The sequence below is a fragment of the Pithys albifrons genome, chromosome 5 (genome assembly GCF_047495875.1).
Source record: "Pithys albifrons albifrons isolate INPA30051 chromosome 5, PitAlb_v1, whole genome shotgun sequence".
Classification (NCBI taxonomy): domain Eukaryota; kingdom Metazoa; phylum Chordata; class Aves; order Passeriformes; family Thamnophilidae; genus Pithys; species Pithys albifrons.
The window spans coordinates 74,898,536-74,970,624 of record NC_092462.1 but is presented as its reverse complement, the minus strand read 5'-3'; positions in this window follow the sequence as shown (position 1 = coordinate 74,970,624).

The following is a 72,089-nucleotide window of genomic DNA, read 5'->3' as shown; positions in this document are numbered from 1 at the left end:
ATTCACTTTCCAATCCAGAAGAAATGTCGGTCCTGATGCCTTCTGTCTGGCAGGAATAAACTCTTTCAAATTTAGCAGAGCATGGAACTGTTAACAGCACTGTTCGAGATGAACTTCCTATAAGGAGCAACGGTGTTTTTCCCAGAGTAAGAAAGCTCCAGGCATGGATTATCTGATGCATATGATTCACTTTCAAAAGCCGTTAGAAATGAGTGCCCTAAAGTATTCTCTCTGGCAGGAATCAAGTTTTCACTTGTTAGCAGAGCATGGCACTGTTAGTTGCATTTTGGAAGATGAGCTTCCCATAAAGAACAAGTCTGTTTCTCACCGAGAAAGAAAGCTGCAGGCCTGGATTCCCTGATGCATGTGATTCATTTTCCAAAGCCATAACAAATTCGTAACGGCAAGAATCAGCTGTTTCACTTGTTAGCACAGATGGGACTCTTCGCTGCACTTTGCGAGAGTACATTCCCATAAGTAACAACTGTTTCTTTCACGGAGAAAGAAAGCTCCAGGCCTGGATTCTCTGATGCATATAATTCTCTTTCCAAATCCATAAAAAATATGTATCTTGCAGCCTTCTGTCTGGCACGAATCAACCGTGTCACAGTTTAGCAGATCACGGGAGAGTTAGTTGCACGTTACGAGATGTGCTCCTCTAAGGAACCACTGTGATTTCCACGGAGAAAGAAAGATCCAGGCCTGGATTCTCAGATGCATATTATTCACTTACCAAGGCCATAAGAAATCTGTGTCCTTATTCTTCCTGTCTTGCAAGAATCAGCTCTTTCTCTTGTAAGCAACGAAAAGTTGCACTTTGCGAGATGAGCTTCCCCTAAGGAACAACGTTGTTTTTCACCGAGAAAGAAAGATCCAGTCCTGGATTCTCAGATGCATATGAGAATCTTTCTAAAGCCATAAGAAATATGTGTCCTGATACATTCTTTCTGGCAGGAATCGACTGTTTCACTTGTTAGCCGAAAAATGCTACTCTTTAAAAGCTGAACTTCCCCTAAGGAACACCAGTGGTTTGGATCCAGAAAGAGAGCTCCAGTCCTGGATTCTCAGATGCATGTGATTCACTAACCAGAGCCATAGGAATACTGTGTCCTGATGCCTTCTCTCTGACAGGAATCGACTGTTTCACTTGTTAGCAAAGCAAAGTTGCACTTTGCTCGTTGAGCTTCCCCTAAGGAACAACAGTGCTTTGCACCGTGAAAGAAATCTCCAGCCCTGGAGTTTTAGATGTATATGATTTATTTTCCAAAACCATAAGAAATATGTGCCCTGATGTCTCCTGTCTGTCAGAAATCAAGAGTTTCACGTGTTAGAAAAGCAAAGGTGCACTTTGCGATACGAGCTTCCCGTACGTAACAACCGTGTTTTCACCAAGAAAGCAAGCTCCAGACCTGCATTCTCGAATGCATATGATTCACTTATCAAAGCCATAAGAAATGTGTGTCCTTTTGCTTTCTGTCTTGCAAGAATCAGCTGTTTCTCTTGTTAGGAAGGAAAAGTTGCACTTTGCGAGATGAGCTTCCCCTAAGGAACAAAGTTGTTTTTCACCGAGAAAGAAGGATCCAGGCCTGGATTCTCAGATGCATATTATTCACTTACCAAAGCCATAAGAAATGTGTGTCCTGATGCTTTCTGTCTGAGAGGAATCGACTGTTTCACTTGTTAACAAAGCAAAGGTGCACTTTCCTTGTTGAGCTTCCCCTAAGGAACAACTGTGCTTTGCATCCAGAAAGAAAGTTCCAGGCCTGTATTCTCTGATGCATGTGATTCACTAGATAGAGCCATACGAATACTGTGTCCTGATGCCTTCTGTCTGAAAGGAATCGACCGTTTCACTTGTTAGCAAAGCAAAGTTGCACTTTGCTCGTTGAGCTTCCCCTAAGGAACAACAGTGCTTTGCACCGTGAAAGCAAGCTCCAGCCCTGGACTTTTAGATGTATATGATTTACTTTCCAAAACCATAAGAAATATGTTCCCTGATGTCTCCTGTCTGTCAGAAATCAAGAGTTTCTCGTGTTAGAAGAGCAAAGGTGCACATTGCGATACGAGCTTCCCGTACCTAACAACTGTGTTTTCACCAAGAAAGAAAGCTCCAGACCTGCATTCTCGAATGCATATGATTCACTTATCAAAGCCATAAGAAATGTGTGTCCTTATGCCTTCTGTCTTGCAAGAATCAGCTGTTTCTCTGTTAGCAACGAAAAGTTGCACTTTGCGAGATGAGCCTCCCCTAAGGAACAACGTTGTTTTTCACCGAGAAATATAGATCCAGTCCTGGATTCTCAGATGCATATTATTCACTTACCAAAGCCATATGAAATGTGTGTCCTTATGCTTTCTGTCTTGCAAGAATCAGCTGTTTCTCTTGTTAGCAAGGAAAAGTTGCACTATGCTCGTTGAGCTTCCCCTAAGGAACAAAGTTGTTTTTCACCGAGAAAGAAAGATCCAGTCCTGGATTCTCAAATGCATATGAGAATCTTTCTAAAGCCATAAGAAATATGTGTCCTGATACATTCTTTCTGGCAGGAATCGACTGTTTCACTTGTTAGCATCGAAAAATGCTACGCTTTACAAGCTGAACTTCCCCTAAGGAACACAAGTGGTTTGCATCCAGAAAGAGGGCTCCAGTCCTGGATTCTCTGATGCATGTGATTCACTAGCCAGAGCCATAAGAATACTGTGTCCTGATGCCTTCTGTCTGACAGGAATCGACTGTTTCACTTGTTAGCAAAGCAAAGTTGCACTTTGCTCGTTGAGCTTCCCCTAAGGAACAACAGTGCTTTGCACCGTGAAAGCAAGCTCCAGCCCTGGACTTTTAGATGCATATGATTTACTTTCCAAAACCATAAGAAATATGTGCCCTGATGTCTCCTGTCTGTCAGAAATCAACAGTTTCACGTGTTAGAAGAGCAAAGGTGCACTTTGCGATACGAGCTTCCCGTACCTAACAACTGTGTTTTCACCAAGAAAGAAAGCTCCAGACCTGCATTCTCGAATGCATATGATTCACTTATCAAAGCCATAAGAAATGTGTGTCCTTTTGCTTTCTGTCTTGCAAGAATCAGCTGTTTCTCTTGTTAGCAACGAAAAGTTGCACTTTGCGAGATGAGATTCCCCTAAGGAACAAAGTTGTTTATCACCGAGAAAGAAGGATCCAGGCCTGGATTCTCAGATGCATATTATTCACTTACCAAAGCCATAAGAAATATGTGTCCTGATGCCTTCTCTCTGACAGGAATCGACTGTTTCACTTGTTACGAAAGCAAAGGTGCACTTTGCTCGTTGAGCTTCCCCTAAGGAACAACTGTGCTTTGCATCCAGAAAGAAAGTTCCAGGCCTGTATTCTCTGATGCATGTGATTCACTAGATAGAGCCATACGAATACTGGGTCCTGATGCCTTCTGTCTGAAAGGAATCGACCGTTTCACTTGTTAGCAAAGCAAAGTTGCACTTTGCTCGTTGAGCTTCCCCTAAGGAACCACAGTGCTTTGCACCGTGAAAGCAAGCTCCACCCCTGGACTTTTAGATGCATATGATTTACTTTCCAAAACCATAAGAAATATGCGCCCTGATGTCTCCTGTCTGTCAGAAATCAAGAGTTTCACGTGTTAGAAGAGCAAAGGTGCACTTTGCGATACGAGCTTCCCGTACGTAACAAACTGTGTTTTCACCAAGAAAGAAAGCTCCAGAACTGCATTCTCGAATGCATATGATTCAGATTCCAAAGCCATAAGAAATTTGTGTCCTTTTGCTTCCTGTCTTGCAAGAATCAGCTGTTTCTCTTGTTAGCAACGAAAAGTTGCACTTTGCGAGATGAGCTTCCCCTGAGGAACAAAGTTGTTTTTCACCGAGAAAGAAAGATCCAGTCCTGGATTCTCAGATGCATATTATTCCCTTATCATAGCCATAAGAAATGTGTGTCCTTTTACTTTCTGTCTTGCAAGAATCAGCTGTTTCTCTTGTTAGCAACGAAAAGTTGCACTTTGCGAGATGAGATTCCCCTAAGGAACAAAGTTGTTTTTCACCGAGAAAGAAGGATCCAGGCCTGGATTCTCAGATGCATATTATTCACTTACCAAAGCCATAAGAAATGTGTGTCCTGATGCCTTCTCTCTGACAGGAATCGACTGTTTCACTTGTTAGCAAAGAAAAGTTGCACTTTGCTCGTTGAGCTTCCCCTAAGGAGCAACTGTGCTTTGCATCCAGAAAGAAAGATCCAGTCCTGGATTCTCAGATGCATATTATTCACTTACCAAAGCCATAGGAAATATGTGTCCTGATACATTCTTTCTGTCAGGAATCGACTGTTTCACTTGTTAGCAGAATAATGCTACTCTTTACAAGCTGAACTTCCCCTAAGAACAACTGTGCTTTGCATCCAGAAAGGGGGCTCCAGTCCTGGATTCTCTGATGCATGTGATTCACTAGCCAGAGCCATAAGAATACTGTGTCCTGATGCCTTCTGTCTGACAGGAATCGACTGTTTCACTTGTTAGCAAAGCAAAGTTGCACTTTGCTCGTTGAGCTTCCCCTAAGGAAGAACTGTGCTTTGCACCGTGAAAGCCAGCTCCAGCCCTGGACTTTTAGATGTATATGATTTACTTTCCAAAACCATAAGAAATATGTGCCCTGATGTCTCCTGTCTGTCAGAAATCAAGAGTTTCACGTGTTAGAAGAGCAAAGGTGCACTTTGCCATACGAGCTTCCCGTAGGTAACAACTGTGTTTTCACCAAGAAAGAAAGCTCCAGACCTGCATTCTCGAATGCATATGATTCACTTATCAAAGCCATAAGAAATGTGTGTCCTTATGCCTTCTGTCTTGCAAGAATCAGCTGTTTCTCTTGTTAGCAAAGCAAAGTTGCACTTTGCTCGTTGAGATTCCCCTAAGGAACAAAGTTGTTTTTCACCTAGAAAGAAAGATCCAGGCCTGGACGCTTAGATGCATATTATTCACTTACCAAAGCCATAAAAAATGTGTGCACTTATGCCTTCTGTCTTGCAAGAATCAGCTGTTTCTCTTGTTAGCATCGAAATGCTGCACTTTGCGAGATGAGCCTCCCCTAAGGAACAACGTTGTTTTCCACCGAGAAAGAAAGACCCAGTCCTGGATTCTCAGATGCATATGAGAATCTTTCTAAAGCCATAAGAAATATGTGTCCTGATATATTCCCTCTGGCAGGAATCGACTGTTTCACTTGTTAGCCGAAAAATGCTACTCTTTACAAGCTGAACTTCCCCTAAGAACAACTGTGCTTTGCATCCAGAAAGGTGGCTCCAGTCCTGGATTCTCTGATGCATGTGATTCACTAGCCAGAGCCATATGAATACTCTGTCCTGATGCCTTCTGTCTGAAAGGAATCGACTGTTTCACTTGTTAGCAAAGCAAAGTTGCACTTTGCTCGTTGAGCTTCCCCTAAGGAACCACAGTGCTTTGCACCGTGACAGCAAGCTCCAGCCCTGGACTTTTAGATGTATATGATTTACTTTCCAAAACCATAAGAAATATGTGCCCTGATGTCTCCTGTCTGTCAGAAATCAAGAGTTTCACGTGTTAGAAGAGCAAAGGTGCACTTTGCCATACGAGCTTCCCGTACGTAACAACTGTGTTTTCACCAAGAAAGAAAGCTCCAGAACTGCATTCTCGAATGCATATGATTCACTTATCCAAGCCATAAGAAATGTGTGTCCTTTTGCTTTCTGTCTTGAAAAAATCAGCTGTTTCTCTGTTAGCAACGAAAAGTTCCACTTTGCGAGATGAGCTTCCCCTGAGGAACAAAGTTGTTTTTCACCGAGAAAGAAAGATCCAGTACTGGATTCTCAGATGCATATTATTCACTTATCATAGCCATAAGAAATGTGTGTCCTTTTACTTTCTGTCTTGCAAGAATCAGCTGTTTCTCTTGTTAGCAACGAAAAGTTGCACTTTGCGAGATGAACTTCCCCTAAGGAACAACGTTGTTTTTCACCGAGAAAGAAAGATCCAGTCCTGGATTCTCAGATGCATATGAGAATCTTTCTAAAGCCATAGGAAATATGTGTCCTGATACATTCTTTCTGGCAGGAATCGACTGTTTCACTTGTTAGCATCGAAAAATGCTACGCTTTACAAGCTGAACTTCCCCTAAGGAACACAAGTGGTTTGCATCCAGAAAGAGGGCTCCAGTCCTGGATTCTCTGATGCATGTGATTCACTAGCCAGAGCCATAAGAATACTGTGTCCTGATGCCTTCTGTCTGACAGGAATCGACTGTTTCACTTGTTAGCAAAGCAAAGTTGCACTTTGCTCGTTGAGCTTCCCCTAAGGAACAACAGTGCTTTGCACCGTGAAAGCAAGCTCCAGCCCTGGACTTTTAGATGCATATGATTTACTTTCCAAAACCATAAGAAATATGTGCCCTGATGTCTCCTGTCTGTCAGAAATCAACAGTTTCACGTGTTAGAAGAGCAAAGGTGCACTTTGCGATACGAGCTTCCCGTACCTAACAACTGTGTTTTCACCAAGAAAGAAAGCTCCAGACCTGCATTCTCGAATGCATATGATTCACTTATCAAAGCCATAAGAAATGTGTGTCCTTTTGCTTTCTGTCTTGCAAGAATCAGCTGTTTCTCTTGTTAGCAACGAAAAGTTGCACTTTGCGAGATGAGATTCCCCTAAGGAACAAAGTTGTTTATCACCGAGAAAGAAGGATCCAGGCCTGGATTCTCAGATGCATATTATTCACTTACCAAAGCCATAAGAAATATGTGTCCTGATGCCTTCTCTCTGACAGGAATCGACTGTTTCACTTGTTACGAAAGCAAAGGTGCACTTTGCTCGTTGAGCTTCCCCTAAGGAACAACTGTGCTTTGCATCCAGAAAGAAAGTTCCAGGCCTGTATTCTCTGATGCATGTGATTCACTAGATAGAGCCATACGAATACTGGGTCCTGATGCCTTCTGTCTGAAAGGAATCGACCGTTTCACTTGTTAGCAAAGCAAAGTTGCACTTTGCTCGTTGAGCTTCCCCTAAGGAACCACAGTGCTTTGCACCGTGAAAGCAAGCTCCACCCCTGGACTTTTAGATGCATATGATTTACTTTCCAAAACCATAAGAAATATGCGCCCTGATGTCTCCTGTCTGTCAGAAATCAAGAGTTTCACGTGTTAGAAGAGCAAAGGTGCACTTTGCGATACGAGCTTCCCGTACGTAACAAACTGTGTTTTCACCAAGAAAGAAAGCTCCAGAACTGCATTCTCGAATGCATATGATTCAGATTCCAAAGCCATAAGAAATTTGTGTCCTTTTGCTTCCTGTCTTGCAAGAATCAGCTGTTTCTCTTGTTAGCAACGAAAAGTTGCACTTTGCGAGATGAGCTTCCCCTGAGGAACAAAGTTGTTTTTCACCGAGAAAGAAAGATCCAGTCCTGGATTCTCAGATGCATATTATTCCCTTATCATAGCCATAAGAAATGTGTGTCCTTTTACTTTCTGTCTTGCAAGAATCAGCTGTTTCTCTTGTTAGCAACGAAAAGTTGCACTTTGCGAGATGAGATTCCCCTAAGGAACAAAGTTGTTTTTCACCGAGAAAGAAGGATCCAGGCCTGGATTCTCAGATGCATATTATTCACTTACCAAAGCCATAAGAAATGTGTGTCCTGATGCCTTCTCTCTGACAGGAATCGACTGTTTCACTTGTTAGCAAAGAAAAGTTGCACTTTGCTCGTTGAGCTTCCCCTAAGGAGCAACTGTGCTTTGCATCCAGAAAGAAAGATCCAGTCCTGGATTCTCAGATGCATATTATTCACTTACCAAAGCCATAGGAAATATGTGTCCTGATACATTCTTTCTGTCAGGAATCGACTGTTTCACTTGTTAGCAGAATAATGCTACTCTTTACAAGCTGAACTTCCCCTAAGAACAACTGTGCTTTGCATCCAGAAAGGGGGCTCCAGTCCTGGATTCTCTGATGCATGTGATTCACTAGCCAGAGCCATAAGAATACTGTGTCCTGATGCCTTCTGTCTGACAGGAATCGACTGTTTCACTTGTTAGCAAAGCAAAGTTGCACTTTGCTCGTTGAGCTTCCCCTAAGGAAGAACTGTGCTTTGCACCGTGAAAGCCAGCTCCAGCCCTGGACTTTTAGATGTATATGATTTACTTTCCAAAACCATAAGAAATATGTGCCCTGATGTCTCCTGTCTGTCAGAAATCAAGAGTTTCACGTGTTAGAAGAGCAAAGGTGCACTTTGCCATACGAGCTTCCCGTAGGTAACAACTGTGTTTTCACCAAGAAAGAAAGCTCCAGACCTGCATTCTCGAATGCATATGATTCACTTATCAAAGCCATAAGAAATGTGTGTCCTTATGCCTTCTGTCTTGCAAGAATCAGCTGTTTCTCTTGTTAGCAAAGCAAAGTTGCACTTTGCTCGTTGAGATTCCCCTAAGGAACAAAGTTGTTTTTCACCTAGAAAGAAAGATCCAGGCCTGGACGCTTAGATGCATATTATTCACTTACCAAAGCCATAAAAAATGTGTGCACTTATGCCTTCTGTCTTGCAAGAATCAGCTGTTTCTCTTGTTAGCATCGAAATGCTGCACTTTGCGAGATGAGCCTCCCCTAAGGAACAACGTTGTTTTCCACCGAGAAAGAAAGACCCAGTCCTGGATTCTCAGATGCATATGAGAATCTTTCTAAAGCCATAAGAAATATGTGTCCTGATATATTCCCTCTGGCAGGAATCGACTGTTTCACTTGTTAGCCGAAAAATGCTACTCTTTACAAGCTGAACTTCCCCTAAGAACAACTGTGCTTTGCATCCAGAAAGGTGGCTCCAGTCCTGGATTCTCTGATGCATGTGATTCACTAGCCAGAGCCATATGAATACTCTGTCCTGATGCCTTCTGTCTGAAAGGAATCGACTGTTTCACTTGTTAGCAAAGCAAAGTTGCACTTTGCTCGTTGAGCTTCCCCTAAGGAACCACAGTGCTTTGCACCGTGACAGCAAGCTCCAGCCCTGGACTTTTAGATGTATATGATTTACTTTCCAAAACCATAAGAAATATGTGCCCTGATGTCTCCTGTCTGTCAGAAATCAAGAGTTTCACGTGTTAGAAGAGCAAAGGTGCACTTTGCCATACGAGCTTCCCGTACGTAACAACTGTGTTTTCACCAAGAAAGAAAGCTCCAGAACTGCATTCTCGAATGCATATGATTCACTTATCCAAGCCATAAGAAATGTGTGTCCTTTTGCTTTCTGTCTTGAAAAAATCAGCTGTTTCTCTGTTAGCAACGAAAAGTTCCACTTTGCGAGATGAGCTTCCCCTGAGGAACAAAGTTGTTTTTCACCGAGAAAGAAAGATCCAGTACTGGATTCTCAGATGCATATTATTCACTTATCATAGCCATAAGAAATGTGTGTCCTTTTACTTTCTGTCTTGCAAGAATCAGCTGTTTCTCTTGTTAGCAACGAAAAGTTGCACTTTGCGAGATGAACTTCCCCTAAGGAACAACGTTGTTTTTCACCGAGAAAGAAAGATCCAGTCCTGGATTCTCAGATGCATATGAGAATCTTTCTAAAGCCATAGGAAATATGTGTCCTGATACATTCTTTCTGTCAGGAATCGACTGTTTCACTTGTTAGCAGAATAATGCTACTCTTTACAAGCTGAACTTCCCCTAAGAACAACTGTGCTTTGCATCCAGCAAGGGGGCTCCAGTCCTGGATTCTCTGATGCATGTGATTCACTAACCAGAGCCATAAGAATACTGTGTCCTGATGCCTTCTGTCTGACAGGAATCGACTGTTTCACTTGTTAGCAACGAAAAGTTCCACTTTGCTCGTTGAGCTTCCCCTCAGGAACAAAGTTGTTTATCACCGAGAAAGAAGGATCCAGGCCTGGATTCTCAGATGCATATTATTCACTTACCAAAGCCATAAGAAATATGTGTCCTGATTCCTTCTCTCTGACAGGAATCGACTGTTTCACTTGTTACGAAAGCAAAGGTGCACTTTGCTCGTTGAGCTTCCCCTAAGGAAAAATTGTGCTTTGCATCCAAAAAGAAAGTTCCAGGCCTGGATTCTCTGATGCATGTGATTCACTAGATAGAGCCATACGAATACTGTGTCCTGATGCCTTCTGTCTGAAAGGAATCGACCGTTTCACTTGTTAGCAAAGCAAAGTTGCACTTTGCTCGTTGAGCTTCCCCTAAGGAACAACAGTGCTTTGCACTTTGAAAGCAAGCTCCATCCCTGGACTTTTAGATGTATATGATTTACTTTCCAAAACCATAAGAAATATGTTCCCTGATGTCTCCTGTCTGTCAGAAAACAACAGTTTCACGTGTTAGAAGAGCAAAGGTGCACATTGCGATACGAGCTTCCCGTACCTAACAACTGTGTTTTCACCAAGAAAGAAAGCTCCAGACCTGCATTCTCGAATGCATATGATTCACTTATCAAAGCCATAAGAATTGTGTGTCCTTTTGCTTTCTGTCTTGCAAGAATCAGCTGTTTCTCTTGTTAGCAACGAAAAGTTGCACTTTGCAAGATGAGCTTCCCCTAAAGGAACAAAGTTGTTTTTCACCGAGAAAGAAAGATCCAGTCCTGGATTCTCAGATGCATATTATTCACTTACCAAAGCCATAAGAAATGTGTGTCCTTATGCCTTCTGTCTGACAGGAATCGACTGTTTCACTTGTTAGCAACGAAAAGTTGCACTTTGCGAGTTGAGCTTCCCCTAAGGAACAAAGTTGTTTTTCACCGAGAAAGAAAGATCCAGTCCTGGATTCTCAGATGCATATTATTCACTTACCAAAGCCATAAGAAATGTGTGTCCTTATGCCTTCTGTCTTGCAAGAATCAGCTGTTTCTCTTGTTAGCAACGAAAAGTTGCACTTTGCGAGATGAACTTCCCCTAAAGAACAACGTTGTTTTCCACCGAGAAAGAAAGACCCAGTCCTGGATTCTCAGATGCATATGAGAATCTTTCTAAAGCCATAAGAAATATGTGTCCTGATATATTCCCTCTGGCAGGAATCGACTGTTTCACTTGTTAGCCGAAAAATGCTACTCTTTGCGAGCTGAACTTCACCTAAGCAACACCAGTGGTTTGCATCCAGAAAGAGAGCTCCAGTCCTGGATTCTCTGATGCATGTGATTCACTAGCCAGAGCCATAAGAATATTGTGTCCTGATGCCTTCTCTCTGACAGGAATCGACTGTTTCACTTGTTAGCAAAGCAAAGTTGCACTTTGCTCGTTGAGCTTCCCCTAAGGAACAACTGTGCCTTGCATCCAGAAAGAAAGTTCCAGGCCTGGATTCTCTGATGCATGTGATTCACTAGCCAGAGGCATAAGAATACTGTGTCCTGATGCCTTCTGTCTCACAGGAATCGACTGTTTCACTTGTTAGCAAAGCAAAGTTGCACTTTGCGAGATGAGCTTCCCCTAAGGAACAACAGTGCTTTGCACCGTGAAAGCAAGCTCCAGCCTTGGAATTTTAGATGTATATGATTTACTTTACAAAACCATAAGAAATATGTGCCCTGATGTCTCCTGTCTATCAGAAATCAAGAGGTTCACGTGTTAGAAGAGCAAAGGTGCACTTTGCCATACGAGCTTCCCGTACCTAACAACTGTGTTTTCACCAAGAAAGAAAGCTCCAGACTTGCATTCTCGAATGCATATGATTCACTTATCAAAGCCATAAGAAATGTGTGTCCTTATGCCTTCTGTCTTGCAAGAATCAGCTGTTTCTCTTGTTAGCAACGAAAAGTTGCACTTTGCGAGATGAACCTCCCCTAAGGAACAACGTTGTTTTTCACCGAGAAAGATAGATCCAGTCCTGGATTCACAGATGCATATGAGAATCTTTCTAAAGCCATAAGAAATATGTGTCCTGATACATTCTTTCTGTCAGGAATAGGGGGTTTCACTTGTTAGCCGAAAAATGCTACTCTTTACAAGCTGAACTTCCCCTAAGGAACACCAGTGGTTTGCATCCAGAAGGAGAGCTCCAGTCCTGGATTCTCTGATGCATGTGATTCACTAGGCAGAGCCATAAGAATACTGTGTCCTGATGCCTTCTGTCTGAAAGGAATCGACCGTTTCACTTGTTAGCAAAGCAAAGTTGCACTTTGCTCGTTGATCTTCCCCTAAGGAACCACAGTGCTTTGCACTGTGAAAGCAAGCTCCAGCCCTGGACTTTTAGATGTATATGATTTACATTCCAAAACCATAAGAAATATGTGCCCTGATGTCTCCTGTCTGTCAGAAATCAAGAGTTTCACGTGTTAGAAGAGCAAAGGTGCACTTTGCGATACGAGCTTCCCGTACGTAACAACTGTGTTTTCACCGAGAAAGAAAGCTCCAGACCTGCATTCTCGAATGCATATGATTCACTTATCAAAGCCATAAGAATTGTGTGTCCTTTTGCTTTCTGTCTTGAAAGAATCAGCTGTTTCTCTGTTAGCAACGAAAAGTTGCACTTTGTGAGATGAGCTTCTGTCCTGATGCCTTCTGTCTGACAGCATTCGACTGTTTCACTTGTTAGCAAAGCAAAGTTGCACTTTGCTCGTTGAGCTTCCACTAAGGAACAACTGTGCTTTGCATCCAGAAAGAAAGTTCCAGGCCTGGATTCTCTGATGCATGTGATTCACTAGCCAGAGCCATAAGAATACTGTGTCCTGATGCCTTCTGTCTCACAGGAATCGACCGTTTCACTTGTTAGCAAAGCAAAGTTGCACTTTGCGAGATGAGCTTCCCCTAAGGAACAACAGTGCTTTGCACCGTGAAAGCAAGCTCCAGCCCTGGACTTTTAGATGTATATGATTTACTTTCCAAAACCATAAGAAATATGTGCCCTGATGTCTCCTGTCTGTCAGAAATCAAGAGTTTCACGTGTTAGAAGAGCAAAGGTGCACTTTGCCATACGAGCTTCCCGTACCGAACAACTGTGTTTTCACCAAGAAAGAAAGCTCCAGACCTGCATTCTCGAATGCATATGATTCACTTATCAAAGCCATAAGAAATGTGTGTCCTTTTGCTTTCTGTCTTGCAAGAATCAGCTGTTTCTCTTGTTAGCAAGGAAAAGTTGCACTTTGCGAGATGAGCTTCCCCTAAGGAACAAAGTTGTTTTTCACCGAGAAAGAAAGACCCAACCCTGGATTCTCAGAAGCGTATTATTCACTTACCAAAGCCATAAGAAATGTGTGTCCTGATGCCTTCTGTCTGACAGGAATCGACTGTTTCACTTGTTAGCAAAGAAATGTTGCACTTTGCGAGATGAGCTTCCCCTAAGGAACAACGTTGTTTTTCACCGAGAAAGAAAGATCCAGTCCTGGATTCTCAGATGCATATTATTCACTTACCAAAGCCATAATAAATGTGTGTCCTTATGCCTTCTGTCTTGCAAGAATCAGCTGTTTCTCTTGTTAGCAAGGAAAAGTTGCACTTTGCTCGTTGAGCTTCCCCTAAGGAACAACGTTGTTTTTCACCGAGAAAGAAAGTCCCAGTCCTGGATTCTCAGATGCATATGAGAATCTTTCTAAAGCCATAAGAAATATGTGTCCTGATATATTCCCTCTGGCAGGAATCGACTGTTTCACTTGTTAGCCGAAAAATGCTACTCTTTACAAGCTGAACTTCCCCTAAGAACAACTGTGCTTTGCATCCAGAAAGGGGGCTCCAGTCCTGGATTCTCTGATGCATGTGATTCACTAGCCAGAGCCATATGAATACTCTGTCCTGATGCCTTCTGTCTGAAAGGAATCGACTGTTTCACTTGTTAGCAAAGCAAAGTTGCACTTTGCTCGTTGAGCTTCCCCTAAGGAACCACAGTGCTTTGCACCGTGACAGCAAGCTCCACCCCTGGACTTTTAGATGTATATGATTTACTTTCCAAAACCATAAGAAATATGTGCCCTGATGTCTCCTGTCTGTCAGAAATCAAGAGTTTCACGTGTTAGAAGAGCAAAGGTGCACTTTGCCATACGAGCTTCCCGTACCTAACAACTGTGTTTTCACCAAGAAAGAAAGCTCCAGAACTGCATTCTCGAATGCATATGATTCACTTATCCAAGCCATAAGAAATGTGTGTCCTTTTGCTTTCTGTCTTGGAAAAATCAGCTGTTTCTCTGTTAGCAACGAAAAGTTCCACTTTGCGAGATGAGCTTCCCCTGAGGAACAAAGTTGTTTTTCACCGAGAAAGAAAGATCCAGTACTGGATTCTCAGATGCATATTATTCACTTATCAAAGCCATAAGAAATGTGTGTCCTTTTACTTTCTGTCTTGCAAGAATCAGCTGTTTCTCTTGTTAGCAACGAAAAGTTGCACTTTGCGAGATGAACTTCCCCTAAGGAACAACGTTGTTTTTCACCGAGAAAGAAAGATCCAGTCCTGGATTCTCAGATGCATATGAGAATCTTTCTAAAGCCATAGGAAATATGTGTCCTGATACATTCTTTCTGTCAGGAATCGACTGTTTCACTTGTTAGCAGAATAATGCTACTCTTTACAAGCTGAACTTCCCCTAAGAACAACTGTGCTTTGCATCCAGAAAGGGGGCTCCAGTCCTGGATTCTCTGATGCATGTGATTCACTAGCCAGAGCCATAAGAATACTGTGTCCTGATGCCTTCTGTCTGACAGGAATCGACTGTTTCCCTTGTTAGCAACGAAAAGTTCCACTTTGCTCGTTGAGCTTCCCCTCAGGAACAAAGTTGTTTATCACCGAGAAAGAAGGATCCAGGCCTGGATTCTCAGATGCATATTATTCACTTACCAAAGCCATAAGAAATATGTGTCCTGATTCCTTCTCTCTGACAGGAATCGACTGTTTCACTTGTTACGAAAGCAAAGGTGCACTTTGCTCGTTGAGCTTCCCCTAAGGAAAAATTGTGCTTTGCATCCAAAAAGAAAGTTCCAGGCCTGGATTCTCTGATGCATGTGATTCACTAGATAGAGCCATACGAATACTGTGTCCTGATGCCTTCTGTCTGAAAGGAATCGACCGTTTCACTTGTTAGCAAAGCAAAGTTGCACTTTGCTCGTTGAGCTTCCCCTAAGGAACCACAGTGCTTTGCACCGTTAAAGCAAGCTCCAGCCCTGGACTTTTAGATGTATATGATTTACATTCCAAAACCATAAGAAATATGTGCCCTGATGTCTCGTGTCTGTCAGAAATCAACAGTTTCACGTGTTAGAAGAGCAAAGGTGCACTTTGCCATACGAGCTTCCCGTACGTAACAACTGTGTTTTCACCAAGAAAGAAAGTTCCAGACCTGCATTCTCGAATGCATATGATTCACTTATCAAAGCCATAAGAAATGTGTTTCCTTTTGCTTTCTGTCTTCCAAGAATCAGCTGTTTGTCTTGTTAGCAACGAAAAGTTGCACTTTGCGAGATGAGCTTCCCCTAAGGAACAACAGTGCTTTGCACTTTGAAAGCAAGCTCCATCCCTGGACTTTTAGATGTATATGATTTACTTTCCAAAACCATAAGAAATATGTGCCCTGATGTCTCCTGTCTGTCAGAAATCAAGAGTTTCACGTGTTAGAAGAGCAAAGGTGCACTATGCGATACGAGCTTCCCGTACGTAACAACTGTGTTTTCACCGAGAAAGAAAGCTCCAGACCTGCATTCTCCAATGCATATGATTCACTTATCAAAGCCATAAGAATTGTGTGTCCTTTTGCTTTCTGTCTTAAAAGAATCAGCTGTTTCTCTGTTAGCAACGAAAAGTTGCACTTTGTGAGATGAGCATCGGTCCTGATGCCTTCTGTCTGACAGGAATCGACCGTTTCACTTGTTAGCAAAGCAAAGTTGCACTTTGCGAGATGAGCCTCCCCTAAGGAACAACGTTGTTTTTCACCAAGAAAGAAAGATCCAGTCCTGGATTCTCAGATGCATATGAGAATCTTTCTAAAGCCATAAGAAATATGTGTCCTGATACATTCTTTCTTTCAGGAATCGACTGTTTCACTTGTTAGCCGAAAAATGCTACTCTTTACAAGCTGAACTTCCCCTAAGGAACACCAGTGCTTTGCATCCAGAAAGAGGGCTCCAGTCCGGGATTCTCTGATGCATGTGATTCACGAACCAGAGCCATAGGAATACTGTGTCCTGATTCCTTCTGTCTGACAGGAATCGACCGTTTCACTTGTTAGCAAAGCGAAGTTGCACTTTGCTCGTTGAGCTTCCCCTAAGGAACAACTGTGCTTTGCATCCAGAAAGAAAGTTCCAGGCCTGGATTCTCTGATGCATGTGATTCACTAGCCAGAACCATAAGAATACTGTGTCCTGATGCCTTCTGTCTGACAGGAATCGACCCTTTCACTTGTTAGCAAAGCAAAGTTGCACTTTGCGAGATGAGCTTCCCCTAAGGAACCACAGTGCTTTGCACCGTGACAGCAAGCTCCAGCCCTGGAGTTTTAGATGTATATGATTTACTTTCCAAAACCATAAGAAATATGTGCCCTGATGTCTCCTGTCTGTCAGAAATCAAGGGTTTCACGTGTTAGAATAGCAAAGGTGCACTTTGCGATACGAGCTTCCCGTACGTAACAACTGTGTTTTCACCAAGAAAGAAAGCTCCAGACCTGCATTCTCGAATGCATATGATTCACTTATCAAAGCCATAAGAATTGTGTGTCCTTTTGCTTTCTGTCTTGAAAGAATCAGCTGTTTCTCTGTTAGCAACGAAAAGTTGCACTTTGTGAGATGAGCTTCTGTCCTGATGCCTTCTGTCTGACAGCATTCGACTGTTTCACTTGTTAGCAAAGCAAAGTTGCACTTTGCTCGTCTAGCTTCCACTAAGGAACAACTGTGCTTTGCATCCAGAAAGAAAGTTCCAGGCCTGGATTCTCTGATGCATGTGATTCACTAGCCAGAGCCATAAGAATACTGTGTCCTGATGCCTTCTGTCTCACAGGAATCGACCGTTTCACTTGTTAGCAAAGCAAAGTTGCACTTTGCGAGATGAGCTTCCCCTAAGGAACCACAGTGCTTTGCACCGTGACAGCAAGCTCCAGCCCTGGAGTTTTAGATGTATATGATTTACTTTCCAAAACCATAAGAAATATGTGCCCTGATGTCTCCTGTCTGTCAGAAATCAAGAGTTTCACGTGTTAGAAGAGCAAAGGTGCACTTTGCGATACGAGCTTCCCGTACGTAACAACTGTGTTTTCACCAAGAAAGAAAGCTCCAGACCTGCATTCTCGAATGCATATGATTCACTTATCAAAGCCATAAGAATTGTGTGTCCTTTTGCTTTCTGTCTTGAAAGAATCAGCTGTTTCTCTGTTAGCAACGAAAAGTTGCACTTTGTGAGATGAGCTTCTGTCCTGATGCCTTCTGTCTGACAGCATTCGACTGTTTCACTTGTTAGCAAAGCAAAGTTGCACTTTGCTCGTCTAGCTTCCACTAAGGAACAACTGTGCTTTGCATCCAGAAAGAAAGTTCCAGGCCTGGATTCTCTGATGCATGTGATTCACTAGCCAGAGCCATAAGAATACTGTGTCCTGATGCCTTCTGTCTCACAGGAATCGACCGTTTCACTTGTTAGCAAAGCAAAGTTGCACTTTGCGAGATGAGCTTCCCCTAAGGAACAACAGTGCTTTGCAGCGTGAAAGCAAGCTCCAGCCCTGGACTTTTAGATGTATGTGATTTACTTTCCAAAACCATAAGAAATATGTGCCCTGATGTCTCCTGTCTGTCAGAAATCAAGAGTTTCACGTGTTAGAAGAGCAAAGGTGCACTTTGCGATACGAGCTTCCCGTACTTAACAACTGTGTTTTCACCAAGAAAGAAAGCTCCAGACCTGCATTCTCGAATGCATATGATTCACTTATCAAAGCCATAAGAAATGTGTGTCCTTTTGCTTTCTGTCTTGAAGGAATCAGCTGTTTCTCTGTTAGCAACGAAAAGTTGCACTTTGCGAGATGAGCTTCCCCTAAGGAACAAAGTTGTATTTCACCGAGAAAGAAAGATCCAGTCCTGGATTCTCAGATGCATATTATTCACTTACCAAAGCCATAAGAAATGTGTGTCCTTATGCTTTCTGTCTTGCAAGAATCAGCTGTTTCTCTTGTTAGCAACGAAATGTTGCACTTTGCGAGATGAACTTCCCCTAAGGAACAACGTTGTTTTTCACCGAGAAAGAAAGATCCAGTCCTGGATTCTCAGATGCATATGAGAATCTTTCTAAAGCCATAGGAAATATGTGTCCTGATACATTCTTTCTGTCAGGAATCGACTGTTTCACTTGTTAGCAGAATAATGCTACTCTTTACAAGCTGAACTTCCCCTAAGAACAACTGTGCTTTGCATCCAGAAAGGGGGCTCCAGTCCTGGATTCTCTGATGCATGTGATTCACTAGCCAGAGCCATAAGAATACTGTGTCCTGATGCCTTCTGTCTGACAGGAATCGACTGTTTCCCTTGTTAGCAAAGCAAAGTTGCACTTTGCTCGTTGAGCTTCCCCTAAGGAACAACTATGCTTTCCACCGTGAAAGCCAACTCCAGCCCTGGACTTTTAGATGTATATGATTTAATTTCCAAACCCATAAGAAATATGTGCCCTGATGTCTCCTGTCTGTCAGAAATCAAGAGTTTCACGTGTTAGAAGAGCAAAGGTGCACTTTGCGATACGAGCTTCCCGTAGGTAACAACTGTGTTTTCACCAAGAAAGAAAGCTCCAGACCTGCATTCTCGAATGCATATGATTCACTTATCAAAGCCATAAGAATTGTGTGTCCTTTTGCTTTCTGTCTTGCAAGAATCGACTGTTTCTCTTGTTAGCAACGAAAAGTTGCAGTTTGCAATATGAGCTTCCCCTAAAGGAACAAAGTTGTTTTTCACCGAGAAAGAAAGATCCAGTCCTGGATTCTCAGATGCATATTATTCACTTACCAAAGCCATAAGAAATGTGTGTCCTTATGCCTTCTGTCTGACAGGAATCGACTGTTTCACTTGTTAGCAACGAAAAGTTGCACTTTGCGAGTTGAGCTTCCCCTAAGGAACAAAGTTGTTTTTCACCGAGAAAGAAAGATCCAGTACTGGATTCTCAGATGCATATTATTCACTTACCAAAGCCATAAGAAATGTGTGTCCTTATGCCTTCTGTCTTGCAAGAATCAGCTGTTTCTCTTGTTAGCAACGAAAAGTTGCACTTTGCGAGATGAACTTCCCCTAAAGAACAACGTTGTTTTCCACCGAGAAAGAAAGACCCAGTCCTGGATTCTCAGATGCATATGAGAATCTTTCTAAAGCCATAAGAAATATGTGTCCTGATATATTCCCTCTGGCAGGAATCGACTGTTTCACTTGTTAGCCGAAAAATGCTACTCTTTGCGAGCTGAACTTCACCTAAGCAACACCAGTGGTTTGCATCCAGAAAGAGAGCTCCAGTCCTGGATTCTCTGATGCATGTGATTCACTAGCCAGAGCCATAAGAATATTGTGTCCTGATGCCTTCTCTCTGACAGGAATCGACTGTTTCACTTGTTAGCAAAGCAAAGTTGCACTTTGCTCGTTGAGCTTCCCCTAAGGAACAACTGTGCCTTGCATCCAGAAAGAAAGTTCCAGGCCTGGATTCTCTGATGCATGTGATTCACTAGCCAGAGCCATAAGAATACTGTGTCCTGATGCCTTCTGTCTCACAGGAATCGACTGTTTCACTTGTTAGCAAAGCAAAGTTGCACTTTGCTCGTTGAGCTTCCCCTAAGGAACCACAGTGCTTTGCACCGTGACAGCAAGCTCCAGCCCTGGACTTTTAGATGTATATGATTTACTTTCCAAAACCATAAGAAATATGTGCCCTGATGTCTCCTGTCTGTCAGAAATCAAGAGTTTCACGTGTTAGAAGAGCAAAGGTGCACATTGCGATACGAGCTTCCCGTACCTAACAACTGTGTTTTCACCAAGAAAGAAAGCTCCAGACCTGCATTCTCGAATGCATATGATTCACTTATCAAAGCCATAAGAATTGTGTGTCCTTTTGCTTTCTGTCTTGAAAGAATCAGCTGTTTCTCTGTTAGCAACGAAAAGTTGCACTTTGTGAGATGAGCTTCTGTCCTGATGCCTTCTGTCTGACAGCATTCGACTGTTTCACTTGTTAGCAAAGCAAAGTTGCACTTTGCTCGTCTAGCTTCCACTAAGGAACAACTGTGCTTTGCATCCAGAAAGAAAGTTCCAGGCCTGGATTCTCTGATGCATGTGATTCACTAGCCAGAGCCATAAGAATACTGTGTCCTGATGCCTTCTGTCTCACAGGAATCGACCGTTTCACTTGTTAGCAAAGCAAAGTTGCACTTTGCGAGATGAGCTTCCCCTAAGGAACAACAGTGCTTTGCACCGTGAAAGCAAGCTCCAGCCCTGGACTTTTAGATGTATATGATTTACTTTCCAAAACCATAAGAAATATGTGCCCTGATGTCTCCTGTCTGTCAGAAATCAAGAGTTTCACGTGTTAGAAAAGCAAAGGTGCACTTTGCGATACGAGCTTCCCGTAGGTAACAACTGTGTTTTCACCGAGAAAGAAAGCTCCAGACCTGCATTCTCGAATGCATATGATTCACTTATCAAAGCCATAAGAATTGTGTGTCCTTTTGCTTTCTGTCTTGAAAGAATCAGCTGTTTCTCTGTTAGCAACGAAAAGTTGCACTTTGTGAGATGAGCTTCTGTCCTGATGCCTTCTGTCTGACAGCATTCGACTGTTTCACTTGTTAGCAAAGCAAAGTTGCACTTTGCTCGTTGAGCTTCCACTAAGGAACAACTGTGCTTTGCATCCAGAAAGAAAGTTCCAGTCCTGGATTCTCTGATGCATGTGATTCACTAGCCAGAGCCATAAGAATACTGTGTCCTGATGCCTTCTGTCTGACAGGAATCGACTGTTTCCCTTGTTAGCAAAGCAAAGTTGAACTTTGCTTGTTGAGCTTCCCCTAAGGAACAACTATGCTTTGCACCGTGAAAGCCAGCTCCAGCCCTGGACTTTTAGATGCATATGATTTACTTTCCAAAACCATAAGAAATATGTGCCCTGATGTCTCCTGTCTGTCAGAAATCAAGAGTTTCAAGTGTTAGAAGAGCAAAGGTGCACTTTGCGATACGAGCTTCCCGTACCTAACAACTGTGTTTTCACCAAGAAAGAAAGCTCCAGACCTGCATTCTTGAATGCATATGATTCACTTATCAAAGCCATAAGAAATGTGTGTCCTTATGCCTTCTGTCTTGCAAGAATCAGCTGTTTCTCTTGTTAGCATCGAAAAGTTGCACTTTGCGAGATGAGCCTCCCCTAAGGAACAACGTTGTTTTTCACCGAGAAAGAAAGATCCAGTCCTGGATTCTCAGATGCATATGAGAATCTTTCTAAAGCCATAAGAAATGTGTGTCCTGATACATTCTTTCTTTCAGGAATCGATTGTTTCACTTGTTAGCAACGAAAAATGCTACTCTTTACAAGCTGAACTTCCCCTAAGGAACACCAGTGCTTTGCATCCAGAAAGAGGGCTCCAGTCCGGGATTCTCTGATGCATGTGATTCACTAGCCAGAGCCATAAGAATACTGTGTCCTGATGCCTTCTGTCTCACAGGAATCGACCGTTTCACTTGTTAGCAAATCAAAGTTGCACTTTGCTCGTTGAGCTCCCCCTAAGGAACAACTGTGCTTTGCATCCAGAAAGAAAGTTCGAGGCCTGGATTCTCTGATGCATGTGATTCACTAGCCAGAGCCATAAGAATACTGTGTCCTGATGCCTTCTGTCTGACAGGAATCGACCGTTTCACTTGTTAGCAACGCAAAGTTGCACTTTGCGAGATGAGCTTCCCCTAAGGAACAACAGTGCTTTGCACCGTGAAAGCAAGCTCCAGCCCTGGACATTTAGATGTATATGATTTACTTTCCAAAACCATAAGAAATATGTGCCCTGATGTCTCCTGTCTGTCAGAAATCAAGAGTTTCACGTGTTAGAAGAGCAAAGGTGCACTTTGCGATACGAGCTTCCCGTACCTAACAACTGTGTTTTCACCAAGAAAGAAAGCTCCAGACCTGCATTCTCGAATGCATATGATTCACATTCCAAAGCCATAAGAAATTTGTGTCCTTTTGCTTTCTGTCTTGCAAGAATCAGCTGTTTGTCTTGTTAGCAACGAAAAGTTGCACTTTGCGAGACGAGCTTCCCCTAAGGAAAAAAGTTGATTTTCACCGAGAAAGAAAGACCCAGTCCTGGATTCTCAGATGCATATGAGAATCTTTCTAAAGCCATAAGAAATATGTGTCCTGATATATTCCCTCTGGCAGGAATCGACTGTTTCACTTGTTAGCCGAAAAATGCTACTCTTTGCGAGCTGAACTTCACCTAAGCAACACCAGTGGTTTGCATCCAGAAAGAGAGCTCCAGTCCTGGATTCTCTGATGCATGTGATTCACTAGCCAGAGCCATAAGAATATTGTGTCCTGATGCCTTCTCTCTGACAGGAATCGACTGTTTCACTTGTTAGCAAAGCAAAGTTGCACTTTGCTCGTTGAGCTTCCCCTAAGGAACAACTGTGCCTTGCATCCAGAAAGAAAGTTCCAGGCCTGGATTCTCTGATGCATGTGATTCACTAGCCAGAGGCATAAGAATACTGTGTCCTGATGCCTTCTGTCTCACAGGAATCGACTGTTTCACTTGTTAGCAAAGCAAAGTTGCACTTTGCGAGATGAGCTTCCCCTAAGGAACAACAGTGCTTTGCACCGTGAAAGCAAACTCCAGCCTTGGAATTTTAGATGTATATGATTTACTTTACAAAACCATAAGAAATATGTGCCCTGATGTCTCCTGTCTATCAGAAATCAAGAGGTTCACGTGTTAGAAGAGCAAAGGTGCACTTTGCCATACGAGCTTCCCGTACTTAACAACTGTGTTTTCACCAAGAAAGAAAGCTCCAGACCTGCATTCTCGAATGCATATGATTCACTTATCAAAGCCATAAGAAATGTGTGTCCTTTTGCTTTCTGTCTTGAAGGAATCAGCTGTTTCTCTGTTAGCAACGAAAAGTTGCACTTTGCGAGATGAGCTTCCCCTAAGGAACAAAGTTGTATTTCACCGAGAAAGAAAGATCCAGTCCTGGATTCTCAGATGCATATTATTCACTTACCAAAGCCATAAGAAATGTGTGTCCTGATGCCTTCTCTCTGACAGGAATCGACTGTTTCACTTGTTACGAAAGCAAAGGTGCACTTTGCTCGTTGAGCTTCCCCTAAGGAACAACTGTGCTTTGCATCCAGAAAGAAAGTTCCAGGCCTGTATTCTCTGATGCATGTGATTCACTAGATAGAGCCATACGAATACTGGGTCCTGATGCCTTCTGTCTGAAAGGAATCGACCGTTTCACTTGTTAGCAAAGCAAAGTTGCACTTTGCTCGTTGAGCTTCCCCTAAGGAACCACAGTGCTTTGCACCGTGAAAGCAAGCTCCACCCCTGGACTTTTAGATGCATATGATTTACTTTCCAAAACCATAAGAAATATGCGCCCTGATGTCTCCTGTCTGTCAGAAATCAAGAGTTTCACGTGTTAGAAGAGCAAAGGTGCACTTTGCGATACGAGCTTCCCGTACGTAACAAACTGTGTTTTCACCAAGAAAGAAAGCTCCAGAACTGCATTCTCGAATGCATATGATTCAGATTCCAAAGCCATAAGAAATTTGTGTCCTTTTGCTTCCTGTCTTGCAAGAATCAGCTGTTTCTCTTGTTAGCAACGAAAAGTTGCACTTTGCGAGATGAGCTTCCCCTGAGGAACAAAGTTGTTTTTCACCGAGAAAGAAAGATCCAGTCCTGGATTCTCAGATGCATATTATTCCCTTATCATAGCCATAAGAAATGTGTGTCCTTTTACTTTCTGTCTTGCAAGAATCAGCTGTTTCTCTTGTTAGCAACGAAAAGTTGCACTTTGCGAGATGAGATTCCCCTAAGGAACAAAGTTGTTTTTCACCGAGAAAGAAGGATCCAGGCCTGGATTCTCAGATGCATATTATTCACTTACCAAAGCCATAAGAAATGTGTGTCCTGATGCCTTCTCTCTGACAGGAATCGACTGTTTCACTTGTTAGCAAAGAAAAGTTGCACTTTGCTCGTTGAGCTTCCCCTAAGGAGCAACTGTGCTTTGCATCCAGAAAGAAAGATCCAGTCCTGGATTCTCAGATGCATATTATTCACTTACCAAAGCCATAGGAAATATGTGTCCTGATACATTCTTTCTGTCAGGAATCGACTGTTTCACTTGTTAGCAGAATAATGCTACTCTTTACAAGCTGAACTTCCCCTAAGAACAACTGTGCTTTGCATCCAGAAAGGGGGCTCCAGTCCTGGATTCTCTGATGCATGTGATTCACTAGCCAGAGCCATAAGAATACTGTGTCCTGATGCCTTCTGTCTGACAGGAATCGACTGTTTCACTTGTTAGCAAAGCAAAGTTGCACTTTGCTCGTTGAGCTTCCCCTAAGGAAGAACTGTGCTTTGCACCGTGAAAGCCAGCTCCAGCCCTGGACTTTTAGATGTATATGATTTACTTTCCAAAACCATAAGAAATATGTGCCCTGATGTCTCCTGTCTGTCAGAAATCAAGAGTTTCACGTGTTAGAAGAGCAAAGGTGCACTTTGCCATACGAGCTTCCCGTAGGTAACAACTGTGTTTTCACCAAGAAAGAAAGCTCCAGACCTGCATTCTCGAATGCATATGATTCACTTATCAAAGCCATAAGAAATGTGTGTCCTTATGCCTTCTGTCTTGCAAGAATCAGCTGTTTCTCTTGTTAGCAAAGCAAAGTTGCACTTTGCTCGTTGAGATTCCCCTAAGGAACAAAGTTGTTTTTCACCTAGAAAGAAAGATCCAGGCCTGGACGCTTAGATGCATATTATTCACTTACCAAAGCCATAAAAAATGTGTGCACTTATGCCTTCTGTCTTGCAAGAATCAGCTGTTTCTCTTGTTAGCATCGAAATGCTGCACTTTGCGAGATGAGCCTCCCCTAAGGAACAACGTTGTTTTCCACCGAGAAAGAAAGACCCAGTCCTGGATTCTCAGATGCATATGAGAATCTTTCTAAAGCCATAAGAAATATGTGTCCTGATATATTCCCTCTGGCAGGAATCGACTGTTTCACTTGTTAGCCGAAAAATGCTACTCTTTACAAGCTGAACTTCCCCTAAGAACAACTGTGCTTTGCATCCAGAAAGGTGGCTCCAGTCCTGGATTCTCTGATGCATGTGATTCACTAGCCAGAGCCATATGAATACTCTGTCCTGATGCCTTCTGTCTGAAAGGAATCGACTGTTTCACTTGTTAGCAAAGCAAAGTTGCACTTTGCTCGTTGAGCTTCCCCTAAGGAACCACAGTGCTTTGCACCGTGACAGCAAGCTCCAGCCCTGGACTTTTAGATGTATATGATTTACTTTCCAAAACCATAAGAAATATGTGCCCTGATGTCTCCTGTCTGTCAGAAATCAAGAGTTTCACGTGTTAGAAGAGCAAAGGTGCACTTTGCCATACGAGCTTCCCGTACGTAACAACTGTGTTTTCACCAAGAAAGAAAGCTCCAGAACTGCATTCTCGAATGCATATGATTCACTTATCCAAGCCATAAGAAATGTGTGTCCTTTTGCTTTCTGTCTTGAAAAAATCAGCTGTTTCTCTGTTAGCAACGAAAAGTTCCACTTTGCGAGATGAGCTTCCCCTGAGGAACAAAGTTGTTTTTCACCGAGAAAGAAAGATCCAGTACTGGATTCTCAGATGCATATTATTCACTTATCATAGCCATAAGAAATGTGTGTCCTTTTACTTTCTGTCTTGCAAGAATCAGCTGTTTCTCTTGTTAGCAACGAAAAGTTGCACTTTGCGAGATGAATTTCCCCTAAGGAACAACGTTGTTTTTCACCGAGAAAGAAAGATCCAGTCCTGGATTCTCAGATGCATATGAGAATCTTTCTAAAGCCATAGGAAATATGTGTCCTGATACATTCTTTCTGTCAGGAATCGACTGTTTCACTTGTTAGCAGAATAATGCTACTCTTTACAAGCTGAACTTCCCCTAAGAACAACTGTGCTTTGCATCCAGCAAGGGGGCTCCAGTCCTGGATTCTCTGATGCATGTGATTCACTAACCAGAGCCATAAGAATACTGTGTCCTGATGCCTTCTGTCTGACAGGAATCGACTGTTTCACTTGTTAGCAACGAAAAGTTCCACTTTGCTCGTTGAGCTTCCCCTCAGGAACAAAGTTGTTTATCACCGAGAAAGAAGGATCCAGGCCTGGATTCTCAGATGCTTATTATTCACTTACCAAAGCCATAAGAAATATGTGTCCTGATTCCTTCTCTCTGACAGGAATCGACTGTTTCACTTGTTACGAAAGCAAAGGTGCACTTTGCTCGTTGAGCTTCCCCTAAGGAAAAATTGTGCTTTGCATCCAGAAAGAAAGTTCCAGGCCTGGATTCTCTGATGCATGTGATTCACTAGATAGAGCCATACGAATACTGTGTCCTGATGCCTTCTGTCTGAAAGGAATCGACCGTTTCACTTGTTAGCAAAGCAAAGTTGCACTTTGCTCGTTGAGCTTCCCCTAAGGAACAACAGTGCTTTGCACTTTGAAAGCAAGCTCCATCCCTGGACTTTTAGATGTATATGATTTACTTTCCAAAACCATAAGAAATATGTTCCCTGATGTCTCCTGTCTGTCAGAAAACAACAGTTTCACGTGTTAGAAGAGCAAAGGTGCACATTGCGATACGAGCTTCCCGTACCTAACAACTGTGTTTTCACCAAGAAAGAAAGCTCCAGACCTGCATTCTCGAATGCATATGATTCACTTATCAAAGCCATAAGAATTGTGTGTCCTTTTGCTTTCTGTCTTGCAAGAATCAGCTGTTTCTCTTGTTAGCAACGAAAAGTTGCACTTTGCAAGATGAGCTTCCCCTAAAGGAACAAAGTTGTTTTTCACCGAGAAAGAAAGATCCAGTCCTGGATTGTCAGATGCATATTATTCACTTACCAAAGCCATAAGAAATGTGTGTCCTTATGCCTTCTGTCTGACAGGAATCGACTGTTTCACTTGTTAGCAACGAAAAGTTGCACTTTGCGAGTTGAGCTTCCCCTAAGGAACAAAGTTGTTTTTCACCGAGAAAGAAAGATCCAGTCCTGGATTCTCAGATGCATATTATTCACTTACCAAAGCCATAAGAAATGTGTGTCCTTATGCCTTCTGTCTTGCAAGAATCAGCTGTTTCTCTTGTTAGCAACGAAAAGTTGCACTTTGCGAGATGAACTTCCCCTAAAGAACAACGTTGTTTTCCACCGAGAAAGAAAGACCCAGTCCTGGATTCTCAGATGCATATGAGAATCTTTCTAAAGCCATAAGAAATATGTGTCCTGATATATTCCCTCTGGCAGGAATCGACTGTTTCACTTGTTAGCCGAAAAATGCTACTCTTTGCGAGCTGAACTTCACCTAAGCAACACCAGTGGTTTGCATCCAGAAAGAGAGCTCCAGTCCTGGATTCTCTGATGCATGTGATTCACTAGCCAGAGCCATAAGAATATTGTGTCCTGATGCCTTCTCTCTGACAGGAATCGACTGTTTCACTTGTTAGCAAAGCAAAGTTGCACTTTGCTCGTTGAGCTTCCCCTAAGGAACAACTGTGCCTTGCATCCAGAAAGAAAGTTCCAGGCCTGGATTCTCTGATGCATGTGATTCACTAGCCAGAGGCATAAGAATACTGTGTCCTGATGCCTTCTGTCTCACAGGAATCGACTGTTTCACTTGTTAGCAAAGCAAAGTTGCACTTTGCGAGATGAGCTTCCCCTAAGGAACAACAGTGCTTTGCACCGTGAAAGCAAGCTCCAGCCTTGGAATTTTAGATGTATATGATTTACTTTACAAAACCATAAGAAATATGTGCCCTGATGTCTCCTGTCTATCAGAAATCAAGAGGTTCACGTGTTAGAAGAGCAAAGGTGCACTTTGCCATACGAGCTTCCCGTACCTAACAACTGTGTTTTCACCAAGAAAGAAAGCTCCAGACTTGCATTCTCGAATGCATATGATTCACTTATCAAAGCCATAAGAAATGTGTGTCCTTATGCCTTCTGTCTTGCAAGAATCAGCTGTTTCTCTTGTTAGCAACGAAAAGTTGCACTTTGCGAGATGAACCTCCCCTAAGGAACAACGTTGTTTTTCACCGAGAAAGATAGATCCAGTCCTGGATTCACAGATGCATATGAGAATCTTTCTAAAGCCATAAGAAATATGTGTCCTGATACATTCTTTCTGTCAGGAATAGGGGGTTTCACTTGTTAGCCGAAAAATGCTACTCTTTACAAGCTGAACTTCCCCTAAGGAACACCAGTGGTTTGCATCCAGAAGGAGAGCTCCAGTCCTGGATTCTCTGATGCATGTGATTCACTAGGCAGAGCCATAAGAATACTGTGTCCTGATGCCTTCTGTCTGAAAGGAATCGACCGTTTCACTTGTTAGCAAAGCAAAGTTTCACTTTGCTCGTTGATCTTCCCCTAAGGAACCACAGTGCTTTGCACTGTGAAAGCAAGCTCCAGCCCTGGACTTTTAGATGTATATGATTTACATTCCAAAACCATAAGAAATATGTGCCCTGATGTCTCCTGTCTGTCAGAAATCAAGAGTTTCACGTGTTAGAAGAGCAAAGGTGCACTTTGCGATACGAGCTTCCCGTACGTAACAACTGTGTTTTCACCGAGAAAGAAAGCTCCAGACCTGCATTCTCGAATGCATATGATTCACTTATCAAAGCCATAAGAATTGTGTGTCCTTTTGCTTTCTGTCTTGAAAGAATCAGCTGTTTCTCTGTTAGCAACGAAAAGTTGCACTTTGTGAGATGAGCTTCTGTCCTGATGCCTTCTGTCTGACAGCATTCGACTGTTTCACTTGTTAGCAAAGCAAAGTTGCACTTTGCTCGTTGAGCTTCCACTAAGGAACAACTGTGCTTTGCATCCAGAAAGAAAGTTCCAGGCCTGGATTCTCTGATGCATGTGATTCACTAGCCAGAGCCATAAGAATACTGTGTCCTGATGCCTTCTGTCTCACAGGAATCGACCGTTTCACTTGTTAGCAAAGCAAAGTTGCACTTTGCGAGATGAGCTTCCCCTAAGGAACAACAGTGCTTTGCACCGTGAAAGCAAGCTCCAGCCCTGGACTTTTAGATGTATATGATTTACTTTCCAAAACCATAAGAAATATGTGCCCTGATGTCTCCTGTCTGTCAGAAATCAAGAGTTTCACGTGTTAGAAGAGCAAAGGTGCACTTTGCCATACGAGCTTCCCGTACCGAACAACTGTGTTTTCACCAAGAAAGAAAGCTCCAGACCTGCATTCTCGAATGCATATGATTCACTTATCAAAGCCATAAGAAATGTGTGTCCTTTTGCTTTCTGTCTTGCAAGAATCAGCTGTTTCTCTTGTTAGCAAGGAAAAGTTGCACTTTGCGAGATGAGCTTCCCCTAAGGAACAAAGTTGTTTTTCACCGAGAAAGAAAGACCCAACCCTGGATTCTCAGAAGCGTATTATTCACTTACCAAAGCCATAAGAAATGTGTGTCCTGATGCCTTCTGTCTGACAGGAATCGACTGTTTCACTTGTTAGCAAAGAAATGTTGCACTTTGCGAGATGAGCTTCCCCTAAGGAACAACGTTGTTTTTCACCGAGAAAGAAAGATCCAGTCCTGGATTCTCAGATGCATATTATTCACTTACCAAAGCCATAATAAATGTGTGTCCTTATGCCTTCTGTCTTGCAAGAATCAGCTGTTTCTCTTGTTAGCAAGGAAAAGTTGCACTTTGCTCGTTGAGCTTCCCCTAAGGAACAACGTTGTTTTTCACCGAGAAAGAAAGTCCCAGTCCTGGATTCTCAGATGCATATGAGAATCTTTCTAAAGCCATAAGAAATATGTGTCCTGATATATTCCCTCTGGCAGGAATCGACTGTTTCACTTGTTAGCCGAAAAATGCTACTCTTTACAAGCTGAACTTCCCCTAAGAACAACTGTGCTTTGCATCCAGAAAGGGGGCTCCAGTCCTGGATTCTCTGATGCATGTGATTCACTAGCCAGAGCCATATGAATACTCTGTCCTGATGCCTTCTGTCTGAAAGGAATCGACTGTTTCACTTGTTAGCAAAGCAAAGTTGCACTTTGCTCGTTGAGCTTCCCCTAAGGAACCACAGTGCTTTGCACCGTGACAGCAAGCTCCACCCCTGGACTTTTAGATGTATATGATTTACTTTCCAAAACCATAAGAAATATGTGCCCTGATGTCTCCTGTCTGTCAGAAATCAAGAGTTTCACGTGTTAGAAGAGCAAAGGTGCACTTTGCCATACGAGCTTCCCGTACCTAACAACTGTGTTTTCACCAAGAAAGAAAGCTCCAGAACTGCATTCTCGAATGCATATGATTCACTTATCCAAGCCATAAGAAATGTGTGTCCTTTTGCTTTCTGTCTTGGAAAAATCAGCTGTTTCTCTGTTAGCAACGAAAAGTTCCACTTTGCGAGATGAGCTTCCCCTGAGGAACAAAGTTGTTTTTCACCGAGAAAGAAAGATCCAGTACTGGATTCTCAGATGCATATTATTCACTTATCAAAGCCATAAGAAATGTGTGTCCTTTTACTTTCTGTCTTGCAAGAATCAGCTGTTTCTCTTGTTAGCAACGAAAAGTTGCACTTTGCGAGATGAACTTCCCCTAAGGAACAACGTTGTTTTTCACCGAGAAAGAAAGATCCAGTCCTGGATTCTCAGATGCATATGAGAATCTTTCTAAAGCCATAGGAAATATGTGTCCTGATACATTCTTTCTGTCAGGAATCGACTGTTTCACTTGTTAGCAGAATAATGCTACTCTTTACAAGCTGAACTTCCCCTAAGAACAACTGTGCTTTGCATCCAGAAAGGGGGCTCCAGTCCTGGATTCTCTGATGCATGTGATTCACTAGCCAGAGCCATAAGAATACTGTGTCCTGATGCCTTCTGTCTGACAGGAATCGACTGTTTCCCTTGTTAGCAACGAAAAGTTCCACTTTGCTCGTTGAGCTTCCCCTCAGGAACAAAGTTGTTTATCACCGAGAAAGAAGGATCCAGGCCTGGATTCTCAGATGCATATTATTCACTTACCAAAGCCATAAGAAATATGTGTCCTGATTCCTTCTCTCTGACAGGAATCGACTGTTTCACTTGTTACGAAAGCAAAGGTGCACTTTGCTCGTTGAGCTTCCCCTAAGGAAAAATTGTGCTTTGCATCCAAAAAGAAAGTTCCAGGCCTGGATTCTCTGATGCATGTGATTCACTAGATAGAGCCATACGAATACTGTGTCCTGATGCCTTCTGTCTGAAAGGAATCGACCGTTTCACTTGTTAGCAAAGCAAAGTTGCACTTTGCTCGTTGAGCTTCCCCTAAGGAACCACAGTGCTTTGCACCGTTAAAGCAAGCTCCAGCCCTGGACTTTTAGATGTATATGATTTACATTCCAAAACCATAAGAAATATGTGCCCTGATGTCTCGTGTCTGTCAGAAATCAACAGTTTCACGTGTTAGAAGAGCAAAGGTGCACTTTGCCATACGAGCTTCCCGTACGTAACAACTGTGTTTTCACCAAGAAAGAAAGTTCCAGACCTGCATTCTCGAATGCATATGATTCACTTATCAAAGCCATAAGAAATGTGTTTCCTTTTGCTTTCTGTCTTCGAAGAATCAGCTGTTTGTCTTGTTAGCAACGAAAAGTTGCACTTTGCGAGATGAGCTTCCCCTAAGGAACAACAGTGCTTTGCACTTTGAAAGCAAGCTCCATCCCTGGACTTTTAGATGTATATGATTTACTTTCCAAAACCATAAGAAATATGTGCCCTGATGTCTCCTGTCTGTCAGAAATCAAGAGTTTCACGTGTTAGAAGAGCAAAGGTGCACTATGCGATACGAGCTTCCCGTACGTAACAACTGTGTTTTCACCGAGAAAGAAAGCTCCAGACCTGCATTCTCGAATGCATATGATTCACTTATCAAAGCCATAAGAATTGTGTGTCCTTTTGCTTTCTGTCTTAAAAGAATCAGCTGTTTCTCTGTTAGCAACGAAAAGTTGCACTTTGTGAGATGAGCATCGGTCCTGATGCCTTCTGTCTGACAGGAATCGACCGTTTCACTTGTTAGCAAAGCAAAGTTGCACTTTGCGAGATGAGCCTCCCCTAAGGAACAACGTTGTTTTTCACCAAGAAAGAAAGATCCAGTCCTGGATTCTCAGATGCATATGAGAATCTTTCTAAAGCCATAAGAAATATGTGTCCTGATACATTCTTTCTTTCAGGAATCGACTGTTTCACTTGTTAGCCGAAAAATGCTACTCTTTACAAGCTGAACTTCCCCTAAGGAACACCAGTGCTTTGCATCCAGAAAGAGGGCTCCAGTCCGGGATTCTCTGATGCATGTGATTCACGAACCAGAGCCATAGGAATACTGTGTCCTGATTCCTTCTGTCTGACAGGAATCGACCGTTTCACTTGTTAGCAAAGCGAAGTTGCACTTTGCTCGTTGAGCTTCCCCTAAGGAACAACTGTGCTTTGCATCCAGAAAGAAAGTTCCAGGCCTGGATTCTCTGATGCATGTGATTCACTAGCCAGAGCCATAAGAATACTGTGTCCTGATGCCTTCTGTCTGACAGGAATCGACTGTTTCCCTTGTTAGCAAAGCAAAGTTGCACTTTGCTCGTTGAGCTTCCCCTAAGGAACAACTATGCTTTCCACCGTGAAAGCCAACTCCAGCCCTGGACTTTTAGATGTATATGATTTAATTTCCAAACCCATAAGAAATATGTGCCCTGATGTCTCCTGTCTGTCAGAAATCAAGAGTTTCACGTGTTAGAAGAGCAAAGGTGCACTTTGCGATACGAGCTTCCCGTAGGTAACAACTGTGTTTTCACCAAGAAAGAAAGCTCCAGACCTGCATTCTCGAATGCATATGATTCACTTATCAAAGCCATAAGAATTGTGTGTCCTTTTGCTTTCTGTCTTGCAAGAATCGACTGTTTCTCTTGTTAGCAACGAAAAGTTGCAGTTTGCAATATGAGCTTCCCCTAAAGGAACAAAGTTGTTTTTCACCGAGAAAGAAAGATCCAGTCCTGGATTCTCAGATGCATATTATTCACTTACCAAAGCCATAAGAAATGTGTGTCCTTATGCCTTCTGTCTGACAGGAATCGACTGTTTCACTTGTTAGCAACGAAAAGTTGCACTTTGCGAGTTGAGCTTCCCCTAAGGAACAAAGTTGTTTTTCACCGAGAAAGAAAGATCCAGTACTGGATTCTCAGATGCATATTATTCACTTACCAAAGCCATAAGAAATGTGTGTCCTTATGCCTTCTGTCTTGCAAGAATCAGCTGTTTCTCTTGTTAGCAACGAAAAGTTGCACTTTGCGAGATGAACTTCCCCTAAAGAACAACGTTGTTTTCCACCGAGAAAGAAAGACCCAGTCCTGGATTCTCAGATGCATATGAGAATCTTTCTAAAGCCATAAGAAATATGTGTCCTGATATATTCCCTCTGGCAGGAATCGACTGTTTCACTTGTTAGCCGAAAAATGCTACTCTTTGCGAGCTGAACTTCACCTAAGCAACACCAGTGGTTTGCATCCAGAAAGAGAGCTCCAGTCCTGGATTCTCTGATGCATGTGATTCACTAGCCAGAGCCATAAGAATATTGTGTCCTGATGCCTTCTCTCTGACAGGAATCGACTGTTTCACTTGTTAGCAAAGCAAAGTTGCACTTTGCTCGTTGAGCTTCCCCTAAGGAACAACTGTGCCTTGCATCCAGAAAGAAAGTTCCAGGCCTGGATTCTCTGATGCATGTGATTCACTAGCCAGAGCCATAAGAATACTGTGTCCTGATGCCTTCTGTCTCACAGGAATCGACTGTTTCACTTGTTAGCAAAGCAAAGTTGCACTTTGCTCGTTGAGCTTCCCCTAAGGAACCACAGTGCTTTGCACCGTGACAGCAAGCTCCAGCCCTGGACTTTTAGATGTATATGATTTACTTTCCAAAACCATAAGAAATATGTGCCCTGATGTCTCCTGTCTGTCAGAAATCAAGAGTTTCACGTGTTAGAAGAGCAAAGGTGCACATTGCGATACGAGCTTCCCGTACCTAACAACTGTGTTTTCACCAAGAAAGAAAGCTCCAGACCTGCATTCTCGAATGCATATGATTCACTTATCAAAGCCATAAGAATTGTGTGTCCTTTTGCTTTCTGTCTTGAAAGAATCAGCTGTTTCTCTGTTAGCAACGAAAAGTTGCACTTTGTGAGATGAGCTTCTGTCCTGATGCCTTCTGTCTGACAGCATTCGACTGTTTCACTTGTTAGCAAAGCAAAGTTGCACTTTGCTCGTCTAGCTTCCACTAAGGAACAACTGTGCTTTGCATCCAGAAAGAAAGTTCCAGGCCTGGATTCTCTGATGCATGTGATTCACTAGCCAGAGCCATAAGAATACTGTGTCCTGATGCCTTCTGTCTCACAGGAATCGACCGTTTCACTTGTTAGCAAAGCAAAGTTGCACTTTGCGAGATGAGCTTCCCCTAAGGAACAACAGTGCTTTGCACCGTGAAAGCAAGCTCCAGCCCTGGACTTTTAGATGTATATGATTTACTTTCCAAAACCATAAGAAATATGTGCCCTGATGTCTCCTGTCTGTCAGAAATCAAGAGTTTCACGTGTTAGAAAAGCAAAGGTGCACTTTGCGATACGAGCTTCCCGTAGGTAACAACTGTGTTTTCACCGAGAAAGAAAGCTCCAGACCTGCATTCTCGAATGCATATGATTCACTTATCAAAGCCATAAGAATTGTGTGTCCTTTTGCTTTCTGTCTTGAAAGAATCAGCTGTTTCTCTGTTAGCAACGAAAAGTTGCACTTTGTGAGATGAGCTTCTGTCCTGATGCCTTCTGTCTGACAGCATTCGACTGTTTCACTTGTTAGCAAAGCAAAGTTGCACTTTGCTCGTTGAGCTTCCACTAAGGAACAACTGTGCTTTGCATCCAGAAAGAAAGTTCCAGTCCTGGATTCTCTGATGCATGTGATTCACTAGCCAGAGCCATAAGAATACTGTGTCCTGATGACTTCTGTCTGACAGGAATCGACTGTTTCCCTTGTTAGCAAAGCAAAGTTGAACTTTGCTTGTTGAGCTTCCCCTAAGGAACAACTATGCTTTGCACCGTGAAAGCCAGCTCCAGCCCTGGACTTTTAGATGCATATGATTTACTTTCCAAAACCATAAGAAATATGTGCCCTGATGTCTCCTGTCTGTCAGAAATCAAGAGTTTCAAGTGTTAGAAGAGCAAAGGTGCACTTTGCGATACGAGCTTCCCGTACCTAACAACTGTGTTTTCACCAAGAAAGAAAGCTCCAGACCTGCATTCTTGAATGCATATGATTCACTTATCAAAGCCATAAGAAATGTGTGTCCTTATGCCTTCTGTCTTGCAAGAATCAGCTGTTTCTCTTGTTAGCATCGAAAAGTTGCACTTTGCGAGATGAGCCTCCCCTAAGGAACAACGTTGTTTTTCACCGAGAAAGAAAGATCCAGTCCTGGATTCTCAGATGCATATGAGAATCTTTCTAAAGCCATAAGAAATGTGTGTCCTGATACATTCTTTCTTTCAGGAATCGATTGTTTCACTTGTTAGCAACGAAAAATGCTACTCTTTACAAGCTGAACTTCCCCTAAGGAACACCAGTGCTTTGCATCCAGAAAGAGGGCTCCAGTCCGGGATTCTCTGATGCATGTGATTCACTAGCCAGAGCCATAAGAATACTGTGTCCTGATGCCTTCTGTCTCACAGGAATCGACCGTTTCACTTGTTAGCAAATCAAAGTTGCACTTTGCTCGTTGAGCTCCCCCTAAGGAACAACTGTGCTTTGCATCCAGAAAGAAAGTTCGAGGCCTGGATTCTCTGATGCATGTGATTCACTAGCCAGAGCCATAAGAATACTGTGTCCTGATGCCTTCTGTCTGACAGGAATCGACCGTTTCACTTGTTAGCAACGCAAAGTTGCACTTTGCGAGATGAGCTTCCCCTAAGGAACAACAGTGCTTTGCACCGTGAAAGCAAGCTCCAGCCCTGGACATTTAGATGTATATGATTTACTTTCCAAAACCATAAGAAATATGTGCCCTGATGTCTCCTGTCTGTCAGAAATCAAGAGTTTCACGTGTTAGAAGAGCAAAGGTGCACTTTGCGATACGAGCTTCCCGTACCTAACAACTGTGTTTTCACCAAGAAAGAAAGCTCCAGACCTGCATTCTCGAATGCATATGATTCACATTCCAAAGCCATAAGAAATTTGTGTCCTTTTGCTTTCTGTCTTGCAAGAATCAGCTGTTTGTCTTGTTAGCAACGAAAAGTTGCACTTTGCGAGACGAGCTTCCCCTAAGGAAAAAAGTTGATTTTCACCGAGAAAGAAAGACCCAGTCCTGGATTCTCAGATGCATATGAGAATCTTTCTAAAGCCATAAGAAATATGTGTCCTGATATATTCCCTCTGGCAGGAATCGACTGTTTCACTTGTTAGCCGAAAAATGCTACTCTTTGCGAGCTGAACTTCACCTAAGCAACACCAGTGGTTTGCATCCAGAAAGAGAGCTCCAGTCCTGGATTCTCTGATGCATGTGATTCACTAGCCAGAGCCATAAGAATATTGTGTCCTGATGCCTTCTCTCTGACAGGAATCGACTGTTTCACTTGTTAGCAAAGCAAAGTTGCACTTTGCTCGTTGAGCTTCCCCTAAGGAACAACTGTGCCTTGCATCCAGAAAGAAAGTTCCAGGCCTGGATTCTCTGATGCATGTGATTCACTAGCCAGAGGCATAAGAATACTGTGTCCTGATGCCTTCTGTCTCACAGGAATCGACTGTTTCACTTGTTAGCAAAGCAAAGTTGCACTTTGCGAGATGAGCTTCCCCTAAGGAACAACAGTGCTTTGCACCGTGAAAGCAAACTCCAGCCTTGGAATTTTAGATGTATATGATTTACTTTACAAAACCATAAGAAATATGTGCCCTGATGTCTCCTGTCTATCAGAAATCAAGAGGTTCACGTGTTAGAAGAGCAAAGGTGCACTTTGCCATACGAGCTTCCCGTACTTAACAACTGTGTTTTCACCAAGAAAGAAAGCTCCAGACCTGCATTCTCGAATGCATATGATTCACTTATCAAAGCCATAAGAAATGTGTGTCCTTTTGCTTTCTGTCTTGAAGGAATCAGCTGTTTCTCTGTTAGCAACGAAAAGTTGCACTTTGCGAGATGAGCTTCCCCTAAGGAACAAAGTTGTATTTCACCGAGAAAGAAAGATCCAGTCCTGGATTCTCAGATGCATATTATTCACTTACCAAAGCCATAAGAAATGTGTGTCCTGATGCCTTCTCTCTGACAGGAATCGACTGTTTCACTTGTTACGAAAGCAAAGGTGCACTTTGCTCGTTGAGCTTCCCCTAAGGAACAACTGTGCTTTGCATCCAGAAAGAAAGTTCCAGGCCTGTATTCTCTGATGCATGTGATTCACTAGATAGAGCCATACGAATACTGGGTCCTGATGCCTTCTGTCTGAAAGGAATCGACCGTTTCACTTGTTAGCAAAGCAAAGTTGCACTTTGCTCGTTGAGCTTCCCCTAAGGAACCACAGTGCTTTGCACCGTGAAAGCAAGCTCCACCCCTGGACTTTTAGATGCATATGATTTACTTTCCAAAACCATAAGAAATATGCGCCCTGATGTCTCCTGTCTGTCAGAAATCAAGAGTTTCACGTGTTAGAAGAGCAAAGGTGCACTTTGCGATACGAGCTTCCCGTACGTAACAAACTGTGTTTTCACCAAGAAAGAAAGCTCCAGAACTGCATTCTCGAATGCATATGATTCAGATTCCAAAGCCATAAGAAATTTGTGTCCTTTTGCTTCCTGTCTTGCAAGAATCAGCTGTTTCTCTTGTTAGCAACGAAAAGTTGCACTTTGCGAGATGAGCTTCCCCTGAGGAACAAAGTTGTTTTTCACCGAGAAAGAAAGATCCAGTCCTGGATTCTCAGATGCATATTATTCCCTTATCATAGCCATAAGAAATGTGTGTCCTTTTACTTTCTGTCTTGCAAGAATCAGCTGTTTCTCTTGTTAGCAACGAAAAGTTGCACTTTGCGAGATGAGATTCCCCTAAGGAACAAAGTTGTTTTTCACCGAGAAAGAAGGATCCAGGCCTGGATTCTCAGATGCATATTATTCACTTACCAAAGCCATAAGAAATGTGTGTCCTGATGCCTTCTCTCTGACAGGAATCGACTGTTTCACTTGTTAGCAAAGAAAAGTTGCACTTTGCTCGTTGAGCTTCCCCTAAGGAGCAACTGTGCTTTGCATCCAGAAAGAAAGATCCAGTCCTGGATTCTCAGATGCATATTATTCACTTACCAAAGCCATAGGAAATATGTGTCCTGATACATTCTTTCTGTCAGGAATCGACTGTTTCACTTGTTAGCAGAATAATGCTACTCTTTACAAGCTGAACTTCCCCTAAGAACAACTGTGCTTTGCATCCAGAAAGGGGGCTCCAGTCCTGGATTCTCTGATGCATGTGATTCACTAGCCAGAGCCATAAGAATACTGTGTCCTGATGCCTTCTGTCTGACAGGAATCGACTGTTTCACTTGTTAGCAAAGCAAAGTTGCACTTTGCTCGTTGAGCTTCCCCTAAGGAAGAACTGTGCTTTGCACCGTGAAAGCCAGCTCCAGCCCTGGACTTTTAGATGTATATGATTTACTTTCCAAAACCATAAGAAATATGTGCCCTGATGTCTCCTGTCTGTCAGAAATCAAGAGTTTCACGTGTTAGAAGAGCAAAGGTGCACTTTGCCATACGAGCTTCCCGTAGGTAACAACTGTGTTTTCACCAAGAAAGAAAGCTCCAGACCTGCATTCTCGAATGCATATGATTCACTTATCAAAGCCATAAGAAATGTGTGTCCTTATGCCTTCTGTCTTGCAAGAATCAGCTGTTTCTCTTGTTAGCAAAGCAAAGTTGCACTTTGCTCGTTGAGATTCCCCTAAGGAACAAAGTTGTTTTTCACCTAGAAAGAAAGATCCAGGCCTGGACGCTTAGATGCATATTATTCACTTACCAAAGCCATAAAAAATGTGTGCACTTATGCCTTCTGTCTTGCAAGAATCAGCTGTTTCTCTTGTTAGCATCGAAATGCTGCACTTTGCGAGATGAGCCTCCCCTAAGGAACAACGTTGTTTTCCACCGAGAAAGAAAGACCCAGTCCTGGATTCTCAGATGCATATGAGAATCTTTCTAAAGCCATAAGAAATATGTGTCCTGATATATTCCCTCTGGCAGGAATCGACTGTTTCACTTGTTAGCCGAAAAATGCTACTCTTTACAAGCTGAACTTCCCCTAAGAACAACTGTGCTTTGCATCCAGAAAGGTGGCTCCAGTCCTGGATTCTCTGATGCATGTGATTCACTAGCCAGAGCCATATGAATACTCTGTCCTGATGCCTTCTGTCTGAAAGGAATCGACTGTTTCACTTGTTAGCAAAGCAAAGTTGCACTTTGCTCGTTGAGCTTCCCCTAAGGAACCACAGTGCTTTGCACCGTGACAGCAAGCTCCAGCCCTGGACTTTTAGATGTATATGATTTACTTTCCAAAACCATAAGAAATATGTGCCCTGATGTCTCCTGTCTGTCAGAAATCAAGAGTTTCACGTGTTAGAAGAGCAAAGGTGCACTTTGCCATACGAGCTTCCCGTACGTAACAACTGTGTTTTCACCAAGAAAGAAAGCTCCAGAACTGCATTCTCGAATGCATATGATTCACTTATCCAAGCCATAAGAAATGTGTGTCCTTTTGCTTTCTGTCTTGAAAAAATCAGCTGTTTCTCTGTTAGCAACGAAAAGTTCCACTTTGCGAGATGAGCTTCCCCTGAGGAACAAAGTTGTTTTTCACCGAGAAAGAAAGATCCAGTACTGGATTCTCAGATGCATATTATTCACTTATCATAGCCATAAGAAATGTGTGTCCTTTTACTTTCTGTCTTGCAAGAATCAGCTGTTTCTCTTGTTAGCAACGAAAAGTTGCACTTTGCGAGATGAACTTCCCCTAAGGAACAACGTTGTTTTTCACCGAGAAAGAAAGATCCAGTCCTGGATTCTCAGATGCATATGAGAATCTTTCTAAAGCCATAGGAAATATGTGTCCTGATACATTCTTTCTGTCAGGAATCGACTGTTTCACTTGTTAGCAGAATAATGCTACTCTTTACAAGCTGAACTTCCCCTAAGAACAACTGTGCTTTGCATCCAGCAAGGGGGCTCCAGTCCTGGATTCTCTGATGCATGTGATTCACTAACCAGAGCCATAAGAATACTGTGTCCTGATGCCTTCTGTCTGACAGGAATCGACTGTTTCACTTGTTAGCAACGAAAAGTTCCACTTTGCTCGTTGAGCTTCCCCTCAGGAACAAAGTTGTTTATCACCGAGAAAGAAGGATCCAGGCCTGGATTCTCAGATGCTTATTATTCACTTACCAAAGCCATAAGAAATATGTGTCCTGATTCCTTCTCTCTGACAGGAATCGACTGTTTCACTTGTTACGAAAGCAAAGGTGCACTTTGCTCGTTGAGCTTCCCCTAAGGAAAAATTGTGCTTTGCATCCAGAAAGAAAGTTCCAGGCCTGGATTCTCTGATGCATGTGATTCACTAGATAGAGCCATACGAATACTGTGTCCTGATGCCTTCTGTCTGAAAGGAATCGACCGTTTCACTTGTTAGCAAAGCAAAGTTGCACTTTGCTCGTTGAGCTTCCCCTAAGGAACAACAGTGCTTTGCACTTTGAAAGCAAGCTCCATCCCTGGACTTTTAGATGTATATGATTTACTTTCCAAAACCATAAGAAATATGTTCCCTGATGTCTCCTGTCTGTCAGAAAACAACAGTTTCACGTGTTAGAAGAGCAAAGGTGCACATTGCGATACGAGCTTCCCGTACCTAACAACTGTGTTTTCACCAAGAAAGAAAGCTCCAGACCTGCATTCTCGAATGCATATGATTCACTTATCAAAGCCATAAGAATTGTGTGTCCTTTTGCTTTCTGTCTTGCAAGAATCAGCTGTTTCTCTTGTTAGCAACGAAAAGTTGCACTTTGCAAGATGAGCTTCCCCTAAAGGAACAAAGTTGTTTTTCACCGAGAAAGAAAGATCCAGTCCTGGATTGTCAGATGCATATTATTCACTTACCAAAGCCATAAGAAATGTGTGTCCTTATGCCTTCTGTCTGACAGGAATCGACTGTTTCACTTGTTAGCAACGAAAAGTTGCACTTTGCGAGTTGAGCTTCCCCTAAGGAACAAAGTTGTTTTTCACCGAGAAAGAAAGATCCAGTCCTGGATTCTCAGATGCATATTATTCACTTACCAAAGCCATAAGAAATGTGTGTCCTTATGCCTTCTGTCTTGCAAGAATCAGCTGTTTCTCTTGTTAGCAACGAAAAGTTGCACTTTGCGAGATGAACTTCCCCTAAAGAACAACGTTGTTTTCCACCGAGAAAGAAAGACCCAGTCCTGGATTCTCAGATGCATATGAGAATCTTTCTAAAGCCATAAGAAATATGTGTCCTGATATATTCCCTCTGGCAGGAATCGACTGTTTCACTTGTTAGCCGAAAAATGCTACTCTTTGCGAGCTGAACTTCACCTAAGCAACACCAGTGGTTTGCATCCAGAAAGAGAGCTCCAGTCCTGGATTCTCTGATGCATGTGATTCACTAGCCAGAGCCATAAGAATATTGTGTCCTGATGCCTTCTCTCTGACAGGAATCGACTGTTTCACTTGTTAGCAAAGCAAAGTTGCACTTTGCTCGTTGAGCTTCCCCTAAGGAACAACTGTGCCTTGCATCCAGAAAGAAAGTTCCAGGCCTGGATTCTCTGATGCATGTGATTCACTAGCCAGAGGCATAAGAATACTGTGTCCTGATGCCTTCTGTCTCACAGGAATCGACTGTTTCACTTGTTAGCAAAGCAAAGTTGCACTTTGCGAGATGAGCTTCCCCTAAGGAACAACAGTGCTTTGCACCGTGAAAGCAAGCTCCAGCCTTGGAATTTTAGATGTATATGATTTACTTTACAAAACCATAAGAAATATGTGCCCTGATGTCTCCTGTCTATCAGAAATCAAGAGGTTCACGTGTTAGAAGAGCAAAGGTGCACTTTGCCATACGAGCTTCCCGTACCTAACAACTGTGTTTTCACCAAGAAAGAAAGCTCCAGACTTGCATTCTCGAATGCATATGATTCACTTATCAAAGCCATAAGAAATGTGTGTCCTTATGCCTTCTGTCTTGCAAGAATCAGCTGTTTCTCTTGTTAGCAACGAAAAGTTGCACTTTGCGAGATGAACCTCCCCTAAGGAACAACGTTGTTTTTCACCGAGAAAGATAGATCCAGTCCTGGATTCACAGATGCATATGAGAATCTTTCTAAAGCCATAAGAAATATGTGTCCTGATACATTCTTTCTGTCAGGAATAGGGGGTTTCACTTGTTAGCCGAAAAATGCTACTCTTTACAAGCTGAACTTCCCCTAAGGAACACCAGTGGTTTGCATCCAGAAGGAGAGCTCCAGTCCTGGATTCTCTGATGCATGTGATTCACTAGGCAGAGCCATAAGAATACTGTGTCCTGATGCCTTCTGTCTGAAAGGAATCGACCGTTTCACTTGTTAGCAAAGCAAAGTTTCACTTTGCTCGTTGATCTTCCCCTAAGGAACCACAGTGCTTTGCACTGTGAAAGCAAGCTCCAGCCCTGGACTTTTAGATGTATATGATTTACATTCCAAAACCATAAGAAATATGTGCCCTGATGTCTCCTGTCTGTCAGAAATCAAGAGTTTCACGTGTTAGAAGAGCAAAGGTGCACTTTGCGATACGAGCTTCCCGTACGTAACAACTGTGTTTTCACCGAGAAAGAAAGCTCCAGACCTGCATTCTCGAATGCATATGATTCACTTATCAAAGCCATAAGAATTGTGTGTCCTTTTGCTTTCTGTCTTGAAAGAATCAGCTGTTTCTCTGTTAGCAACGAAAAGTTGCACTTTGTGAGATGAGCTTCTGTCCTGATGCCTTCTGTCTGACAGCATTCGACTGTTTCACTTGTTAGCAAAGCAAAGTTGCACTTTGCTCGTTGAGCTTCCACTAAGGAACAACTGTGCTTTGCATCCAGAAAGAAAGTTCCAGGCCTGGATTCTCTGATGCATGTGATTCACTAGCCAGAGCCATAAGAATACTGTGTCCTGATGCCTTCTGTCTCACAGGAATCGACCGTTTCACTTGTTAGCAAAGCAAAGTTGCACTTTGCGAGATGAGCTTCCCCTAAGGAACAACAGTGCTTTGCACCGTGAAAGCAAGCTCCAGCCCTGGACTTTTAGATGTATATGATTTACTTTCCAAAACCATAAGAAATATGTGCCCTGATGTCTCCTGTCTGTCAGAAATCAAGAGTTTCACGTGTTAGAAGAGCAAAGGTGCACTTTGCCATACGAGCTTCCCGTACCGAACAACTGTGTTTTCACCAAGAAAGAAAGCTCCAGACCTGCATTCTCGAATGCATATGATTCACTTATCAAAGCCATAAGAAATGTGTGTCCTTTTGCTTTCTGTCTTGCAAGAATCAGCTGTTTCTCTTGTTAGCAAGGAAAAGTTGCACTTTGCGAGATGAGCTTCCCCTAAGGAACAAAGTTGTTTTTCACCGAGAAAGAAAGACCCAACCCTGGATTCTCAGAAGCGTATTATTCACTTACCAAAGCCATAAGAAATGTGTGTCCTGATGCCTTCTGTCTGACAGGAATCGACTGTTTCACTTGTTAGCAAAGAAATGTTGCACTTTGCGAGATGAGCTTCCCCTAAGGAACAACGTTGTTTTTCACCGAGAAAGAAAGATCCAGTCCTGGATTCTCAGATGCATATTATTCACTTACCAAAGCCATAATAAATGTGTGTCCTTATGCCTTCTGTCTTGCAAGAATCAGCTGTTTCTCTTGTTAGCAAGGAAAAGTTGCACTTTGCTCGTTGAGCTTCCCCTAAGGAACAACGTTGTTTTTCACCGAGAAAGAAAGTCCCAGTCCTGGATTCTCAGATGCATATGAGAATCTTTCTAAAGCCATAAGAAATATGTGTCCTGATATATTCCCTCTGGCAGGAATCGACTGTTTCACTTGTTAGCCGAAAAATGCTACTCTTTACAAGCTGAACTTCCCCTAAGAACAACTGTGCTTTGCATCCAGAAAGGGGGCTCCAGTCCTGGATTCTCTGATGCATGTGATTCACTAGCCAGAGCCATATGAATACTCTGTCCTGATGCCTTCTGTCTGAAAGGAATCGACTGTTTCACTTGTTAGCAAAGCAAAGTTGCACTTTGCTCGTTGAGCTTCCCCTAAGGAACCACAGTGCTTTGCACCGTGACAGCAAGCTCCACCCCTGGACTTTTAGATGTATATGATTTACTTTCCAAAACCATAAGAAATATGTGCCCTGATGTCTCCTGTCTGTCAGAAATCAAGAGTTTCACGTGTTAGAAGAGCAAAGGTGCACTTTGCCATACGAGCTTCCCGTACCTAACAACTGTGTTTTCACCAAGAAAGAAAGCTCCAGAACTGCATTCTCGAATGCATATGATTCACTTATCCAAGCCATAAGAAATGTGTGTCCTTTTGCTTTCTGTCTTGGAAAAATCAGCTGTTTCTCTGTTAGCAACGAAAAGTTCCACTTTGCGAGATGAGCTTCCCCTGAGGAACAAAGTTGTTTTTCACCGAGAAAGAAAGATCCAGTACTGGATTCTCAGATGCATATTATTCACTTATCAAAGCCATAAGAAATGTGTGTCCTTTTACTTTCTGTCTTGCAAGAATCAGCTGTTTCTCTTGTTAGCAACGAAAAGTTGCACTTTGCGAGATGAACTTCCCCTAAGGAACAACGTTGTTTTTCACCGAGAAAGAAAGATCCAGTCCTGGATTCTCAGATGCATATGAGAATCTTTCTAAAGCCATAGGAAATATGTGTCCTGATACATTCTTTCTGTCAGGAATCGACTGTTTCACTTGTTAGCAGAATAATGCTACTCTTTACAAGCTGAACTTCCCCTAAGAACAACTGTGCTTTGCATCCAGAAAGGGGGCTCCAGTCCTGGATTCTCTGATGCATGTGATTCACTAGCCAGAGCCATAAGAATACTGTGTCCTGATGCCTTCTGTCTGACAGGAATCGACTGTTTCCCTTGTTAGCAACGAAAAGTTCCACTTTGCTCGTTGAGCTTCCCCTCAGGAACAAAGTTGTTTATCACCGAGAAAGAAGGATCCAGGCCTGGATTCTCAGATGCATATTATTCACTTACCAAAGCCATAAGAAATATGTGTCCTGATTCCTTCTCTCTGACAGGAATCGACTGTTTCACTTGTTACGAAAGCAAAGGTGCACTTTGCTCGTTGAGCTTCCCCTAAGGAAAAATTGTGCTTTGCATCCAAAAAGAAAGTTCCAGGCCTGGATTCTCTGATGCATGTGATTCACTAGATAGAGCCATACGAATACTGTGTCCTGATGCCTTCTGTCTGAAAGGAATCCACCGTTTCACTTGTTAGCAAAGCAAAGTTGCACTTTGCTCGTTGAGCTTCCCCTAAGGAACCACAGTGCTTTGCACCGTTAAAGCAAGCTCCAGCCCTGGACTTTTAGATGTATATGATTTACATTCCAAAACCATAAGAAATATGTGCCCTGATGTCTCGTGTCTGTCAGAAATCAACAGTTTCACGTGTTAGAAGAGCAAAGGTGCACTTTGCCATACGAGCTTCCCGTACGTAACAACTGTGTTTTCACCAAGAAAGAAAGTTCCAGACCTGCATTCTCGAATGCATATGATTCACTTATCAAAGCCATAAGAAATGTGTTTCCTTTTGCTTTCTGTCTTCGAAGAATCAGCTGTTTGTCTTGTTAGCAACGAAAAGTTGCACTTTGCGAGATGAGCTTCCCCTAAGGAACAACAGTGCTTTGCACTTTGAAAGCAAGCTCCATCCCTGGACTTTTAGATGTATATGATTTACTTTCCAAAACCATAAGAAATATGTGCCCTGATGTCTCCTGTCTGTCAGAAATCAAGAGTTTCACGTGTTAGAAGAGCAAAGGTGCACTATGCGATACGAGCTTCCCGTACGTAACAACTGTGTTTTCACCGAGAAAGAAAGCTCCAGACCTGCATTCTCGAATGCATATGATTCACTTATCAAAGCCATAAGAATTGTGTGTCCTTTTGCTTTCTGTCTTAAAAGAATCAGCTGTTTCTCTGTTAGCAACGAAAAGTTGCACTTTGTGAGATGAGCATCGGTCCTGATGCCTTCTGTCTGACAGGAATCGACCGTTTCACTTGTTAGCAAAGCAAAGTTGCACTTTGCGAGATGAGCCTCCCCTAAGGAACAACGTTGTTTTTCACCAAGAAAGAAAGATCCAGTCCTGGATTCTCAGATGCATATGAGAATCTTTCTAAAGCCATAAGAAATATGTGTCCTGATACATTCTTTCTTTCAGGAATCGACTGTTTCACTTGTTAGCCGAAAAATGCTACTCTTTACAAGCTGAACTTCCCCTAAGGAACACCAGTGCTTTGCATCCAGAAAGAGGGCTCCAGTCCGGGATTCTCTGATGCATGTGATTCACGAACCAGAGCCATAGGAATACTGTGTCCTGATTCCTTCTGTCTGACAGGAATCGACCGTTTCACTTGTTAGCAAAGCGAAGTTGCACTTTGCTCGTTGAGCTTCCCCTAAGGAACAACTGTGCTTTGCATCCAGAAAGAAAGTTCCAGGCCTGGATTCTCTGATGCATGTGATTCACTAGCCAGAACCATAAGAATACTGTGTCCTGATGCCTTCTGTCTGACAGGAATCGACCCTTTCACTTGTTAGCAAAGCAAAGTTGCACTTTGCGAGATGAGCTTCCCCTAAGGAACCACAGTGCTTTGCACCGTGACAGCAAGCTCCAGCCCTGGAGTTTTAGATGTATATGATTTACTTTCCAAAACCATAAGAAATATGTGCCCTGATGTCTCCTGTCTGTCAGAAATCAAGGGTTTCACGTGTTAGAATAGCAAAGGTGCACTTTGCGATACGAGCTTCCCGTACGTAACAACTGTGTTTTCACCAAGAAAGAAAGCTCCAGACCTGCATTCTCGAATGCATATGATTCACTTATCAAAGCCATAAGAATTGTGTGTCCTTTTGCTTTCTGTCTTGAAAGAATCAGCTGTTTCTCTGTTAGCAACGAAAAGTTGCACTTTGTGAGATGAGCTTCTGTCCTGATGCCTTCTGTCTGACAGCATTCGACTGTTTCACTTGTTAGCAAAGCAAAGTTGCACTTTGCTCGTCTAGCTTCCACTAAGGAACAACTGTGCTTTGCATCCAGAAAGAAAGTTCCAGGCCTGGATTCTCTGATGCATGTGATTCACTAGCCAGAGCCATAAGAATACTGTGTCCTGATGCCTTCTGTCTCACAGGAATCGACCGTTTCACTTGTTAGCAAAGCAAAGTTGCACTTTGCGAGATGAGCTTCCCCTAAGGAACCACAGTGCTTTGCACCGTGACAGCAAGCTCCAGCCCTGGAGTTTTAGATGTATATGATTTACTTTCCAAAACCATAAGAAATATGTGCCCTGATGTCTCCTGTCTGTCAGAAATCAAGAGTTTCACGTGTTAGAAGAGCAAAGGTGCACTTTGCGATACGAGCTTCCCGTACGTAACAACTGTGTTTTCACCAAGAAAGAAAGCTCCAGACCTGCATTCTCGAATGCATATGATTCACTTATCAAAGCCATAAGAATTGTGTGTCCTTTTGCTTTCTGTCTTGAAAGAATCAGCTGTTTCTCTGTTAGCAACGAAAAGTTGCACTTTGTGAGATGAGCTTCTGTCCTGATGCCTTCTGTCTGACAGCATTCGACTGTTTCACTTGTTAGCAAAGCAAAGTTGCACTTTGCTCGTCTAGCTTCCACTAAGGAACAACTGTGCTTTGCATCCAGAAAGAAAGTTCCAGGCCTGGATTCTCTGATGCATGTGATTCACTAGCCAGAGCCATAAGAATACTGTGTCCTGATGCCTTCTGTCTCACAGGAATCGACCGTTTCACTTGTTAGCAAAGCAAAGTTGCACTTTGCGAGATGAGCTTCCCCTAAGGAACAACAGTGCTTTGCAGCGTGAAAGCAAGCTCCAGCCCTGGACTTTTAGATGTATGTGATTTACTTTCCAAAACCATAAGAAATATGTGCCCTGATGTCTCCTGTCTGTCAGAAATCAAGAGTTTCACGTGTTAGAAGAGCAAAGGTGCACTTTGCGATACGAGCTTCCCGTACTTAACAACTGTGTTTTCACCAAGAAAGAAAGCTCCAGACCTGCATTCTCGAATGCATATGATTCACTTATCAAAGCCATAAGAAATGTGTGTCCTTTTGCTTTCTGTCTTGAAGGAATCAGCTGTTTCTCTGTTAGCAACGAAAAGTTGCACTTTGCGAGATGAGCTTCCCCTAAGGAACAAAGTTGTATTTCACCGAGAAAGAAAGATCCAGTCCTGGATTCTCAGATGCATATTATTCACTTACCAAAGCCATAAGAAATGTGTGTCCTTATGCTTTCTGTCTTGCAAGAATCAGCTGTTTCTCTTGTTAGCAACGAAATGTTGCACTTTGCGAGATGAACTTCCCCTAAGGAACAACGTTGTTTTTCACCGAGAAAGAAAGATCCAGTCCTGGATTCTCAGATGCATATGAGAATCTTTCTAAAGCCATAGGAAATATGTGTCCTGATACATTCTTTCTGTCAGGAATCGACTGTTTCACTTGTTAGCAGAATAATGCTACTCTTTACAAGCTGAACTTCCCCTAAGAACAACTGTGCTTTGCATCCAGAAAGGGGGCTCCAGTCCTGGATTCTCTGATGCATGTGATTCACTAGCCAGAGCCATAAGAATACTGTGTCCTGATGCCTTCTGTCTGACAGGAATCGACTGTTTCCCTTGTTAGCAAAGCAAAGTTGCACTTTGCTCGTTGAGCTTCCCCTAAGGAACAACTATGCTTTCCACCGTGAAAGCCAACTCCAGCCCTGGACTTTTAGATGTATATGATTTAATTTCCAAACCCATAAGAAATATGTGCCCTGATGTCTCCTGTCTGTCAGAAATCAAGAGTTTCACGTGTTAGAAGAGCAAAGGTGCACTTTGCGATACGAGCTTCCCGTAGGTAACAACTGTGTTTTCACCAAGAAAGAAAGCTCCAGACCTGCATTCTCGAATGCATATGATTCACTTATCAAAGCCATAAGAATTGTGTGTCCTTTTGCTTTCTGTCTTGCAAGAATCGACTGTTTCTCTTGTTAGCAACGAAAAGTTGCAGTTTGCAATATGAGCTTCCCCTAAAGGAACAAAGTTGTTTTTCACCGAGAAAGAAAGATCCAGTCCTGGATTCTCAGATGCATATTATTCACTTACCAAAGCCATAAGAAATGTGTGTCCTTATGCCTTCTGTCTGACAGGAATCGACTGTTTCACTTGTTAGCAACGAAAAGTTGCACTTTGCGAGTTGAGCTTCCCCTAAGGAACAAAGTTGTTTTTCACCGAGAAAGAAAGATCCAGTACTGGATTCTCAGATGCATATTATTCACTTACCAAAGCCATAAGAAATGTGTGTCCTTATGCCTTCTGTCTTGCAAGAATCAGCTGTTTCTCTTGTTAGCAACGAAAAGTTGCACTTTGCGAGATGAACTTCCCCTAAAGAACAACGTTGTTTTCCACCGAGAAAGAAAGACCCAGTCCTGGATTCTCAGATGCATATGAGAATCTTTCTAAAGCCATAAGAAATATGTGTCCTGATATATTCCCTCTGGCAGGAATCGACTGTTTCACTTGTTAGCCGAAAAATGCTACTCTTTGCGAGCTGAACTTCACCTAAGCAACACCAGTGGTTTGCATCCAGAAAGAGAGCTCCAGTCCTGGATTCTCTGATGCATGTGATTCACTAGCCAGAGCCATAAGAATATTGTGTCCTGATGCCTTCTCTCTGACAGGAATCGACTGTTTCACTTGTTAGCAAAGCAAAGTTGCACTTTGCTCGTTGAGCTTCCCCTAAGGAACAACTGTGCCTTGCATCCAGAAAGAAAGTTCCAGGCCTGGATTCTCTGATGCATGTGATTCACTAGCCAGAGCCATAAGAATACTGTGTCCTGATGCCTTCTGTCTCACAGGAATCGACTGTTTCACTTGTTAGCAAAGCAAAGTTGCACTTTGCTCGTTGAGCTTCCCCTAAGGAACCACAGTGCTTTGCACCGTGACAGCAAGCTCCAGCCCTGGACTTTTAGATGTATATGATTTACTTTCCAAAACCATAAGAAATATGTGCCCTGATGTCTCCTGTCTGTCAGAAATCAAGAGTTTCACGTGTTAGAAGAGCAAAGGTGCACATTGCGATACGAGCTTCCCGTACCTAACAACTGTGTTTTCACCAAGAAAGAAAGCTCCAGACCTGCATTCTCGAATGCATATGATTCACTTATCAAAGCCATAAGAATTGTGTGTCCTTTTGCTTTCTGTCTTGAAAGAATCAGCTGTTTCTCTGTTAGCAACGAAAAGTTGCACTTTGTGAGATGAGCTTCTGTCCTGATGCCTTCTGTCTGACAGCATTCGACTGTTTCACTTGTTAGCAAAGCAAAGTTGCACTTTGCTCGTCTAGCTTCCACTAAGGAACAACTGTGCTTTGCATCCAGAAAGAAAGTTCCAGGCCTGGATTCTCTGATGCATGTGATTCACTAGCCAGAGCCATAAGAATACTGTGTCCTGATGCCTTCTGTCTCACAGGAATCGACCGTTTCACTTGTTAGCAAAGCAAAGTTGCACTTTGCGAGATGAGCTTCCCCTAAGGAACAACAGTGCTTTGCAGCGTGAAAGCAAGCTCCAGCCCTGGACTTTTAGATGTATATGATTTACTTTCCAAAACCATAAGAAATATGTGCCCTGATGTCTCCTGTCTGTCAGAAATCAAGAGTTTCACGTGTTAGAAGAGCAAAGGTGCACTTTGCGATACGAGCTTCCCGTACTTAACAACTGTGTTTTCACCAAGAAAGAAAGCTCCAGACCTGCATTCTCGAATGCATATGATTCACTTATCAAAGCCATAAGAAATGTGTGTCCTTTTGCTTTCTGTCTTGAAGAAATCAGCTGTTTCTCTGTTAGCAACGAAAAGTTGCACTTTGCGAGATGAGCTTCCCCTAAGGAACAAAGTTGTATTTCACCGAGAAAGAAAGATCCAGTCCTGGATTCTCAGATGCATATTATTCACTTACCAAAGCCATAAGAAATGTGTGTCCTTATGCTTTCTGTCTTGCAAGAATCAGCTGTTTCTCTTGTTAGCATCGAAAAGTTGCACTTTGCGAGATGAGCCTCCCCTAAGGAACAACGTTGTTTTTCACCGAGAAAGAAAGATCCAGTCCTGGATTCTCAGATGCATATGAGAATCTTTCTAAAGCCATAAGAAATATGTGTCCTGATACATTCTTTCTTTCAGGAATCGATTGTTTCACTTGTTAGCCGAAAGATGCTACTCTTTACAAGCTGAACTTGCCCTAAGGAACACCAATGCTTTGCATCCAGAAAGAGGGCTCCAGTCCGAGATTCTCTGATGCATGTGATTCACGAACCAGAGCCATAGGAATACTGTGTCCTGATGCCTTCTGTCTGAAAGGAATCGACCGTTTCACTTGTTAGCAAAGCAAAGTTGCACTTTGCTCGTTGAGCTTCCCCTAAGGAACAACTGTGCTTTGCATGCAGAAAGAAAGTTCCAGGCCTGGATTCTCTGATGCATGTGATTCACTAGATAGAGCCATACGAATACTGTGTCCTGATGCCTTCTGTCTGAAAGGAATCGACCGTTTCAATTGTTAGCAAAGCAAAGTTGCACTTAGCTCATTGAGCTTCCTTTAAATAACCACAGTGCTTTGCACCGTGAAAGCAAGCTCCAGCCCTGGACTTTTTGATGTATATCATATACTTTCCAAAACCATAAGAAATATGTGCCCTGATGTCTCCTGTCTGTCAGAAATCAAGAGTTTCACGTGTTAGAAGAGCAAAGGTGCACTTTGCCATACGAGCTTCCCGTACGTTACAACTGTGTTTTCATCAAGAAAGAAAGCTCCAGAGCTGCATTCTCGAATGCATATGATTCACATTCCAAAGCCATAAGAAATTTGTGTCCTTTTGCTTTCTGTCTTGCAAGAATCAGCTGTTTCTCTTGTTAGCAAAGAAAAGTTGCACTTTGCGAGATGAGCTTCCCCTAAAGGAACAAAGTTGTTTTTTCACCGAGAAAGAAAGATCCAGTCCTGGATTCTCAGATGCATATTATTCACTTACCAAAGCCATAAGAAATGTGTGTCCTTATGCCTTCTGTCTTGCAAGAATCAGCTGTTTCTCTTGTTAGCAACGAAAAGTTGCACTTTGCGAGATGAACTTCCCCTAAGGAACAACGTTGTTTTTCACAGAGAAAGAAAGATCCAGTCCTGGATTCTCAGATGCATATGAGAATCTTTCTAAAGCCATAAGAAATATGTGTCCTGATACATTCTTTCTGTCAGGAATCGACTGTTTCACTTGTTAGCAGAATAATGCTACTCTTTACAAGCTGAACTTCCCCTAAGAACAACTGTACTTTGCATCCAGAAATAAGGCTCCAGTCCTGGATTCTCTGATGCATGTGATTCACTAGCCAGAGCCATAAGAATACTGTGTCCTGATGCCTTCTGTCTGAAAGGAATCGACCGTTTCACTTGTTAGCAAAGCAAAGTTGCACTTTGCTCGTTGAGCTTCCCCTAAGGAACAACAGTGCTTTGCACCGTGAAAGCAAGCTCCAGCCCTGGACTTTTAGATGTATATGATTTACTTTCCAAAACCATAAGAAATATGTGCCCTGATGTCTCCTGTCTGTCAGAAATCAAGAGTTTCACGTGTTAGAAAAGCAAAGGTGCACTTTGCGATACGAGCTTCCCGTAGGTAACAACTGTGTTTTCACCGAGAAAGAAAGCTCCAGACCTGCATTCTCGAATGCATATGATTCACTTATCAAAGCCATAAGAATTGTGTGTCCTTTTGCTTTCTGTCTTGAAAGAATCAGCTGTTTCTCTGTTAGCAACGAAAAGTTGCACTTTGTGAGATGAGCTTCTGTCCTGATGCCTTCTGTCTGACAGCATTCGACTGTTTCACTTGTTAGCAAAGCAAAGTTGCACTTTGCTCGTTGAGCTTCCACTAAGGAACAACTGTGCTTTGCATCCAGAAAGAAAGTTCCAGTCCTGGATTCTCTGATGCATGTGATTCACTAGCCAGAGCCATAAGAATACTGTGTCCTGATGCCTTCTGTCTGACAGGAATCGACTGTTTCCCTTGTTAGCAAAGCAAAGTTGAACTTTGCTTGTTGAGCTTCCCCTAAGGAACAACTATGCTTTGCACCGTGAAAGCCAGCTCCAGCCCTGGACTTTTAGATGCATATGATTTACTTTCCAAAACCATAAGAAATATGTGCCCTGATGTCTCCTGTCTGTCAGAAATCAAGAGTTTCAAGTGTTAGAAGAGCAAAGGTGCACTTTGCGATACGAGCTTCCCGTACCTAACAACTGTGTTTTCACCAAGAAAGAAAGCTCCAGACCTGCATTCTTGAATGCATATGATTCACTTATCAAAGCCATAAGAAATGTGTGTCCTTATGCCTTCTGTCTTGCAAGAATCAGCTGTTTCTCTTGTTAGCATCGAAAAGTTGCACTTTGCGAGATGAGCCTCCCCTAAGGAACAACGTTGTTTTTCACCGAGAAAGAAAGATCCAGTCCTGGATTCTCAGATGCATATGAGAATCTTTCTAAAGCCATAAGAAATGTGTGTCCTGATACATTCTTTCTTTCAGGAATCGATTGTTTCACTTGTTAGCAACGAAAAATGCTACTCTTTACAAGCTGAACTTCCCCTAAGGAACACCAGTGCTTTGCATCCAGAAAGAGGGCTCCAGTCCGGGATTCTCTGATGCATGTGATTCACTAGCCAGAGCCATAAGAATACTGTGTCCTGATGCCTTCTGTCTCACAGGAATCGACCGTTTCACTTGTTAGCAAATCAAAGTTGCACTTTGCTCGTTGAGCTCCCCCTAAGGAACAACTGTGCTTTGCATCCAGAAAGAAAGTTCGAGGCCTGGATTCTCTGATGCATGTGATTCACTAGCCAGAGCCATAAGAATACTGTGTCCTGATGCCTTCTGTCTGACAGGAATCGACCGTTTCACTTGTTAGCAACGCAAAGTTGCACTTTGCGAGATGAGCTTCCCCTAAGGAACAACAGTGCTTTGCACCGTGAAAGCAAGCTCCAGCCCTGGACATTTAGATGTATATGATTTACTTTCCAAAACCATAAGAAATATGTGCCCTGATGTCTCCTGTCTGTCAGAAATCAAGAGTTTCACGTGTTAGAAGAGCAAAGGTGCACTTTGCGATACGAGCTTCCCGTACCTAACAACTGTGTTTTCACCAAGAAAGAAAGCTCCAGACCTGCATTCTCGAATGCATATGATTCACATTCCAAAGCCATAAGAAATTTGTGTCCTTTTGCTTTCTGTCTTGCAAGAATCAGCTGTTTGTCTTGTTAGCAACGAAAAGTTGCACTTTGCGAGACGAGCTTCCCCTAAGGAAAAAAGTTGATTTTCACCGAGAAAGAAAGACCCAGTCCTGGATTCTCAGATGCATATGAGAATCTTTCTAAAGCCATAAGAAATATGTGTCCTGATATATTCCCTCTGGCAGGAATCGACTGTTTCACTTGTTAGCCGAAAAATGCTACTCTTTGCGAGCTGAACTTCACCTAAGCAACACCAGTGGTTTGCATCCAGAAAGAGAGCTCCAGTCCTGGATTCTCTGATGCATGTGATTCACTAGCCAGAGCCATAAGAATATTGTGTCCTGATGCCTTCTCTCTGACAGGAATCGACTGTTTCACTTGTTAGCAAAGCAAAGTTGCACTTTGCTCGTTGAGCTTCCCCTAAGGAACAACTGTGCCTTGCATCCAGAAAGAAAGTTCCAGGCCTGGATTCTCTGATGCATGTGATTCACTAGCCAGAGGCATAAGAATACTGTGTCCTGATGCCTTCTGTCTCACAGGAATCGACTGTTTCACTTGTTAGCAAAGCAAAGTTGCACTTTGCGAGATGAGCTTCCCCTAAGGAACAACAGTGCTTTGCACCGTGAAAGCAAACTCCAGCCTTGGAATTTTAGATGTATATGATTTACTTTACAAAACCATAAGAAATATGTGCCCTGATGTCTCCTGTCTATCAGAAATCAAGAGGTTCACGTGTTAGAAGAGCAAAGGTGCACTTTGCCATACGAGCTTCCCGTACTTAACAACTGTGTTTTCACCAAGAAAGAAAGCTCCAGACCTGCATTCTCGAATGCATATGATTCACTTATCAAAGCCATAAGAAATGTGTGTCCTTTTGCTTTCTGTCTTGAAGGAATCAGCTGTTTCTCTGTTAGCAACGAAAAGTTGCACTTTGCGAGATGAGCTTCCCCTAAGGAACAAAGTTGTATTTCACCGAGAAAGAAAGATCCAGTCCTGGATTCTCAGATGCATATTATTCACTTACCAAAGCCATAAGAAATGTGTGTCCTTATGCTTTCTGTCTTGCAAGAATCAGCTGTTTCTCTTGTTAGCAACGAAATGTTGCACTTTGCGAGATGAACTTCCCCTAAGGAACAACGTTGTTTTTCACCGAGAAAGAAAGATCCAGTCCTGGATTCTCAGATGCATATGAGAATCTTTCTAAAGCCATAGGAAATATGTGTCCTGATACATTCTTTCTGTCAGGAATCGACTGTTTCACTTGTTAGCAGAATAATGCTACTCTTTACAAGCTGAACTTCCCCTAAGAACAACTGTGCTTTGCATCCAGAAAGGGGGCTCCAGTCCTGGATTCTCTGATGCATGTGATTCACTAGCCAGAGCCATAAGAATACTGTGTCCTGATGCCTTCTGTCTGACAGGAATCGACTGTTTCCCTTGTTAGCAAAGCAAAGTTGCACTTTGCTCGTTGAGCTTCCCCTAAGGAACAACTATGCTTTCCACCGTGAAAGCCAACTCCAGCCCTGGACTTTTAGATGTATATGATTTAATTTCCAAACCCATAAGAAATATGTGCCCTGATGTCTCCTGTCTGTCAGAAATCAAGAGTTTCACGTGTTAGAAGAGCAAAGGTGCACTTTGCGATACGAGCTTCCCGTAGGTAACAACTGTGTTTTCACCAAGAAAGAAAGCTCCAGACCTGCATTCTCGAATGCATATGATTCACTTATCAAAGCCATAAGAATTGTGTGTCCTTTTGCTTTCTGTCTTGCAAGAATCGACTGTTTCTCTTGTTAGCAACGAAAAGTTGCAGTTTGCAATATGAGCTTCCCCTAAAGGAACAAAGTTGTTTTTCACCGAGAAAGAAAGATCCAGTCCTGGATTCTCAGATGCTTATTATTCACTTACCAAAGCCATAAGAAATGTGTGTCCTTATGCCTTCTGTCTGACAGGAATCGACTGTTTCACTTGTTAGCAACGAAAAGTTGCACTTTGCGAGTTGAGCTTCCCCTAAGGAACAAAGTTGTTTTTCACCGAGAAAGAAAGATCCAGTACTGGATTCTCAGATGCATATTATTCACTTACCAAAGCCATAAGAAATGTGTGTCCTTATGCCTTCTGTCTTGCAAGAATCAGCTGTTTCTCTTGTTAGCAACGAAAAGTTGCACTTTGCGAGATGAACTTCCCCTAAAGAACAACGTTGTTTTCCACCGAGAAAGAAAGACCCAGTCCTGGATTCTCAGATGCATATGAGAATCTTTCTAAAGCCATAAGAAATATGTGTCCTGATATATTCCCTCTGGCAGGAATCGACTGTTTCACTTGTTAGCCGAAAAATGCTACTCTTTGCGAGCTGAACTTCACCTAAGCAACACCAGTGGTTTGCATCCAGAAAGAGAGCTCCAGTCCTGGATTCTCTGATGCATGTGATTCACTAGCCAGAGCCATAAGAATATTGTGTCCTGATGCCTTCTCTCTGACAGGAATCGACTGTTTCACTTGTTAGCAAAGCAAAGTTGCACTTTGCTCGTTGAGCTTCCCCTAAGGAACAACTGTGCCTTGCATCCAGAAAGAAAGTTCCAGGCCTGGATTCTCTGATGCATGTGATTCACTAGCCAGAGGCATAAGAATACTGTGTCCTGATGCCTTCTGTCTCACAGGAATCGACTGTTTCACTTGTTAGCAAAGCAAAGTTGCACTTTGCTCGTTGAGCTTCCCCTAAGGAACCACAGTGCTTTGCACCGTGACAGCAAGCTCCAGCCCTGGACTTTTAGATGTATATGATTTACTTTCCAAAACCATAAGAAATATGTGCCCTGATGTCTCCTGTCTGTCAGAAATCAAGAGTTTCACGTGTTAGAAGAGCAAAGGTGCACATTGCGATACGAGCTTCCCGTACCTAACAACTGTGTTTTCACCAAGAAAGAAAGCTCCAGACCTGCATTCTCGAATGCATATGATTCACTTATCAAAGCCATAAGAATTGTGTGTCCTTTTGCTTTCTGTCTTGAAAGAATCAGCTGTTTCTCTGTTAGCAACGAAAAGTTGCACTTTGTGAGATGAGCTTCTGTCCTGATGCCTTCTGTCTGACAGCATTCGACTGTTTCACTTGTTAGCAAAGCAAAGTTGCACTTTGCTCGTCTAGCTTCCACTAAGGAACAACTGTGCTTTGCATCCAGAAAGAAAGTTCCAGGCCTGGATTCTCTGATGCATGTGATTCACTAGCCAGAGCCATAAGAATACTGTGTCCTGATGCCTTCTGTCTCACAGGAATCGACCGTTTCACTTGTTAGCAAAGCAAAGTTGCACTTTGCGAGATGAGCTTCCCCTAAGGAACAACAGTGCTTTGCACCGTGAAAGCAAGCTCCAGCCCTGGACTTTTAGATGTATATGATTTACTTTCCAAAACCATAAGAAATATGTGCCCTGATGTCTCCTGTCTGTCAGAAATCAAGAGTTTCACGTGTTAGAAGAGCAAAGGTGCACTTTGCGATACGAGCTTCCCGTACTTAACAACTGTGTTTTCACCAAGAAAGAAAGCTCCAGACCTGCATTCTCGAATGCATATGATTCACTTATCAAAGCCATAAGAAATGTGTGTCCTTTTGCTTTCTGTCTTGAAGGAATCAGCTGTTTCTCTGTTAGCAACGAAAAGTTGCACTTTGCGAGATGAGCTTCCCCTAAGGAACAAAGTTGTATTTCACCGAGAAAGAAAGATCCAGTCCTGGATTCTCAGATGCATATTATTCACTTACCAAAGCCATAAGAAATGTGTGTCCTTATGCTTTCTGTCTTGCAAGAATCAGCTGTTTCTCTTGTTAGCATCGAAAAGTTACACTTTGCGAGATGAGCCTCCCCTAAGGAACAACGTTGTTTTTCACCGAGAAAGAAAGATCCAGTCCTGGATTCTCAGATGCATATGAGAATCTTTCTAAAGCCATAAGAAATATGTGTCCTGATACATTCTTTCTTTCAGGAATCGATTGTTTCACTTGTTAGCCGAAAAATGCTACTCTTTACAAGCTGAACTTGCCCTAAGGAACACCAATGCTTTGCATCCAGAAAGAGGGCTCCAGTCCGAGATTCTCTGATGCATGTGATTCACGAACCAGAGCCATAGGAATACTGTGTCCTGATGCCTTCTGTCTGAAAGGAATCGACCGTTTCACTTGTTAGCAAAGCAAAGTTGCACTTTGCTCGTTGAGCTTCCCCTAAGGAACAACTGTGCTTTGCATGCAGAAAGAAAGTTCCAGGCCTGGATTCTCTGATGCATGTGATTCACTAGATAGAGCCATACGAATACTGTGTCCTGATGCCTTCTGTCTGAAAGGAATCGACCGTTTCAATTGTTAGCAAAGCAAAGTTGCACTTAGCTCATTGAGCTTCCTTTAAATAACCACAGTGCTTTGCACCGTGAAAGCAAGCTCCAGCCCTGGACTTTTTGATGTATATCATATACTTTCCAAAACCATAAGAAATATGTGCCCTGATGTCTCCTGTCTGTCAGAAATCAAGAGTTTCACGTGTTAGAAGAGCAAAGGTGCACTTTGCCATACGAGCTTCCCGTACGTTACAACTGTGTTTTCATCAAGAAAGAAAGCTCCAGAGCTGCATTCTCGAATGCATATGATTCACATTCCAAAGCCATAAGAAATTTGTGTCCTTTTGCTTTCTGTCTTGCAAGAATCAGCTGTTTCTCTTGTTAGCAAAGAAAAGTTGCACTTTGCGAGATGAGCTTCCCCTAAAGGAACAAAGTTGTTTTTTCACCGAGAAAGAAAGATCCAGTCCTGGATTCTCAGATGCATATTATTCACTTACCAAAGCCATAAGAAATGTGTGTCCTTATGCCTTCTGTCTTGCAAGAATCAGCTGTTTCTCTTGTTAGCAACGAAAAGTTGCACTTTGCGAGATGAACTTCCCCTAAGGAACAAAGTTGTTTTTCACCGAGAAAGAAAGATCCAGTACTGGATTCTCAGATGCATATTATTCACTTACCAAAGCCATAAGAAATGTGTGTCCTTATGCCTTCTGTCTTGCAAGAATCAGCTGTTTCTCTTGTTAGCAACGAAAAGTTGCACTTTGCGAGATGAACTTCCCCTAAAGAACAACGTTGTTTTCCACCGAGAAAGAAAGACCCAGTCCTGGATTCTCAGATGCATATGAGAATCTTTCTAAAGCCATAAGAAATATGTGTCCTGATATATTCCCTCTGGCAGGAATCGACTGTTTCACTTGTTAGCCGAAAAATGCTACTCTTTGCGAGCTGAACTTCACCTAAGCAACACCAGTGGTTTGCATCCAGAAAGAGAGCTCCAGTCCTGGATTCTCTGATGCATGTGATTCACTAGCCAGAGCCATAAGAATATTGTGTCCTGATGCCTTCTCTCTGACAGGAATCGACTGTTTCACTTGTTAGCAAAGCAAAGTTGCACTTTGCTCGTTGAGCTTCCCCTAAGGAACAACTGTGCCTTGCATCCAGAAAGAAAGTTCCAGGCCTGGATTCTCTGATGCATGTGATTCACTAGCCAGAGGCATAAGAATACTGTGTCCTGATGCCTTCTGTCTCACAGGAATCGACTGTTTCACTTGTTAGCAAAGCAAAGTTGCACTTTGCGAGATGAGCTTCCCCTAAGGAACAACAGTGCTTTGCACCGTGAAAGCAAGCTCCAGCCTTGGAATTTTAGATGTATATGATTTACTTTACAAAACCATAAGAAATATGTGCCCTGATGTCTCCTGTCTATCAGAAATCAAGAGGTTCACGTGTTAGAAGAGCAAAGGTGCACTTTGCCATACGAGCTTCCCGTACCTAACAACTGTGTTTTCACCAAGAAAGAAAGCTCCAGACTTGCATTCTCGAATGCATATGATTCACTTATCAAAGCCATAAGAAATGTGTGTCCTTATGCCTTCTGTCTTGCAAGAATCAGCTGTTTCTCTTGTTAGCAAGGAAAAGTTGCACTTTGCTCGTTGAGCTTCCCCTAAGGAACAACGTTGTTTTTCACCGAGAAAGAAAGTCCCAGTCCTGGATTCTCAGATGCATATGAGAATCTTTCTAAAGCCATAAGAAATATGTGTCCTGATATATTCCCTCTGGCAGGAATCGACTGTTTCACTTGTTAGCCGAAAAATGCTACTCTTTACAAGCTGAACTTCCCCTAAGAACAACTGTGCTTTGCATCCAGAAAGGGGGCTCCAGTCCTGGATTCTCTGATGCATGTGATTCACTAGCCAGAGCCATATGAATACTCTGTCCTGATGCCTTCTGTCTGAAAGGAATCGACTGTTTCACTTGTTAGCAAAGCAAAGTTGCACTTTGCTCGTTGAGCTTCCCCTAAGGAACCACAGTGCTTTGCACCGTGACAGCAAGCTCCACCCCTGGACTTTTAGATGTATATGATTTACTTTCCAAAACCATAAGAAATATGTGCCCTGATGTCTCCTGTCTGTCAGAAATCAAGAGTTTCACGTGTTAGAAGAGCAAAGGTGCACTTTGCCATACGAGCTTCCCGTACCTAACAACTGTGTTTTCACCAAGAAAGAAAGCTCCAGAACTGCATTCTCGAATGCATATGATTCACTTATCCAAGCCATAAGAAATGTGTGTCCTTTTGCTTTCTGTCTTGGAAAAATCAGCTGTTTCTCTGTTAGCAACGAAAAGTTCCACTTTGCGAGATGAGCTTCCCCTGAGGAACAAAGTTGTTTTTCACCGAGAAAGAAAGATCCAGTACTGGATTCTCAGATGCATATTATTCACTTATCAAAGCCATAAGAAATGTGTGTCCTTTTACTTTCTGTCTTGCAAGAATCAGCTGTTTCTCTTGTTAGCAACGAAAAGTTGCACTTTGCGAGATGAACTTCCCCTAAGGAACAACGTTGTTTTTCACCGAGAAAGAAAGATCCAGTCCTGGATTCTCAGATGCATATGAGAATCTTTCTAAAGCCATAGGAAATATGTGTCCTGATACATTCTTTCTGTCAGGAATCGACTGTTTCACTTGTTAGCAGAATAATGCTACTCTTTACAAGCTGAACTTCCCCTAAGAACAACTGTGCTTTGCATCCAGAAAGGGGGCTCCAGTCCTGGATTCTCTGATGCATGTGATTCACTAGCCAGAGCCATAAGAATACTGTGTCCTGATGCCTTCTGTCTGACAGGAATCGACTGTTTCCCTTGTTAGCAACGAAAAGTTCCACTTTGCTCGTTGAGCTTCCCCTCAGGAACAAAGTTGTTTATCACCGAGAAAGAAGGATCCAGGCCTGGATTCTCAGATGCATATTATTCACTTACCAAAGCCATAAGAAATATGTGTCCTGATTCCTTCTCTCTGACAGGAATCGACTGTTTCACTTGTTACGAAAGCAAAGGTGCACTTTGCTCGTTGAGCTTCCCCTAAGGAAAAATTGTGCTTTGCATCCAAAAAGAAAGTTCCAGGCCTGGATTCTCTGATGCATGTGATTCACTAGATAGAGCCATACGAATACTGTGTCCTGATGCCTTCTGTCTGAAAGGAATCGACCGTTTCACTTGTTAGCAAAGCAAAGTTGCACTTTGCTCGTTGAGCTTCCCCTAAGGAACCACAGTGCTTTGCACCGTTAAAGCAAGCTCCAGCCCTGGACTTTTAGATGTATATGATTTACATTCCAAAACCATAAGAAATATGTGCCCTGATGTCTCGTGTCTGTCAGAAATCAACAGTTTCACGTGTTAGAAGAGCAAAGGTGCACTTTGCCATACGAGCTTCCCGTACGTAACAACTGTGTTTTCACCAAGAAAGAAAGTTCCAGACCTGCATTCTCGAATGCATATGATTCACTTATCAAAGCCATAAGAAATGTGTTTCCTTTTGCTTTCTGTCTTCCAAGAATCAGCTGTTTGTCTTGTTAGCAACGAAAAGTTGCACTTTGCGAGATGAGCTTCCCCTAAGGAACAACAGTGCTTTGCACTTTGAAAGCAAGCTCCATCCCTGGACTTTTAGATGTATATGATTTACTTTCCAAAACCATAAGAAATATGTGCCCTGATGTCTCCTGTCTGTCAGAAATCAAGAGTTTCACGTGTTAGAAGAGCAAAGGTGCACTATGCGATACGAGCTTCCCGTACGTAACAACTGTGTTTTCACCGAGAAAGAAAGCTCCAGACCTGCATTCTCGAATGCATATGATTCACTTATCAAAGCCATAAGAATTGTGTGTCCTTTTGCTTTCTGTCTTAAAAGAATCAGCTGTTTCTCTGTTAGCAACGAAAAGTTGCACTTTGTGAGATGAGCATCGGTCCTGATGCCTTCTGTCTGACAGGAATCGACCGTTTCACTTGTTAGCAAAGCAAAGTTGCACTTTGCGAGATGAGCCTCCCCTAAGGAACAACGTTGTTTTTCACCAAGAAAGAAAGATCCAGTCCTGGATTCTCAGATGCATATGAGAATCTTTCTAAAGCCATAAGAAATATGTGTCCTGATACATTCTTTCTTTCAGGAATCGACTGTTTCACTTGTTAGCCGAAAAATGCTACTCTTTACAAGCTGAACTTCCCCTAAGGAACACCAGTGCTTTGCATCCAGAAAGAGGGCTCCAGTCCGGGATTCTCTGATGCATGTGATTCACGAACCAGAGCCATAGGAATACTGTGTCCTGATTCCTTCTGTCTGACAGGAATCGACCGTTTCACTTGTTAGCAAAGCGAAGTTGCACTTTGCTCGTTGAGCTTCCCCTAAGGAACAACTGTGCTTTGCATCCAGAAAGAAAGTTCCAGGCCTGGATTCTCTGATGCATGTGATTCACTAGCCAGAACCATAAGAATACTGTGTCCTGATGCCTTCTGTCTGACAGGAATCGACCCTTTCACTTGTTAGCAAAGCAAAGTTGCACTTTGCGAGATGAGCTTCCCCTAAGGAACCACAGTGCTTTGCACCGTGACAGCAAGCTCCAGCCCTGGAGTTTTAGATGTATATGATTTACTTTCCAAAACCATAAGAAATATGTGCCCTGATGTCTCCTGTCTGTCAGAAATCAAGGGTTTCACGTGTTAGAATAGCAAAGGTGCACTTTGCGATACGAGCTTCCCGTACGTAACAACTGTGTTTTCACCAAGAAAGAAAGCTCCAGACCTGCATTCTCGAATGCATATGATTCACTTATCAAAGCCATAAGAATTGTGTGTCCTTTTGCTTTCTGTCTTGAAAGAATCAGCTGTTTCTCTGTTAGCAACGAAAAGTTGCACTTTGTGAGATGAGCTTCTGTCCTGATGCCTTCTGTCTGACAGCATTCGACTGTTTCACTTGTTAGCAAAGCAAAGTTGCACTTTGCTCGTCTAGCTTCCACTAAGGAACAACTGTGCTTTGCATCCAGAAAGAAAGTTCCAGGCCTGGATTCTCTGATGCATGTGATTCACTAGCCAGAGCCATAAGAATACTGTGTCCTGATGCCTTCTGTCTCACAGGAATCGACCGTTTCACTTGTTAGCAAAGCAAAGTTGCACTTTGCGAGATGAGCTTCCCCTAAGGAACCACAGTGCTTTGCACCGTGACAGCAAGCTCCAGCCCTGGAGTTTTAGATGTATATGATTTACTTTCCAAAACCATAAGAAATATGTGCCCTGATGTCTCCTGTCTGTCAGAAATCAAGAGTTTCACGTGTTAGAAGAGCAAAGGTGCACTTTGCGATACGAGCTTCCCGTACGTAACAACTGTGTTTTCACCAAGAAAGAAAGCTCCAGACCTGCATTCTCGAATGCATATGATTCACTTATCAAAGCCATAAGAATTGTGTGTCCTTTTGCTTTCTGTCTTGAAAGAATCAGCTGTTTCTCTGTTAGCAACGAAAAGTTGCACTTTGTGAGATGAGCTTCTGTCCTGATGCCTTCTGTCTGACAGCATTCGACTGTTTCACTTGTTAGCAAAGCAAAGTTGCACTTTGCTCGTCTAGCTTCCACTAAGGAACAACTGTGCTTTGCATCCAGAAAGAAAGTTCCAGGCCTGGATTCTCTGATGCATGTGATTCACTAGCCAGAGCCATAAGAATACTGTGTCCTGATGCCTTCTGTCTCACAGGAATCGACCGTTTCACTTGTTAGCAAAGCAAAGTTGCACTTTGCGAGATGAGCTTCCCCTAAGGAACAACAGTGCTTTGCAGCGTGAAAGCAAGCTCCAGCCCTGGACTTTTAGATGTATGTGATTTACTTTCCAAAACCATAAGAAATATGTGCCCTGATGTCTCCTGTCTGTCAGAAATCAAGAGTTTCACGTGTTAGAAGAGCAAAGGTGCACTTTGCGATACGAGCTTCCCGTACTTAACAACTGTGTTTTCACCAAGAAAGAAAGCTCCAGACCTGCATTCTCGAATGCATATGATTCACTTATCAAAGCCATAAGAAATGTGTGTCCTTTTGCTTTCTGTCTTGCAAGAATCAGCTGTTTCTCTGTTAGCAACGAAAAGTTGCACTTTGCGAGATGAGCTTCCCCTAAGGAACAAAGTTGTATTTCACCGAGAAAGAAAGATCCAGTCCTGGATTCTCAGATGCATATTATTCACTTACCAAAGCCATAAGAAATGTGTGTCCTTATGCTTTCTGTCTTGCAAGAATCAGCTGTTTCTCTTGTTAGCAACGAAATGTTGCACTTTGCGAGATGAACTTCCCCTAAGGAACAACGTTGTTTTTCACCGAGAAAGAAAGATCCAGTCCTGGATTCTCAGATGCATATGAGAATCTTTCTAAAGCCATAGGAAATATGTGTCCTGATACATTCTTTCTGTCAGGAATCGACTGTTTCACTTGTTAGCAGAATAATGCTACTCTTTACAAGCTGAACTTCCCCTAAGAACAACTGTGCTTTGCATCCAGAAAGGGGGCTCCAGTCCTGGATTCTCTGATGCATGTGATTCACTAGCCAGAGCCATAAGAATACTGTGTCCTGATGCCTTCTGTCTGACAGGAATCGACTGTTTCCCTTGTTAGCAAAGCAAAGTTGCACTTTGCTCGTTGAGCTTCCCCTAAGGAACAACTATGCTTTCCACCGTGAAAGCCAACTCCAGCCCTGGACTTTTAGATGTATATGATTTAATTTCCAAACCCATAAGAAATATGTGCCCTGATGTCTCCTGTCTGTCAGAAATCAAGAGTTTCACGTGTTAGAAGAGCAAAGGTGCACTTTGCGATACGAGCTTCCCGTAGGTAACAACTGTGTTTTCACCAAGAAAGAAAGCTCCAGACCTGCATTCTCGAATGCATATGATTCACTTATCAAAGCCATAAGAATTGTGTGTCCTTTTGCTTTCTGTCTTGCAAGAATCGACTGTTTCTCTTGTTAGCAACGAAAAGTTGCAGTTTGCAATATGAGCTTCCCCTAAAGGAACAAAGTTGTTTTTCACCGAGAAAGAAAGATCCAGTCCTGGATTCTCAGATGCATATTATTCACTTACCAAAGCCATAAGAAATGTGTGTCCTTATGCCTTCTGTCTGACAGGAATCGACTGTTTCACTTGTTAGCAACGAAAAGTTGCACTTTGCGAGTTGAGCTTCCCCTAAGGAACAAAGTTGTTTTTCACCGAGAAAGAAAGATCCAGTACTGGATTCTCAGATGCATATTATTCACTTACCAAAGCCATAAGAAATGTGTGTCCTTATGCCTTCTGTCTTGCAAGAATCAGCTGTTTCTCTTGTTAGCAACGAAAAGTTGCACTTTGCGAGATGAACTTCCCCTAAAGAACAACGTTGTTTTCCACCGAGAAAGAAAGACCCAGTCCTGGATTCTCAGATGCATATGAGAATCTTTCTAAAGCCATAAGAAATATGTGTCCTGATATATTCCCTCTGGCAGGAATCGACTGTTTCACTTGTTAGCCGAAAAATGCTACTCTTTGCGAGCTGAACTTCACCTAAGCAACACCAGTGGTTTGCATCCAGAAAGAGAGCTCCAGTCCTGGATTCTCTGATGCATGTGATTCACTAGCCAGAGCCATAAGAATATTGTGTCCTGATGCCTTCTCTCTGACAGGAATCGACTGTTTCACTTGTTAGCAAAGCAAAGTTGCACTTTGCTCGTTGAGCTTCCCCTAAGGAACAACTGTGCCTTGCATCCAGAAAGAAAGTTCCAGGCCTGGATTCTCTGATGCATGTGATTCACTAGCCAGAGCCATAAGAATACTGTGTCCTGATGCCTTCTGTCTCACAGGAATCGACTGTTTCACTTGTTAGCAAAGCAAAGTTGCACTTTGCTCGTTGAGCTTCCCCTAAGGAACCACAGTGCTTTGCACCGTGACAGCAAGCTCCAGCCCTGGACTTTTAGATGTATATGATTTACTTTCCAAAACCATAAGAAATATGTGCCCTGATGTCTCCTGTCTGTCAGAAATCAAGAGTTTCACGTGTTAGAAGAGCAAAGGTGCACATTGCGATACGAGCTTCCCGTACCTAACAACTGTGTTTTCACCAAGAAAGAAAGCTCCAGACCTGCATTCTCGAATGCATATGATTCACTTATCAAAGCCATAAGAATTGTGTGTCCTTTTGCTTTCTGTCTTGAAAGAATCAGCTGTTTCTCTGTTAGCAACGAAAAGTTGCACTTTGTGAGATGAGCTTCTGTCCTGATGCCTTCTGTCTGACAGCATTCGACTGTTTCACTTGTTAGCAAAGCAAAGTTGCACTTTGCTCGTCTAGCTTCCACTAAGGAACAACTGTGCTTTGCATCCAGAAAGAAAGTTCCAGGCCTGGATTCTCTGATGCATGTGATTCACTAGCCAGAGCCATAAGAATACTGTGTCCTGATGCCTTCTGTCTCACAGGAATCGACCGTTTCACTTGTTAGCAAAGCAAAGTTGCACTTTGCGAGATGAGCTTCCCCTAAGGAACAACAGTGCTTTGCAGCGTGAAAGCAAGCTCCAGCCCTGGACTTTTAGATGTATATGATTTACTTTCCAAAACCATAAGAAATATGTGCCCTGATGTCTCCTGTCTGTCAGAAATCAAGAGTTTCACGTGTTAGAAGAGCAAAGGTGCACTTTGCGATACGAGCTTCCCGTACTTAACAACTGTGTTTTCACCAAGAAAGAAAGCTCCAGACCTGCATTCTCGAATGCATATGATTCACTTATCAAAGCCATAAGAAATGTGTGTCCTTTTGCTTTCTGTCTTGAAGGAATCAGCTGTTTCTCTGTTAGCAACGAAAAGTTGCACTTTGCGAGATGAGCTTCCCCTAAGGAACAAAGTTGTATTTCACCGAGAAAGAAAGATCCAGTCCTGGATTCTCAGATGCATATTATTCACTTACCAAAGCCATAAGAAATGTGTGTCCTTATGCTTTCTGTCTTGCAAGAATCAGCTGTTTCTCTTGTTAGCATCGAAAAGTTGCACTTTGCGAGATGAGCCTCCCCTAAGGAACAACGTTGTTTTTCACCGAGAAAGAAAGATCCAGTCCTGGATTCTCAGATGCATATGAGAATCTTTCTAAAGCCATAAGAAATATGTGTCCTGATACATTCTTTCTTTCAGGAATCGATTGTTTCACTTGTTAGCCGAAAGATGCTACTCTTTACAAGCTGAACTTGCCCTAAGGAACACCAATGCTTTGCATCCAGAAAGAGGGCTCCAGTCCGAGATTCTCTGATGCATGTGATTCACGAACCAGAGCCATAGGAATACTGTGTCCTGATGCCTTCTGTCTGAAAGGAATCGACCGTTTCACTTGTTAGCAAAGCAAAGTTGCACTTTGCTCGTTGAGCTTCCCCTAAGGAACAACTGTGCTTTGCATGCAGAAAGAAAGTTCCAGGCCTGGATTCTCTGATGCATGTGATTCACTAGATAGAGCCATACGAATACTGTGTCCTGATGCCTTCTGTCTGAAAGGAATCGACCGTTTCAATTGTTAGCAAAGCAAAGTTGCACTTAGCTCATTGAGCTTCCTTTAAATAACCACAGTGCTTTGCACCGTGAAAGCAAGCTCCAGCCCTGGACTTTTTGATGTATATCATATACTTTCCAAAACCATAAGAAATATGTGCCCTGATGTCTCCTGTCTGTCAGAAATCAAGAGTTTCACGTGTTAGAAGAGCAAAGGTGCACTTTGCCATACGAGCTTCCCGTACGTTACAACTGTGTTTTCATCAAGAAAGAAAGCTCCAGAGCTGCATTCTCGAATGCATATGATTCACATTCCAAAGCCATAAGAAATTTGTGTCCTTTTGCTTTCTGTCTTGCAAGAATCGACTGTTTCTCTTGTTAGCAACGAAAAGTTGCAGTTTGCAATATGAGCTTCCCCTAAAGGAACAAAGTTGTTTTTCACCGAGAAAGAAAGATCCAGTCCTGGATTCTCAGATGCTTATTATTCACTTACCAAAGCCATAAGAAATGTGTGTCCTTATGCCTTCTGTCTGACAGGAATCGACTGTTTCACTTGTTAGCAACGAAAAGTTGCACTTTGCGAGTTGAGCTTCCCCTAAGGAACAAAGTTGTTTTTCACCGAGAAAGAAAGATCCAGTACTGGATTCTCAGATGCATATTATTCACTTACCAAAGCCATAAGAAATGTGTGTCCTTATGCCTTCTGTCTTGCAAGAATCAGCTGTTTCTCTTGTTAGCAACGAAAAGTTGCACTTTGCGAGATGAACTTCCCCTAAAGAACAACGTTGTTTTCCACCGAGAAAGAAAGACCCAGTCCTGGATTCTCAGATGCATATGAGAATCTTTCTAAAGCCATAAGAAATATGTGTCCTGATATATTCCCTCTGGCAGGAATCGACTGTTTCACTTGTTAGCCGAAAAATGCTACTCTTTGCGAGCTGAACTTCACCTAAGCAACACCAGTGGTTTGCATCCAGAAAGAGAGCTCCAGTCCTGGATTCTCTGATGCATGTGATTCACTAGCCAGAGCCATAAGAATATTGTGTCCTGATGCCTTCTCTCTGACAGGAATCGACTGTTTCACTTGTTAGCAAAGCAAAGTTGCACTTTGCTCGTTGAGCTTCCCCTAAGGAACAACTGTGCCTTGCATCCAGAAAGAAAGTTCCAGGCCTGGATTCTCTGATGCATGTGATTCACTAGCCAGAGGCATAAGAATACTGTGTCCTGATGCCTTCTGTCTCACAGGAATCGACTGTTTCACTTGTTAGCAAAGCAAAGTTGCACTTTGCTCGTTGAGCTTCCCCTAAGGAACCACAGTGCTTTGCACCGTGACAGCAAGCTCCAGCCCTGGACTTTTAGATGTATATGATTTACTTTCCAAAACCATAAGAAATATGTGCCCTGATGTCTCCTGTCTGTCAGAAATCAAGAGTTTCACGTGTTAGAAGAGCAAAGGTGCACATTGCGATACGAGCTTCCCGTACCTAACAACTGTGTTTTCACCAAGAAAGAAAGCTCCAGACCTGCATTCTCGAATGCATATGATTCACTTATCAAAGCCATAAGAATTGTGTGTCCTTTTGCTTTCTGTCTTGAAAGAATCAGCTGTTTCTCTGTTAGCAACGAAAAGTTGCACTTTGTGAGATGAGCTTCTGTCCTGATGCCTTCTGTCTGACAGCATTCGACTGTTTCACTTGTTAGCAAAGCAAAGTTGCACTTTGCTCGTCTAGCTTCCACTAAGGAACAACTGTGCTTTGCATCCAGAAAGAAAGTTCCAGGCCTGGATTCTCTGATGCATGTGATTCACTAGCCAGAGCCATAAGAATACTGTGTCCTGATGCCTTCTGTCTCACAGGAATCGACCGTTTCACTTGTTAGCAAAGCAAAGTTGCACTTTGCGAGATGAGCTTCCCCTAAGGAACAACAGTGCTTTGCACCGTGAAAGCAAGCTCCAGCCCTGGACTTTTAGATGTATATGATTTACTTTCCAAAACCATAAGAAATATGTGCCCTGATGTCTCCTGTCTGTCAGAAATCAAGAGTTTCACGTGTTAGAAGAGCAAAGGTGCACTTTGCGATACGAGCTTCCCGTACTTAACAACTGTGTTTTCACCAAGAAAGAAAGCTCCAGACCTGCATTCTCGAATGCATATGATTCACTTATCAAAGCCATAAGAAATGTGTGTCCTTTTGCTTTCTGTCTTGAAGGAATCAGCTGTTTCTCTGTTAGCAACGAAAAGTTGCACTTTGCGAGATGAGCTTCCCCTAAGGAACAAAGTTGTATTTCACCGAGAAAGAAAGATCCAGTCCTGGATTCTCAGATGCATATTATTCACTTACCAAAGCCATAAGAAATGTGTGTCCTTATGCTTTCTGTCTTGCAAGAATCAGCTGTTTCTCTTGTTAGCATCGAAAAGTTACACTTTGCGAGATGAGCCTCCCCTAAGGAACAACGTTGTTTTTCACCGAGAAAGAAAGATCCAGTCCTGGATTCTCAGATGCATATGAGAATCTTTCTAAAGCCATAAGAAATATGTGTCCTGATACATTCTTTCTTTCAGGAATCGATTGTTTCACTTGTTAGCCGAAAAATGCTACTCTTTACAAGCTGAACTTGCCCTAAGGAACACCAATGCTTTGCATCCAGAAAGAGGGCTCCAGTCCGAGATTCTCTGATGCATGTGATTCACGAACCAGAGCCATAGGAATACTGTGTCCTGATGCCTTCTGTCTGAAAGGAATCGACCGTTTCACTTGTTAGCAAAGCAAAGTTGCACTTTGCTCGTTGAGCTTCCCCTAAGGAACAACTGTGCTTTGCATGCAGAAAGAAAGTTCCAGGCCTGGATTCTCTGATGCATGTGATTCACTAGATAGAGCCATACGAATACTGTGTCCTGATGCCTTCTGTCTGAAAGGAATCGACCGTTTCAATTGTTAGCAAAGCAAAGTTGCACTTAGCTCATTGAGCTTCCTTTAAATAACCACAGTGCTTTGCACCGTGAAAGCAAGCTCCAGCCCTGGACTTTTTGATGTATATCATATACTTTCCAAAACCATAAGAAATATGTGCCCTGATGTCTCCTGTCTGTCAGAAATCAAGAGTTTCACGTGTTAGAAGAGCAAAGGTGCACTTTGCCATACGAGCTTCCCGTACGTTACAACTGTGTTTTCATCAAGAAAGAAAGCTCCAGAGCTGCATTCTCGAATGCATATGATTCACATTCCAAAGCCATAAGAAATTTGTGTCCTTTTGCTTTCTGTCTTGCAAGAATCAGCTGTTTCTCTTGTTAGCAAAGAAAAGTTGCACTTTGCGAGATGAGCTTCCCCTAAAGGAACAAAGTTGTTTTTTCACCGAGAAAGAAAGATCCAGTCCTGGATTCTCAGATGCATATTATTCACTTACCAAAGCCATAAGAAATGTGTGTCCTTATGCCTTCTGTCTGACAGGAATCGACTGTTTCACTTGTTAGCAACGAAAAGTTGCACTTTGCGAGTTGAGCTTCCCCTAAGGAACAAAGTTGTTTTTCACCGAG